The sequence below is a fragment of the Hirundo rustica genome, chromosome 12, assembly GCF_015227805.2.
Source record: "Hirundo rustica isolate bHirRus1 chromosome 12, bHirRus1.pri.v3, whole genome shotgun sequence".
Lineage (NCBI taxonomy): Eukaryota > Metazoa > Chordata > Aves > Passeriformes > Hirundinidae > Hirundo > Hirundo rustica.
In genome coordinates this window covers 7,695,220-7,766,770 of record NC_053461.1, presented here as the reverse complement: position 1 = coordinate 7,766,770, position 71,551 = coordinate 7,695,220, and the positions used below count along the sequence as shown (strand labels likewise).

General features: G+C 44.8%; 1 protein-coding gene across 2 annotated transcripts; it reads right to left on the bottom strand.

Moving 5' to 3' along the window:
• Positions 1-12,683: 12,683 nt before the first annotated feature.
• Positions 12,684-70,230, bottom strand: SLC6A1 (solute carrier family 6 member 1). 2 transcript variants are annotated; one of them, XM_040076372.2, is made up of 15 exons: positions 70,060-70,230; positions 32,317-32,721; positions 30,897-31,028; positions 29,436-29,536; positions 27,938-28,047; positions 27,688-27,820; positions 26,290-26,424; positions 26,069-26,172; positions 25,594-25,718; positions 23,557-23,669; positions 20,838-20,969; positions 19,721-19,823; positions 18,672-18,772; positions 17,068-17,235; positions 12,684-15,160 (listed from the first exon to the last, which is right to left on the bottom strand). In XM_040076372.2, the coding sequence occupies exons 2-15, from the start codon at positions 32,549-32,551 to the stop codon at positions 15,056-15,058; spliced, it is 1,797 nt and encodes a 598-aa protein (XP_039932306.1). In that variant the 5' UTR covers positions 32,552-32,721; positions 70,060-70,230; the 3' UTR covers positions 12,684-15,055. The 2 variants fall into 2 exon arrangements, with proteins under 2 accessions (XP_039932306.1, XP_039932305.1); XM_040076371.2 differs by lacking the exon at positions 70,060-70,230 and adding an exon at positions 52,325-52,663.
• Between the last annotated feature and the right edge of the window lie 1,321 nt (positions 70,231-71,551).

Here is a 71,551-nt window from a genome sequence, read left to right as displayed (position 1 = left end):
CATCTTGAGGAAAGGGATTTTTCCTGTGTGTTGTTTAGGCAGTGATGTGTTGGGGTGACCCCAAGCAGAATTCCCCAGGGAATTCAACACCTCTGGAGTGCTGGTTTGCAGCTGCACATGAGGGCAGTGATGGAGCTGCTGCACTCTTTAATCTTTTAAAATCCTGTTTATGGATAGGTGGGATCTATACCTTGAATATCCAGCCTAGAGTGTGCTGTTGGTACAACTGAGACCCCAAGGATCTCATTCAAGGGTCACGAGAAGCCTAGATGGAGGTGATGATTTCATCTACTTCACTCTAGGATTAATTTGTGGTCATTTTTTTCATGTTTGTCAACCAGCTTTTATGTTTTTATTTTCTTTCTTCCCTGAACTGCAGCTCCACAATTCATCTGAATTTAGTATGCATGGTGCCTTTCACATATTTTAAATGACTTTTTTTTGTTGTTTTGTCCCTCTCTAGGTCTGCATCTCTCAATATTGATGAGCTGTTTATTGCCTTGGAGGTCTCTTGTGCCCCAGATTTTCCCATCCCACGTGTGTATTCCTCCTCCTGTGGCTCCAGTTCTCACTGCTGCACCAGGCCCGAGTTTCTCTGCATTTTATCTTTGCATTACAGTCATTAAAAAGCCCTTTTCACATAGAATTACTGCTGTGACTAGAAAACTATGTTTGTAGCACACCAAGATAACAAAAATAAACCAGATTATCCATAGATAACTGGTCATTTAGAGGAATTGCTGTCACAGCTAAACCAAGTAAAACAAAGCTGTGGGCAGGTCAGAAGTTCAGACTGAGCAGCCCTGAGGTTCTGCAAACCCTGCATGAAACTGATGGCTTGTTACTAACGCAGAAAATGCCAAAAATTTCCAGTTCCTAAGGCCTCTTCCTGCTGGTGAAGATGATCATGTGTTCCACAGAAGAACTTCCAGTGTGTTTTCCCAATTTCCATTCAGATCAGGGTTTTTTGGATGCACAGAATTTGCCTGCATGCACCCCTCTTTAGTGCAGATGTTTTTAGGGGTGATGTTTTCCCCCTATAAAGGGGGGAAATGATGACTGAAGTTTTATCTTTCATGTATTTCAGGTTTTATGCTGCCCAGGGTGCAGTTCTGAGCTCACATACAGTGTCACTCAGCTCTCTGCACACAGCAGGGACACAAAACAAATCCTTGTCCTGCTGCACACCAAGGACAACTTTCAGCCCAAAAGCACAAACAAGGGTGGCTGGAGGGAGGAACAAGAAGGATGGGACCTCACAACCTGGAGCTGGAATTGGACAATTAAACCCCTGTAGTGGTTTCATGTTCACTAAATTTTGGTCTTGGTACTTACTCTTCCTGTGCAAGAAAAACTAGGAGAAAAACAAAGCAGGCTTAACTTTAAAATTAACAACTGGTTTTATTAACATACACTAAAAGAATAGAAAAAGGAAAGTTGGAAAAAAACTAAAACAGAATGAAACTTCAAAAACACTCTTCCCTCCCCTTACAAACTGTTCACTTTTTACAAAACAACAAAAAGAGACAAAACTTGTAATTTTTAGTCAGTTTCACTATCTGACAATAGTCTTTTATCAATTCATTAGGGGAAGAGTCTCTCTTAGAGTCATGGATCCCACTGACAACCTAGAACAGTTCTCTTTTGGGTTTTAAACTGTCACAAAAACTGCCTGGGGAAACCTGCCTTTGTGACCCCTCCCATTAGCAGTTCCCAAGCTGCTTATGGGTCATGGGTCTTAGACTTTTGTATATTGGGGTGTCACCTTTTAAAGATGAATAACTCAGAAGCAAAGGATTCTTCATCTCAAGGTACAGAGATATCTTCTCACTTCTTCACTGGCACAGAGGGCTTCTCATCTTTATCTCTGTTGAAGTATCTTATAGGATATTACTTAGTTCTTCACAAACACTTTTGCTCAAATCCACACAGAAATTTAAACAATCATCTCCCCAAATGCATATCTTTCCCATGATTTAAAGGAATTATCTAAATATAGAGTTCATTTCCATGGCTCATGTAAGAATAGAACAACCAACTCTTCAACCCTCTGTCCCAACAGTCTTTTCACTCTCGCTCTACTGACTTCATGCTGTTGTTCTTTTATGTTTACTCTGTCCTTTCTTACTCTCTCAGAGAAGGGGTAAACTCTGGAAACTAAGAAAGAGTTACATCTGCTCAGAATCTTTGTCTCTCCCTGTAGCTCCTGGTGTTAGATGTTCAAGGCCACGCTGGTGAGGGAGGAAGAACTCACCCAGAAACATCAGAGATCAGAGCACCCGGACAGTCCAGAATCACAAAAAACCCAGTCAGGATCATAAATGCCTTCTCAGCCCACCCCTCGGTGTAAATCAGGATGGCTTCGGCCCAAATGGTGCCCATAGCTCTTATGAGGGGCCCAGCAGAGATCTCTCCCTGCTCCAGGGAAGTTTGGAGAAAGCAGTTGTTGTAAAGCAGCGACCTCTCCTTCCCCCTCCCACCCGTGATCCGACGGAATCCTGCCTGGCCTCAGGCCAGCTCCCCCCAGAAGGGGACAGCAGCAGGCCCAGCTCGATGTTACCTATCTCTCTCTGGCCAAAGGAAAGAAGAAAAAAGACCCCCCTACAGGAAATTCACAAGGTTTTATATGGTACTTCCCAAAGTCTCAGCCAACAATTTCAGTGGTCAGAACAGATGCCAATATTCCAGCTTACTCTCTGATAGGTTGCTGTCTCTTCCGAAGAAATTCCCAGGTCCTGACCTGGAGAATTATTCTACATTCTTCTATAACTAAAAACCCAAACTGTACTAACTCATGACAATCCACCCCTCAACTCTCTGTACCTCAGTGTGAAGAATCCTTTGCTTTAGAGTTATTCATCTTTAAAAAGTAACACCCCGGTATGCAAAAGTCTAAAACCCATGACCCATAAGCATCTTAAAAAACTGCTCCTAAGAAAGTCACAAAAGCAAGTTTCTCCAGGCAGTTGTTTTTGTAACAGCTTAAAACCCACAAAAAACCTGTTCTAAGTTGTCAGTGAGATCCATAACTCTAAAAAATACTCTTCCCCTAATAAATTCATTAAAGACTATTGTCAGATAGTGAAACTAACTAAAAATTACAAGTTTTGTCTCTTTATATTGTTTTGTAAGAAAGTGAACAGTTTGTAAAGGGAGGGAAGAGTGTTTTTGAAGTTTCATTCTGTTTTAGGTTTTTTTCCAACTTTCTTTTTTCTATTCTTTTAGTGTATGTTAATAAAACTAGTTGTTAATTTTAAAGTTAAGCCTGCTTTGTTTTTCTCCTAGTTTTTCTTGCACAGGAAGAGTAAGTACCAAGACCAAAATTTAGTGAACGTGAAACCACTACATTAATTAATGTTTCTGCCCAGTTTAAAATTAAAACTATGACAACCCCAAAATGCAAATGGACCAAAACTTATCAAAGTGTGAGACCTCGTGACTGTTTGGGCATTTTGTGACTATTTTGTGTCCATTTTTGTGACCATTTTGGGTCCACCTTTGGTGTAGCCCTGGCCAGGCTCTTGTCCTGCCCAAGGCGTATCCTTAAAGGCCTTTCAATAAGTATCTGCTTTATTCTCCAGCTCTGTCCAGTCTCTATTTCAGGTCAGCCTTCCCAAGGCATCATTAACTCTTGGACAGCATCCACCCATCGGTGTAGGTTTTCTAACAAGGAATTCCAGACTCCTAAAGATGCCCAGACTGACTTCATTAGAGGCAAACCCAAAGTCTGCACAAGGGAAGAAAAACATGCACGTGGGAAGATGGGTTGAGAAAACATCCAAGGCAATCTTCAATTATTCACAGACCAACCCAAAGAACCCCAAACCACATTGCCTGTTCTCAAGGAAAAGGTTGTTTATAGGAAGGAGTAACATCTGCTCAGGCTTGTCACCAGCCAGTAGGATCCTGGAGCACATTTCCCTCCTCCTCCCCTGGTTTTCTGTTTCTCAAGAGGCTTTGGAAGAGCTGGTGCTCCCCTGTGTTTGGATTCTGCTGTCATCACCTGCCCACACAGCAGATCCTCTGCATTTAGCACAGAAAACACCCTAACCCAGAGAAGGGGAATTTCTGGATGCAGGCCCACTGGAATTCCTGCTCCCTGTTTAGCAGAGGTGAAATTTTCCAGGTTTGTAGAGGAAAGGATTTTTTTTTTTTTTTTTTAACAAGCTCCTCAATTCAACCCTGCCTCCCTCTCTGCACTCTGTAGCTGCATTTTTCCTGTGATATGTTTTGTATCCCAAAAGGAAATGGTGGTCTCTTAGAAAGTTCTTGGGATTAAAAATATACTTTTTAAATTTACAGTTTTGTAATTCTCCTCATTACTAAACAGAGGGGAAAATCAGAAAATCATTAAGGTTGAAAAAGACTTCCAAGAACCTTCAAACCTTCAAACACCACCGTGGTGCAAAATGCCACATATACTTAATTGTTTTACATTTCCAGGGATGGTGACTCCACCACCTTGCAGGGCACCCTGTCCTAATAAATACCTGAACAATTTGATTTTATGGAAGTCATTTTTAACTTTGAAATGAGGACATGTATCAAAAACATGTTTATCTGTGATTCTTCAAGGGAAAAGAAAGTAAAGGTTCTTTTTAACCATGAATAAATCTTTTAGAAAGTATGTCATCTGGAATAATTTATTCAAAATATTTTTGTTCTAATTAATTTCTAAAGTGCTAGGAAATATTTGCATAAGGAAATCTTTGTAGTTTTGACTCCTTTAAAAAATAAAATCAGCCATTCATGATGTAATAATTAGAGAGAAGTACAAAGTGATCTAATACCCATTCTTCTGCATCAAACTGGCTTTCATTTTTAATCATAAATGCTGCCATTCTTAGCTCTGGAATAATTGTAATTTCCATTGAGCTGCCTAGGGGATGTGCTCAGCCCTGGGAGAAGGAAAACAGGTCACTCCTTTGTTCTTTTTTACAAAGACCAGACCCAAACTTTTCCACCCATGGTGGAAAAGGTGTTCAGAACCTCATCCCATAAAAACACAGCCACTCTTCCCGCTGAGTTTTTTGGCATTGCTGCTTTGCCTTCTGTGGCAAATGTGGGTCTGGAGAGCCTTAGGAAATAAAATCATCAAGATCTGTCTCATTAGCGTGTCATTAGGGAATGTTTATTACTCTTAAATCAGCTCATTGCAGCCCCTCAAGTCCAGCAGGTGCCTCCAGGTTAAAAATCAGCCCAATAGTTCCTAAAGCAGTTTTATTTTGCATGTGTATAAAATAATCAGGCTGCAGAGTCACAATTCATTGCTGAATTTAGGGGCTGGGTGTTGGTGCTGATGCTTATTTTTGGGACCACCTAAAAACAGCCCAGATAGAATTAAGGGAATAAAAAGCTGTTCTATTTATTGAAGGGTCTTCAAGGTCCATTTTGGGCAGACAAAGCCCCACAAGGGCTGCACCCAAAAATGGACAATGGTCATGGGTTTCACACTTTGATCAGTTTGGTCCATTTGCACATTGGGGGTTCATCTCCTAATTACAGCTTCAGGTAATGAAGTCATTCACCCCAAGTTTGCTGCCCCCAAGTCACTTTTGTTTCCATCTCTCAGGCCTGAGGCAGTGAGGTGTCCTTGATTGCCAGGTCTGGAGAGGAATTGTTGTGTGTGACCAGAATGGGAGAGCAGCAGCTCACACTGTGTGTGGAGCTTGGAGTTATATACTAAAGAAATGCAGGATTACAAATAAATGAGAAATATAAAAACTGAAATCCCAAGGCATCAGCGCCTTTTTTCTAAGGTCTCCTGGGCAGTTTGAGTGGGTAAACAGCTGCTTTTGCAGAAAAACATGATGCTCCTTTCAGAGTGATGGAAGGAAAAATGAGCTGATTTGAGTCATCACAGCCACCAGTGATGTCCCTGGGAAGAACATTCCGTTGAATGTGGGAGGTGTGTAGTAATATTGAGTATTTGCCACATACAGGTGGCACAAATCCTGTGGATTTAACAAAATTTTGTGGAGGGATGTGTGTGAAGATTTTTTCCTATCTGAAACAACAAGATTCAATTTTCTGGAGAACCCTCTGAAAAACAGAGCTGGAAGCTGGACCTGGTGGGGTTTAATTATTAAAAGATGATGAGTGTGGTGGTGTGCAATTTGTTTTATTTGTTTTATATGATTTTAAATACATTTTTATGTAATGGTTCGTTCCTTGTACCCCCCATCTTGTGTAATGATTTCAACTTGTTTACAGTTAAGAGGTCTTTGTTCGTTTTATGTCAATCGTCCCTTCCCCCTTGTCCCGAGTTGTCAATCCCCTCTCTCTCCCCTTGGGCGCCCTGTCTATCACTCCAGGACCCTTCCCTGGCTTCTGGAAACCTCCAGGGAGGGCGTCGAGTGATAGGCTGGGGCCCTGGAAATCCCCTCCCTCCATTTTGTGATTGGTTCCCTGTTGTGAAGTTCACACCCCCGGTTGAGCCCATCTTTTACGTAATTGGCTGACCGGTTGTCGCCACCCCTGTTTACACCCTCCCTTATAAGCTCTTGCACAGCTGCTCTCTGCGCTCTTCTGGGCAGCAGGTGCAGAGGTGTAGAGCTCCGTGCTCCCCCTACAATAAACCAGCTTATACCCTGCACAGAAGAGTCGGCCCTTCCTTTCGCTGCCGTGGTCGCGTTCAACATCTACCACCTGTCACTGTGTGGGGGAAAAGCCCCCACTGGGAGGAGGTGGCTTGCGTGGTTTGCCGCCCCAGCCTTCGACGTTGCTGCAGTGTCACAGGGACTGAGCTAGCCTGCAGTAGCGCTGGTCAGCGCTCACTCGTAGGAAGGCACTGCGACAGATGAGCACCTTCTGTGTTGATGTTTCTCTTTCCTTGTCCCTTGGGATGCAGTTGGTGGGAACGTCACCTGATCCTGTCCTCACCCAAAGTGGGATGTCCCTCTGCCATGAGAATGCAGTATTTGGATTTGTTGTTCACAGACAGACAGAGCATGAGGGGGAACCTTTCACTGAGGTAAAACACCAAGCCCTGCTCATGGCTTTGAGTTTGTGCAGTGCTGAAGGAATGAGAGCTTGGCTTAGCCAAGACCCTTGCGCTGCTCCAGGAAAAATAAGGGAATAAGTCAAAAATAAGGAAGTAAGTTAAGGGAATAAGGAAATAAGTTAGAGAAATAAAGAAATAAGGAAATAAGGAAATAAGGAAATAAGGAAATAAGGAAATAAATAAGGAAATAAGGAAATACTGAGTCAAGGAAATAAGTCCTTGAGCAGATAGAGTTGACGACCTTACAAGTGGTGGCAAAGTCAAAATGCAACTGGTTGAGCTCTGATATGAATGATCATACAACTTGCAATTTGTCACCCTTTAAAACCCAGCAGGATGTTCCCAGGACACTGTGAGTGGATGAGGTGAGGTTAAATGGGGAATGTTGTCCACTCTGTCCCGAATGAGGCTACTCGTCTCCGGGACGCAGGAGAGGAGCTGCCGGCCCCCCGGCTCTCAGCATATTGACCCACCAGGGACTTCAAGGGAGATGAATTCGCCTCCTCTTTTGCCTCCCCTCACTCCCATCAGTCCCTAAAAGGATGTCCCTGTCTGGTTTGAAGGCTTAGGCAGTTGTGGCATTTGTACTTGCCCTGACAAAAAGCTGGGCTGCGCAGAGCAGTGCGGGAACATCATTCTGACAGCCCAGTGAGTTTTACACTCCCAAACTTTCCTGGTTAATGTACCACGGGCTCTGGCCTGATCCCTGCCTCCCTGTGCTGACCCCAGGCCCCAGGATGGGCTGGCACACATACCCTGGGATGGATCCTGGCAGCTGGGATCACTCAGCAGGAACGGGAATGGGAGTGGGATATTGCTGACCTCCCCACTTTGCCAGGGGAAACCTGCACAGGGGTGCAGAGAGAAAAGTGGCCTTTGCAGGAGTGGTAAAATGCTAAAAAAAGCAACAATGAAAAGGTTGGAGCAGGGAGTGCTCCTTGGAAAAAAATGGGAGTTTCCAACGCTTGGACAGTGGTGTGCCGGTACTGTTCTGTTATTTGCATTTTTGTTCTAATGAAAGCTGCTAATGAGGCTGCTCCTACAGCAGTGATTTATCTTGGAGAATTTGGAATGAAACATTTCCTAAAAAGCCAGCAGTAAATAAAAATAACCCCCTATCCACAAATCCCAGTTTCATAATCTTGGAGAATCGAGGTTCATGAGATAAAGAAAAAATCAAAGCAGAACGTGGAAGTACAAAACAAGAGTGCCAGCAATCTCTGGGGAGGAGTGTGGTTTACAAAGGAAAAAGATGAGCCAAACCCACAAGAGATCCTGAAATACTGGATGGTAAGGAGCACAGAGCATGTAAAGAACAAAGAAAAAAACTTTTCTGAGTGTATTTGTGTGAGTTTCCTCTGAAAGGGAGAAGGTTAAAAGTGACACACACAATGTTTCATGCTGACACTTACATGTCTTTGAGTGACGGAGCAGAGCAAAATTCCCCTTCTCCACCAGCAAGAGGCAGTGGGTTGGTTTCTTTGTGTTCTCCAGACTTGTTTTATTGTGCCATTTGCTCATAAGCTGGCATTTTATTATTTAGTTGCAGCCATTCAAATCTATGTATTTTTTTCCTCCTCAAAACCCCAACAGCAGCCCCATAAAATAGTGTGTGAAGAGAGCAAGTAATTGAGAGCAGGTCCTGTGAGGGGCTGAGGGAGCTGGGAAAGGGGCTCAGCCTGGAGAAAAGGAGGCTCAGGGGGAATTTCTGGCTCTGCACAGCTGAAGGGAGCAGCCAGGGGGGGTCCAGAAGGAGAGGGAATGGCCTCAAGGTGGACACCAGGAGGAATTTCTCCACAAAAAGTTAGAACACTGAAGACTGTTTCCTTATCCCAGTTGGGCTGGAGGAGCTGATGGATGTCTGGAGCAGCTGTTGGGAGCTCAGTGCCCGCAGTGGGAGGTGGACTGGAACTCATTTCCCCTCAGCACCACTGGAGGAGTGAGGCAGAATGGTTTTTATTGCACATCCAAGCCTCAATGCCTAGGTTCGGAGTGGATCCTGACAGGCAAGTTCTGTCATGATACAGGAGGCTCCAAACAGGAGGAACCAGGCTGGGAAAGGTCACCCTCAGCCCCTCAGAGGGAGGCTGGATCTGGGGGAAATCAGCAGGAAAGGTCATGTGCTGCTGCTGTGTGACAGCTAGGAAAGAGCAGGTTAAAAAGCGCTGAGCTCCGTCACTTTTAGGCAAAGTTTGCTGCCTGCAGTGCAAGTTGGTGTTTCTCCCCAGTGTTTTGATTAATTATTTTGGTCATTCACTCAGCACAGTGTTTGCAGTGCAGTGCAATGAACTGAAACAACCTAGAAATAATTCCCTAACACAACCTGACGCTCTGGCTTATATTCAGAGAGAGATTTATTGTTTTGCTCACAGGGGATCTTCATCAAAGCGCTCCTCAGTCATCCCAGGGAAGCTGGTGCTGTTCCTGCAGGACCAATCAGCTTTTATACCCACCAGGTGATTTTCAGTGGCTTTCTGCTCGTGTGTTGGGACAGAATTTTTGCTGTCGGAGCTCTGGAGGAGCCCTGTGGGACCTGCCCAGTGGTTGAGCCTCGGCAGCAGGAGCTACAGCTGATTTTTGGGAATCAGGCCTGGAACAGCAGCTCCTCAGGCACAGCCAGGGCTGGGGGAACTGCTGTTTGTGGGGTCTGGTTAGGTTTTAACCAGAGTCACTGCCCTGCAGGAGCTGCAGTTAACTTTTGGTGACTTTCCATCCACTGGGAGCGCTGGGATGCTACGGCAGCTCTGTGTCTGCACATGGTGTGGCCAGTAAATGATAGTGCCAGTGGGGCCTAGGAAAGCTTTTCCTAGACTAAACCCAGCCTCCAAGGCTTCTTTTTTTATGTTAAACATTTTTAGACATTCCCAGGTTACTTTAGAATAATTATAAGGAGCAGGAACTGCATGATGTAAAGGAATGAGGCAGCGACTGGCTCCATTCAGTTTTATTCCCCTTCCAGCACTACTTGGGTTTCCAGTTTGGTAAAAATGCAGAGGGAGCTCCAGACTCCAACTGAACATGTATATTTCGGCTATTTTCTACCCTTTGTTACTTTGTTTGTGGCCACCTCTCAGCTGCTGATCCCCAAAGGCACGGCAGGCAGCTCTTGCAGCCTGACTAAAGCACCACTGCTGGCAAAGCACATTAATTTTTGTCCTGGTGACAGTGCCTGATCTGTCCTGTCCTTCTCTTAGGCACTGCTGGACACATTTAGCACCAGCATGTTCTTATGACTCACAAAATAACTCACAGGATTACTTCAGCCTGCTTGAGATTCCAAAATAATCACTCAGGTTTTGCCACTGAGTTCAGTGTGAGACCGTTCACGAACCTGGGGGGAAAAGTGGGATATGAAGGTGCAAAATCATGGAATCATGGAATCACTGGATGGTTTAGGTTGGAAAGGACCTTAAAGATCATCGCATGGGCAGGGACATCTTCCACTACCCCAGGGTGCTCCAAGCCCTGGCCTTGGACACTTCCAGAGATCCAGGAGCATCCACAGCTTCTCTGGGCACCCTGTGCCAGGGTTGGAATTCCTTCCCAATAGCCCACCCAACCCTGCCCTCTGTCAGTGTCATTCCCTGTGTCCTGTCACTCCAGGCTCTTGTAAATAGGCCAAAAATTCTCTCCCACCAACCCATACATTTTAAAAATAATGACAAATCCTGAATGAAAATGCTGGTGTGGTACGTGGTCAGAAGGAAGAACAAACCACAACACTACAACTCTAAAAGTTAACGGGATTTCCGTGAAAACAGAGGAAATTTGCCTATTCTACATCAGTTGTCAGCAGAAAGAGGTGTAATTATTGACTGGCCTCAAACTGTAAAGGCAGGAATGGGAAGTGGCAATACCCAGATCAGCTTCCTAAGAATAGCAGGCTGTGTGGAGGGATGAATATTTTGTTTCAATTTACCCCATTTGTGCTTCAATCTTTTTTTTTTTTTTTTTTTTTAATTTTTTTTAACTTCACAGGAAGAAGAGAGGAAGTCATTTAGATTACAGAAAAACCCCAGCATATGGGTAAATCCCTTCCTCCCACTTAGTTTTTCCTGGGTTTATTTTAAACACCCCGAGCGGAGCGAGAAGCTGGGAAATAAGAGTGAGGGGGGAGTAAAAAGAGCCTTTAGGATGTAAAGGCTGGTGCCTTCCTTCCTGATCAGTGAAAGCGGGTAATTGTGGTGCTTTGACAGTGTCAAGCAGGGGCTGGCCGCTCGGAGCTGATCCTTTCAAGTTTGCTGGGAGGGAGGGTTTGATGTTGCCCTGTTTGTCCATGGGTGTCTGTTGGTGCAGTGCAACTTCTCTTTCCTCTTCCTGGGTGTGGAGCAAATCCATCCTGGAGGGGAAGGGATCAAGAGGTGCATGTCCAAATGCTTTAGTGCAGCCCCTTTACGCCGCTGCCTGCCGGGTTGTGCCCATGGAGGGGTGTTGGCAGCAGGAGCTGCTGCCCTGTGCCATGGGATCACCCCGCCTTTGGGTTCCAGCCCTCGAGAATCAGCCAGTAGTGGGGGCTGAGCAGTTCTAATAGCTAATTGTAATTGGCTATTGTGGCCTGAGCAGGACAAAACAGAAATAATCAGGCTTAAAACAAACAAAAAACCCCCAAAAGCAACACAGTGTTATTTTAGAATAAGAGCACATGTAGCTGAACTAATAGATGAGCAAGGACATGGATTTCTCCCAGGGCATCCTGCAGTCCTGCAGGGGAGAAGTGACCTTATTTGCATTTTTCTTGTCGAATTGCTGTTGGGATTTCTGCAGCACAGCAAGAGCAAATTCCTCCAGGAGAGCATGGAAATATCACAGCACTAACGCAATATCCTCTGAGTAGCTTCCTGCTCCTCAGCCCCTGCTGCCCCCCTGCCCTCCCACCAACCCCCAGCCAGCAAGGACAGCCCTCAGCCTCTTCCTTTCCCATTTCCCTCTGTATTCCCAGAACTGCTGCTTCCCCTTTTCCAGAACAATCTGGGCCCTCCCCTCCCCACAGTGCCCTCGCTGCGCGCTTCTCCCGAAGGTCAGCACTTGGCAGTTGAAGTCTGCGATTCCAGACGCCTCTCTCAGGAGCATTTTCCATTCTAATCAGGTCCTCTAAATTGCTCAGGCTCTTCCCCAGCATGAAGTCCTGCTCCAATTTTGCAGGCAGATAATTAAATCCCAAGCCCAGGAGCGGCGTTGCAGCTGCGCCACAACTTCTTCTCCACATCCTCTCCACGTCTTCCTGCCCTGACAGGGTAGCTGAGACAGAAGCACGGAGCTGTTGGAACCATGGATCATCTGCCTGTGGAATATCCAGCACTGGGATGGCTCCAAAATCAGGGAGGTGCTGTGGCTCACACACCAAAGCAGCAGCAGAAGTGCAAACCCAAGGAACCATCCAAAACATTCCAAAATCCATGGTTTTTTCCCTTCTCCCAGAGCTCGGGTCTGCCATCTTCCCGCAGGAGAATTAAAGCAGCAGGATGCCAGGAAGGGCTATTAACTGTGACCCCTTAAGCTCCCTGTGTAATGTATGCACATACTAATTACATTGTAGGAATAGCATGGATTAATTATACACATCACAAATGGGATAACAGCGTTTTGGTATTTAAAGGATATTTTTATAGGAATGACACATTTGGAACTTGGAAATAGCACAGATTGGGTTTGTCCAATAAAAGACTGCAAAAATTCTGAATTTAATGTATAATATAACCTTTATTCTTTTTCCTCTAAACTCTTGGAAACTTACATAACAATCGTGCTTTAATTATGACACCGTTTATAGACATTTAAAATGCATCTTAATTTATAAATATTTTACATTTGGTCCATAGAACAGGTTGCAATTTACTAAATAATACTGTACTCTTTTAAACAGGCTCTGTATATATTTTTGAATATGCATATATTACATATATATTTTTATATAGAGATAGATTTGCTTGGTGTTGGATATTTCCTTATTGCAAAAAGCATATATGATCATACAATAATCTTTCTTTTTAAGGGCAAGTACTACAAAAAAGATACAGCTATTCACAGTTTACACACAGTAGTTCTACAACACTAGCTTGTGCTATGTGATAACGTTTGTACAGCTTTTTGCTAAAGAGCAGGTCTGTCAAACATCTGTCATAATTGTTTACAATCAAACATTAAATACTGCATTTTTCTTAGAACAACATGGGACTTGGTTACATTAAACAATAAAGAGAAAGTTGGAGATTTTTATCCTTAGTCTAATAAAATCCACAAGTATGATATATCATGTGTGATGTCTGCGTAGGATGTAGGGGTTCCTCTAAATCCCAAAGACTTACAGGACGTTTGCATCTCAGCTATGGCTGTTTAGGATGGAGCTTAGATCTTGTAGTATTTTACATTTGACCTAGGTATGAAACAGTTTAAAACCTACCCAACATACTCTGAGAGTTTAGGATGTAGTTTGAAATACATGTGTATTATATATATATTATTTCTACATAATGTGCTTGACATTCTGAGAATAATACCTTATTGCAAGAACATGTTTGTCACCTTCAGACAAGAACAACAAAAACCCAACATTCACAGGTAACATATTTTTTTGTTGTTTTTCACGTTGTAGTTCTACATAAATTGTGCTATCTAACATTGTACGGTGCACAAAAAAAGTTTTGCTGAAAAGCATGTTTTCATTGCACAGTTCTGTCACAGTCATTTACAATCAAACATCACCCTCCCAAAAAACAAAAACAAAAACAAAAACAAAAAACAACACCCCCCCCCCAAAACACCTCTGTGCCTGTCTTATAGCTGCCAAACGAGAATTGCCAACCGGGGCTCCTACTGCATTCCCCGCACAGGGAAAACTTCCAGGGGCTGGCCGGGCTCTCTGGCAGTGTGGCAAACGCTGGACAGAGCCCAGAGCGGGGTTGCATCAGGATCAAAGAGCTCGCCCTCGTGCCCTCAGCACCACCCAGCCCCTGGAAATGGGAATCCACTGCTCTCAAAGTGCTGGCCAGGTGGAGTTTGCAATTGGGAACTGGTAAAGTTCTGTGGCGGGGTTTCAACCGAGCCCGAAATTGGAACTCACAAGGAGAAGCTTCGATCTTTAAGCCGTTGTTTTGGTTTCTATTTTGGTGGCAATGCAATAGTAGTGGAGTGGTAACAGCACAATAGAAGCTCAGGGAATCTGAGCTTGAACGGCAAACACTTTGTATTTTACTCCTGGGAATCTTTTAGAGCTCTTGGCTATCACTTTGCTAAAAAAGTTAAAAGTCGTACTCATGCCTCTAACATTGATTCACAAAGATATCTTCTTTTTATAAGAAGCAAGATATGTATTTTTAAAGGAATTTATGACCGTGTTTGAAAGTCACCCTGAAAGGCTGAGCACAGCCAGTGTGTTTGGCTTGGGCTGCTCTGCCATGAACAACTCAATTTTTGCACTACGAATGCTTATAAAGGCTGTGCCTGCTGTTAATCGAAGGAAGAGTCTCCCCCTCCTCAAATAACCTCAGCTGGAACAAATTTTAAGGGCAGAATTTTGCACTGGAAATCACTTGTTTACAAAATACTCCGTTCTTTTTGTACAAAACAACTCCAAACTCAATTTTACTCCTGCAAAGTCAGAAATAACAGTCTTGGGATTCAGTGGTAAGAAACAGTGATCAACTACTAAAAATCAGCAGCACAAAACTTCAAATAGTCGTGCTAAAAGGTAGATTAAAAAGGTCTTGGCACATCAATATACAAATTCCAAGGTATGCAACTACCATTGTGAAAGGATAAAAACATTAACAGTCTGTGGATTGCCGGAGAACACAAAAACACTGTCAAACATCTGAGCTCGTGACGGCTGGATCTAACCCACGGTGATTCCCTCGGAGTGGAGATGACCTTGTTGCTTTTTTTCTTGGTTTTTTTCTCTTTTTGTTTCTTTTTTTTTTAATGTGTAATTTTTTATTTTTTTTTTTTTTTCCACTAGAGGTAGGTAATTATATTCTCAGACGTGAATTTGTGGTCATATTCAACCATATTTTTTGTTTTTCTGGAGGAGGAGCGGTACTCGGATGAGAGAGGCGTTTAGATGTAGGCTTCTTTGTTGGCAGAGTTGCTCTGTTGGGCCTGGTCCGGCCCATTCTCAGGGTGGGTGATGTCTTCACTTGGCTGAATCATCACCTGGATGCGCTGTTCAAAGGACGACAATAAATGTGAGGCAGCCAAAAAACTCTTTCTAACCTTACTCTAAACTTGCTTGCCTTTTTTTTTTTTTTAATTTTTCTTTTTTTTTTTTTTAATTTTTCTTTTTTTTCCCCCTCTAATATTTAAAGACAGTTCTTTACAGCTGCCTATCTTCCCAGGGACCAGCCACGAGCCATTTCCGCTAAACGGAGTTCCAGCTCTGTCCTGAATGTGGCACGAGGAGCTGAAAAACCCTGTGCCAAATGCTGGATGCCAACAAGGAGCTTTCCTGGGGAAAAGAAATGAGGAGAGGCTCTGCTGTGAGCCCAGGGGCTGCAGTGGGCAGCAGGGCTGGGCACCAGGGTGATGGGCATCTCCCCAGGAGAATGGAGAGTTCCTCCAAGGATAAAACAGCTGAAACATGCTTGCATTTTAGAGTGGTTTATTCCTATTCTGTCTTTCCCCATCCGTTTGTCCTCTGTTCTTTCAGCTTCTCTGCCCAGCTCATGTTTATCACGTTTATATCTCAAAAGAAATCCCAGTTTGGCTCCTCCCATCACTTAATAATCATTTGTCAATACTTTCAAAAAGGAGACCTTAACCCACGACAAGGCTGAGGTGAGGAACTTTTATGTGGTCTCACACAATGCTGCCGAAACAGCAGCTGCATTTTCAGCCAACAGTTCTCCTTTTGCGCCTAAAAGTTTCCGTAAGACCATGGGAAATCTATTCAAAGTGTAGGAGCTAAGAGCAGGCAGAGGGGAAACAAAAAAAAAATCAAAACCCAGATTTTTTTTGCAGTCTTCTTTGAAGCCTCACTGAGTCCTTCAAAATTTGCTGAAGACAAATATTTGGATCATGATAAGAGCATTTCGTGAGGCATCACTCGTCAATTCTGCTTAAGATCACCCAGCCCTCTGCAAAAATTGCTCTGTCAGCTGGTTTTAGAATATTCCAGAAATTCTGACAAATTCCTTCTGACAGTCTTTTGTTCCCTCAGTCATAGAGTGTTTCAGTGCTTGGGCTGGAGAACTGGCTCTGATATACAGGAGCAGCTGGAGAGGCAAAACTGAGGATCCACCCGGGTTAAAGAAAATGCGGTGTGGTGATTGCAGGTGGTTCCTGAGCAAGTGTGTGGGGCACTAATGTGGTCAATATTCCCCCTCCTTTAGCGGCACATCTCTGAGGACCTCAGATCTGAAATAAAACCTGACCGAAATAAAACCTGATTTAAATAAAACCTGACTGAAATAAAACCTGACTGAAAAAAAACCCTGACTCTCCTCCATGAGAAGTGTTACCTCCTTTTGAAAAACAGGATGAGCAACCAGGGAGAGGCTGAGGGCAATGAGAGAAAAGCCCCTAATGTTCTTCATGGAGTGACTGCTCACAGAAATCCCATAAATAAGGGGATATTTCCTGTCCTCCCTCCCAGCTGCAGCATAGCAGGGCAGGTGTGACCCAGAGCAGGTGAAATGCAGGAGCTCAAGCCTTGGAGGCCATCAAGGAGATGCAGAACAGGCTCACTGAGCATGCAGACCGAGAGCTGTGTGGATCAGTGCCTGATTTTGATTCCAGCTCCCCAGAGCATCCCCTGCCTTGATCCACGGCTGCATGCCTCATGTTAATCAGGACAAATTTCCATATTCTGCAAACTGTTGCTCTGTTTCCTAGGTGTGAGGAGCTGAAATGCCAAGTGTCTGCAGCTGCCAGAGCAGATATAAGGACCCTGTGGAACGTGGGGAACTGTGTTCAACAACAGATGGCTCAGACACTGTCTTGTCTTTCGGTCGGCGCTTTTGTGGGTTTTTAGCTCAAAGCAAAATAACTGGGGGGAAGTGGATAACAGAAAAGAGGTGCCCAGCAATCTTTGCTTGCACAGGTCCCAAGAGGGCTGGGACAGGCAGACTTACCTGTTTTAGGGAGCCTTTCAGGGTTAGGAACATGTATGCCATGTAGCCAGGTATCAGCACCATAGAGGACAGGGCCATGAACCAGCCAACCCCCTGGCCCCATTTTGGGAACACGTAACTCCCCATCGTCAGCGGGGTCATCTGCACTGCACTGAAGATGAACACTCCCTGCAAAAGCAGAAGGGGAGGTTTTGGGGTGAGATTCCCAGAGTGTTCTGGCTTCAGGAGTTTTTCTGGAGCTTTCCAAGATGCCTCTTACCAAAATGAGTGTTTCGTGTTAAGGCTGTATTTTGTATTTTCACACATAATCCTGCACCTCAGATAATCCAGGTGTGCTGCTGGTGCCAGTAAAGTCCTTGGATAACCTGCACAGGGCCAGAGGGAAGGGGGCTGCTGGGGGAAAGAGGGATCCTGGGAATACCTGTGGACACGTACGTAGTGCCACTGAGCAGCGGCACCCCGCCTTGCTTTTGGGATGTTCTCCAATGATGCCCTGCAGACCTGGCATTCCATAGGCTATTCCCAGGAAAAACTCCTGGCCTGGCCTGTCTCCACTGTCTAAACCAGCCAGGAAAAGCTGCTAAAGTGAACCAGGAGGGAGGGGGGCTGGTTCTGATCCCAGGCTGAGGCCTTGTGAGGGACAGATTCTCAGAGGAGGACGCAGAGGCAGATTTTTAACCCTGCTCTGAGCTGGGCTGGGCACCACATTCTGCTGAGGTCTTGACAAATCTGGCCAGTTTTACAATGTTGGGCATCTTCCTCCTGTGCCACTAAAATAAAATGTATTTCATACGCCTTCCTGAACATTTGTTTTTATGAAAATGAAACCTGCCTTGATCTGGGAAGGGATGACTCGAGGAACCCTCAACCTCAACACATTTCTGTGTGTCCTTAGTTCTCCTCATTTGCTTTTCTCTGGTCAAATGCTGGCTCATGTGTAATAGTGGATGCTTGATTAGTTTGTTACATTGCATATGCGTTCAGTGTATGTGCAGTAAATTTTATGTTTCTTTGTCCATGACTTCCCAAGGTACTGAATGGGATTAACTGGGTAAAGTCTGGAATCAGGAAAAGGCTGTCCTGTGGTTTTCAGTACAGGTTCCTTGCAGAGTTTGCCAGAAAACCCACAGCAATGTAGTATAAAATGATTAACATATGCCACAGAATCCCATGAGGGAAGAACACATAAGTTTAGAACCCTGCTCTGTCACCAGATGTGCCTGTGGAGGAATTCAGTTTACAGAATGTTGGTATTTTTGTGTATGTGAAAAATTTAGGTTTTAGATGGCTAAATTCTACTTTAGAATACCAAAACCAACCAAAAAAAAGGGCAGAATTTGTTCCTTACAGTTTTTTTTTCTTACTCTGCCAATCAACCTCTTTAGCATTTCCAGAGGTCTAATAAAAGTCTTGGCATCTCTTTTTGGGGCACAAGCTTCCTTTAACGACACTGCTTATTGCCTTCAACGGGATTGCTCAAATCCTCAAAAAAGGAGCAAGGGCAGAACTAATATGAACCTGTGGGGGTGGAAATGACAAGGCTGCAGCACCTAGGCCGCCTCATTTACATCCTTTCAACCAGAGAATAAAAGTTTGTTCCTTACTGCCACAATAATAGGAGTGAAAAAGGACCAGCAGAGTTTCCACCAGATGCAGGGTCTGTATCCCACCATCTCTTGGATGTTGTCATAAAATCTATTAACACCTGGATGTGGAAACAAGAAACAGCACAGAATCATATCAGGTGATGGAGTTGACTGGTTCTGAGAGACATTAACATAAATTGATTATATTTGGAAGCTCTACAAAGACCTCAAGATAACTTTTCCTCTGTCTGGATGGGGAAAGAAGTGTGCAAGCTCAAAAGCCCCAAAAATCACCTGTTCTCACTCTTCCCATCATAATTAATTAAATAGAGACTAGCAAACTTATTCCCGTGCAAAATGAAGAAACTGTACTTGGCAAGATCAGATGCAAGAAACAGCCTTGACTGATTCCAACTCTAGGTCATATTAGAGTGAGAAATTGCACACCATGCATGGGCAGGAATGGATCTGTAATCAGAGAGGCCCTCCTGCTGCTGCTGCTCTTCATCAGCTTCCCAAAGCTGTGTTTGTCACAAATTTATGGCCTTGGTTTCTTCATGGTCCAAACCTGGAGCTGATAATTTCAAGGTGTGGCTCAAGCCCTGTATGGACCCTCCACTTGAGCTCCTTGTTGAGTCCCTTCCACCTGAGAATATTCTGTGACTTCTGGGAAAATTTGGGGGTATTTTCCCATGTGCTGGGTTCACTGGCAGTGCCCCTCCCCCGTAAAATGCCCTTCCATCCTCCTCAGGCCCACTAAAATCCAGAAGGAATTCTCCATTTCTCCAGCTCCGGAGCAGCTGGAGTGCCTCGGTGATGATGGGAGCAGCTCCTCAGAGCAGCTGACACAGCCCTGAGGTCAAAAATCACTTCACAGCTCTCAGGCCTCTAGGTAGGGTGTTTAAAAGGCAGCAGCACATTCCAGAAGCCAGCTCTGAATTATATCCACAGAAACCAAGGCCACTTCCAGTTCCACCCCAGGACGTGCACGTTCAACCACAGATCAGAGGATGAATTATCCTGGGGGTGAGTAAAGCTTTGGGAAAAATTAGAAACAGGCTGTTTACCATAGCACCAGGATATCGAGATGCACTCAAAGAATACAAGGAACAAGAGACTCATTCCACTGGCAGAGTAGTAGTCAAAAAGCTTAAACACATAGATTCCACCCTGAAAAAGAAAAGGAAGTATTAGAAACAGAGCAAGGCTTCCAGCTTCAAAATGTAAGATACGAACTAACAGTGGTCGATAGGTTAGGGGCCTATTAGTGTCAATTACACAGGTTAAATTATTTTAAGGATTGAGGTGAATCCTGACAAAATTGAGATTGCTGCTGTTTAAGCTGCAAAGTTTAATTTCGCTTTTTGCTCTTTGTTTGATAATTTAATCATGATTTAATCATTAATTATTTCCCTAAAATAATTTGCAAAGTCAATCTCTCCAGCTGCCAGTTTTTGGACTACAAGAGTGTGGGTTTGTGCATTTTGCTGTCTCCTGAGCCCTGCAGGGGACAGCCAGGTATGCCTTGTTGGGGCTACCTAAAAACAGAGCCCAGACAGAACTAAGAGAATAAAAAGCTGTTCTATTTATTGAAGGGCCTTCAGGTCCATTGTGGGCAGACAAAGCCCCCCAGAGGCTGCACCCAAAAATGGACAATGGTCATGGGTTTCACACTTTGATCAGTTTGGTCCATTTGCACATTGGGGGTTCATCTCCTAATTACAGTTTCAGGTAATGAAGTCATTCACCCCAAGTTTATTGCCCCCAAGTCACTTTTGTTTCCATCTCTCAAGCCTGAGGCAGTGAGGTGTCCTGGATTGCCAGGCCTGGAGAGGAATTGTTGTGTGTGACCAGAATGGGAGAGCAGCAGCTCACACTGTGTGTGGAGTTTGGAGTTATACACTAAAGAACTGCAGGGTTACAAATAAATACAAAAAGCTATATATATAAAAGCTAAAATCCTAACATAAAAAAACCCCTAATATAAATAAATAAAATATAAATAAAAAATATCAAAGCTAACAACCTAAGACGTCAAAAGGACCACAGGGCATTCTACACTTAAACCGCCAAAACCCCTGGGTAGCACAAATCCCTGATAATTCCGTGTCTGGCAGTGATTCCTGGCTGGACTGGGGAAGGGAGAATGCTGATGCAGACCCAGAGCCCTCAGCCCAGCAGTACCTGAGTGATGTTGGACAGCCCTATCACGTAGGACACGATGCACACAACGGCAATGAAGAGCTCGCGGCGGTTGCGCAGCAGCTTGGGGAACTCATCCACCAGGGCTGTGATGAACCCTTCCACGGTGCAGAACTGCAAGGGAAAGGCACACAAAGCACAATCTGTTGGAACCCTGGGCGCTGAGAATTCCAGGCTTTCTGTGCTGCCAGGCACTGAGCCCCAAGCAAACACTGCATTGACCTGAGGCCATGGAGAAGGCTCCCAAAATTGAGTGACAGCACTGGGATTGTGGGTGTGGAGTTTGAATAGAAGTGTGCGATATCACAGGGTGGAAAACTCAGAGTTTAAGGGTTTAGAATACAGTAATATGCAGATAAAACAAGATGGAGGATTTAGGGCATAGGTTAAGTTCTTTCACCACCTTCTTCATGGGTTTGTGTGGTGTTTCGTAATTGGGTAGAAGAAAACTCATTAAGTACAATGGTTGTTTGGTTATGGGGTTAAAAGTCAAAATAATTTAGGTGTCATCTCATAATTGGACAATTTATGCTTAAAAGACCCTGGAAAGAGCTACAAAGCCATTTTTCACCTTGTTAGCTAGAACTCACAACTTGTGAGACTGTAACACAGATAAGAATTAATAAACATCAGAGTTCAAACACGAACGCCGTCTCTCGAGCATTTAATCCCGGCTCTAACATAAGAAAAGAAGATAAGAAACCCACAACAATCCAGAGCCCTGCCATGGCAGAATGGAGTTTGGGGGAGAAGTTTGTAATTGGACCCTTCGCTGGCCTTAGGCTGCAGCTGTCCAACGAGAAGTGAAAATTCACTTGACGGCAGTGGAAGCTCTGCTCCTGAATATCCTTGTTTCTGTCGAAAGAGATCTGTGCAAAAAGATTTCCAGCTCAAGGAACACTCAAAATTCTAAGCTATGAACTGTTGCTTTCGCTCTGTGAACAGCAACAGCTCTTTCTTTGGAATAAAGATGATAAATCTACAGTTGAGGGCTTTGATCCCACAACACTAAAAGATAAACTTTTTTATGTGATTTACTCACATACAAGAAAGCCAACACACAGGGAAAGTCTAACCAGGCTATTGCTTCATGCAGAAGATTAAAGATTCTCACATGATTTTCATATGTAATAAATCGAATATTCCTTTTGTCCCCAGAAAACATTTTTGTTGAGGCCATGTTCTCCAAATGGAAATCATGGCCACACTCCAGGATCCTTCTGTGTGGATATATTCATATAAATATTATCATTATGGTGGCTGAAACAGTGAAAACCAGAAGGTAAGTAAAGTTTTATTCATTTTCACCAGAGCAAGTAGAATTCCACCAATGGTTACAGCTCCTGTAAATTACAGTGTCAGAAATGTTTCAGTGACAGACAGAAAATGCAGAAAGCATGACAGCCTGTAGATATATATTCTTTTTATTAATATTAGACCGCTTTCCTCAGCTGTTAGTTGCCTAGAGACAAGTGCTTTCAAGAATATTTTTGACCAAATTAATTTCACAGCAGTTTCCCCCCGGATTGAGCAATGGGTTTTAATGTCAAGCCTGAAGCTCACTGAAAAACAAAGAAAGTGTAAATTTTCAACTTTCTTTCATCTCCCAGGATAAAGTACCCTCTTGGTTGTTTTGTGTTCACAAGCTGAAGCCAGCTTTATAGAAAATGATGGCTTTTCTCTCCTGAAAGGCTGGTGCAGCGCTAAGGCAGTAAATCCCACATTCCTTTACATGCTGGGAGGGCTGTAGGAACTGGGAAGTGCTGGTCTGCCAACTGCAGCTGAGTGCAAGTAAATTAACACATCTGCCTGGGATTGGTCTCATAAACAGGATCCAACAGTTCAGCAGCCAGGGGGCACTTCCCTGACCTCCAAGTATTCCTTGTCAAATGAGGCAGGGTGCCCCCCTGAGTGCTGCTAGTGGGGTTGTTCTCTGTATTAAAATTAGCACTGATTAACAAAAGGTTTTGTTGGGCATAGTTATTTTTAAAGGGTTTTCTCTTGTGCTGTGAGCTTTTTTATTTATGTCACAATCAATCATTTCCAACAATTCCATGTCTCAATTATTTAACAGTTTAATCTAGACAGAGAATATCTTGGATTTGCAAAACCTCCTCATTCATTTCCAGTTGTCAGATACCACCCAGAGCTTAGGTAAGGCCTGAACCAACAAATTTATGATTCTTTCCCTTGGGAAGTGATTTCAGAGCACATCAAAACACAAAATATCCTCAGTAACCATCCCATTACCCACTGAATTGACTCCAGATATTAAAATGAAACGTGTGTTGCATCTTTCTGCTCCAGTGGTGAGTTCTGGAGCTGCCTTTAAGAAATACTTTTGGTCTCTAAATCTTGTAAAACATATCCCAGTGTCTCCTACATAGCTGAACGTTGTCCAGGCATTTTTGATACTGTGATTTAACAGGGAATATTTCAAAGGTAAGCCCCTTTTTGCCCAAAGAATATTTTTTCTGCCCATTTTTCACATTTTTCCAACAGTTCATAAAAGAGCAGAAGTGTTTAGAGTCAGTTTTTTTACTCAGTCTTTCCTCAGTGCCCCCTATTTTTTATCTGATTATTCCAGGGACCATCCTGCCCCACTTCTGGCTGGCAGTGGGGACCACAGGGTGAGCCCAACCTCGTCCCCCCCAGTGGCAGAAAAATCTGTATTTTTCATTTGTTTTCACCCCAGTTTTACCTGACTGTCAATGCCGAGCATGAGCAGCATGGAGAAGAAGAGTATTGCCCACAAAGGGGAGATGGGCAACTGTGTCACTGCCTCTGGGTAAGCCAGAAATGCCAGTCCAGGGCCTGGGGGGAGAAACAGGAGATGAAACATCAGCGAGAGGGGCTGGGATTCTCTGCTCCTGCTAAGCTTTATTTGCCTGGCTCTGGATGCAGCCCCTGAGCAGGGATTTCAGCTGTTCAGTGTTCGCTGGCCATGGGGGCATTGCAAGGACCTGGTTTTTAAAAATGAACCAGCCAAAACCATAAAAAAACCAAACAAAAAACCCCCAACCCCCCCCAAACGCAACCAACCAGAATACTGAATGCAGTTCAGAAGCTGCTCCTGAGAGACCCCTTGGCACAGCCAAGGCAGGAATGTTATCCTTGGCTAGGGTTACATCTTCAGGCACTGCTCAGCTCTCTCTCCCCTCAAGCAGTTTTTGGCAGCTGCAGTCTCCTTCTTTGCACCGTTCAGAAGAGAAACAGAGACAGCTCAGAGAAGACACTTTCCAGCATTTCCAGCATTCCCATTTGCTGCTCCATTCCATTCACTCTCTCAAAATACACCTTTTAATAAACTATGTAGTTGTGGACAACCAAACTTTTTAATTTTTCTTCTTGCTAACTGCTGATGTGTTGGAAGGAGAATATAAATTCCTGTTTAAAAGGAGTTATTTTGTCCTCATGGCATAGCTGGAGGTCAGGGTCAGAGGGAAAACTAGGAATTTAATGAACACAGAAATAAAGCTTGTGTGCTTCACCTAAGGAGTGTCTCTGATTTTTCAGTTTCCATTAAAAGTCTGTCAGTGACGAGTGCATGGTCACAGCTCCCAAACCAGTGGAGCAAGGGTGGCATCAGCACTTGGGTTGTCAAAGCCTGATAAGGATTTTGAAGCAATTCATTGCTAACAAGAGCAGATATGGTTGGAAAGCAGTTCAGAAAGCATTCCAAACAGCAGTGCCAAAAGCAAAATAAACTTCAGATTAATATGCTAATTTTATTGTTTCGCATTCCACAGAAATGCAGCTACACCTTTTAATAATATTTTTTGTTTTATAAGGCTATATAAAAGATGGCAAAAGAACCTCTCATGATGGCAAAATCTGGCACCAGCCACTGAGCTTTCTAGGAGAAATAGAAGCTTTAATTAAAGGGTCAAATCTTTAAATATCCTTTGCAATTAGTGCTCATGGGCAACTTTCAGAAGTCTGTTATCAAATGTACTTACTATGATGTAAAAATATTGTCATGTTTGCAGGTGTAGCCTTTATATAACTCTATCTGTGTCAAAGATATAAATCCTGAAAGCTTATTTCACACACCACTGCCTTTCCAGAGCGGCTTTTAATAACAGTGCCTGCCATCATCATTTTGCACCTAATCTCTTTGTATGTGTAATTTATTGAAGATTATTTTTAGGGCTTAAATTCTCTCCTCTTCTAACTGAGGAGATGTTTCAGTGGGTTGTACTTGCTAATACAGCCATCCAGATTTTGTCCACCAGTGAGTTCCAACCAAGCTTTGAGTTATGAGATCCCTCCCTTTGGCCAAAATTGCTAAGTGAGTATCTGGTGCACCAGCTGGGTTACGGCAGCCATCTGCTCTGCTGCTTTCAGCTCCTTCAGCTGGAAGACAGACAAGAAGCTGCAAAGGATAACAGGGTCCTGCCATGGACATCTCCCTGCCCTAAATAAAATGTCGCATGAAATAGGTGTAGGTCTGGACGGGTGAGAAACGGATCTGCCTTGAAGGGTTTTACCTCAAGAAATGGGAAAAGAAATTAAAACCCAACTGAATTGGAAAATATTAGCTTAAAAACCACCCCATAATGACCAGCATTCCTCCTGATCTGCCTGGAGTGGGTTGGGACAACCCTTTTCCCTCTGCTGTTGGGGGACTGGGGGTACAGGGAGCTGAGGAGCTGCAAGGAGGAGTTTTGAGCAGCTGCAGGAACAGCCTACAAGCAAAGAATAACTGATGCACAGCTTAGGAAAAGATATCAGGTACCTGATGCTGCAACATCTGCAATTGGCCTCTTTGTGACATTGGCCATGAATCCCACAATGGAGAAGATGACAAAGCCAGCAAACATGCTCGTGCATGAGTTTATGCAGCACACTATGATGGAGTCCCTGGAACAAAGGGAAGCAGCTTTAAGCAGCAGGGAAAGCAAATGTTCATCCTTTTTGTTTGTTTGTTTGTTTTGGTTTGGTTTGGTTTGGTTTTTGGGGCTCTTTTCTGTCCTGTGGAAAGGTTTTATGATTTAGATTTCACGATTTAGGATTTCACAGTTTGGGTTCCACCTCATGCTGGGGAAGTCTCTCCCACCAGTGTAAACACAGTTACACATCTCACCCCCAGCCAGCCAGAATGGGTAATATTCAATACTAAGCTTTATTTCAATTATCTGTGCACAGAGACAGAACTCAGCTCCAGCTGAGACAGGCAAGTGCTACTGCAATATGTGCAGTCATCTGCTTACCTGTAAACATTATTGTGGAAAGGGTTGTAACTTCCAAGGGCAATCAGTGAACCGAGACCCAAACCGTAGGAGAAGAAAATCTGTGTGGCAGCATCCAGCCAAACCTGATTGCAGGAAACAATTTTTTAAAAAATCTGTTTCTGCACTTGAGGAGCAGGTCATATGTCTGAAAGGGGAACAGTGAGGAGTGAAACTTTTGTTTACCAGGACGGAATATTTACCTCAGAGTCTGAAAGCTTACTGAAGTTGGGAGTTATATAGAATAAAATGCCTTCTTTTGCTCCAGGCAGTGTTACACCACGGAAGAACAAGATAAGCAGCATAACATAGGGATAAGTAGCAGAGAAATATACCACCTGATGTGAAGAAACAAGACAGTGTAAGTGTGCAAGGAAGAACGATCAAAAATATTTGTTCCCTGAAAACACTCTAGCAGCAACTGAGAATGGCTCTTAAAATTGAGGCATTCCTCAATGAAAAAGCTTGGGAAGTGCCTACAGCAAAATTCCCTAAACTCCAGGTCTAAAGGCAGGTGGCTGTTGCCTGCTTTTCTGCAAAGAGATCAGAGTGGACTAGGGTTTTGTTTTTTTTTTTTTTAGTACAGGGAAGTCCCAAAAGCACAAGGATCACAGCAGGAGGATCCTGCTCGTGAAACATCTGGCAGTTTATTTTTCCCACTCTCTCCTCCTCTATATTACAGGGTCCTACTTCCTTGCTTTTTCAGAGGTCCTATAAAAAACCCTCTCTGAAGTCAGACTAAGCCCCCTTTTTGCCCTCTTTGTGCTTTGGAGACAGGAAAAAGAGAAAAATTTGCTCTGAGCTCAGCTAAGCCCTGTTCAACACACAGTTCAACGTGGGTCATGGTTATAACCTCCTGCTAAAAGCTAATAATCTGTTCCTTCAGTGTGAAGAAATCCCAGTCCTCTGCACCAGACCTGAGGCCTTCTAACCCAACCTTTCAGCTGACACCAAACCCCATTGCTGTGGCTTTTCATTTCCCTGGGATTTCTTCTGACAGGGAAAGGCATGAGCCAATGTCAGATGTTGCTGCCCTTTCATTCAGAAAGGTCTCTCAATAATATAACTTCCTTTAATTGATTAGTAAATCCTAATTTCCGCTCACAGCCAGGCAGACCACAAGAAGCACAGCGTGAAATCCCATGAAAGGACCTCCAATGTTTCTCACTCACATGAGGGAAGGCGGGAGCAGCTCTTCCCAACACTTCCTTACATGTCCAGGTCCAGCAAGAGCTGTGCAATAAATGCACAATGCTTGCTGAAACCAAACCACCTCATCCTCACTCCATTGCTGTGCAAACCAGCTGGAATATTCATCCCAGGAACAAGCAGGAATGATTTTAGCTGGTTTTATACCTGGCCAAGCCAAGGGAGGCCTGTAAGTGCAGCATCTGAGGCTGTGGTCTGACCTAGCTACAGAGGAGCCAGTTCTTTCTAAAACATGGGGCTGTATCAATCCAAATAAACACAAATTAAACTCCTCACAGAGCTCTGACAGCCAAACTGCCCCCAGTGCCTCTTACCTCAGGAATTCTCAGAATATTTGAGCAAAATGGGCATTTTTTTAATTGAAAGGTATTCACAGTACTTTTTAGTCTTACCTTTCCAGTCCAGCCTACCCCCTTCCAGATACAAAAATACACCAGGATCCAGGCAATTGCCAGGGTGATTGCCAGTGGCCATCGGATTTGCCCAGGCTTTTCCAAGCCATCAGTCATTTGGTGCATGTTGCGTCTGGAACGAGCCAACAGAACAGGGCTTTTGGCAAAGAATTCAGGAGAAAAAACAGGAAGGACAACAGGGTGATCCTCGGGCACGCATGACAAGGAGAGAGGGGAATGCTGAGCTTACTCCCAGAACTCCACCACGGCACTTGTCATGTTGGTGGTGTTGGCTAAGGTGTAGTTGGAGAAGCAGCGGTCGGTGTTCCAGGGGTTCTCACAGTGTTTCCAAGGAAGGGTCTGGTGAAGGAAGAGAACAAAAAAACCCAAAGTCAAGCACTTTCAAGGCAAGAACTGCCTCAAGTGTCTCTTTCTTTGCTAGAACTGACAGCTGAGTGCAGAGCTAAAGCACCTGGAGCTCTGCAGACATTGATCTCCCTGAGGTGAAAGTTATTTAAATTCCTGTCAGTTGTGGAAGGCAGGTGTGGAAATATTCCTTCTTCCCTTTAACACAGCAGCCCAAACACTCTGGATTCAATACTCTCACCATGAGAGTATACTGAAACAGAAGCAAGGGCCTCCTGGAGGTCCTTGTTGCACAAGAGATAATAAAGCTGTAATGGTTATTGATCAGAGATTTTTATTTTCCCCTCAGGTCAGAGGATAATGAGAGAAAGGTAAAATTTCTATTTGTTACATGCATGTTCTGCTTGTGTCCATCCCATCTTCCAGAAATTCTGAGGAGCAGAACCTCTTTCTCACGGTAGCCATTAGAACGAGCCTCATTTATGTATAATTTACAGATCCTTCTGATGGCAATTGCAGGAAAACCCTCATACAGAAATGTTGCATTAGGCCCCTTTGTGATTTATACACAAGGATAAGAGGCTTCAAGGGAATGAGAAGTCAATATTCATTTAACATGGGCCATGAGAAATACTTCCAGACTCTGCCTGACCTTTCACATCAATAACAATTCTGAGGACAACAAAGCAGAAATGGTCATGTCACTCCCAGACAGTAATTAATGCAAATTTGGTCAAGGCAAAATTCTTTAAAGCCAAGAACAAGCAAGCATGAGCAAAATTTATAGAAGAGACAATTGAACAATGATGCATTAATTATGTACAACTTATGTAAGAATGCTTCCTCAGATGGCCAAACCCCACAAATCAGACAAGACTTACTCAGCTGATGAATCACCCTTGAGGGGGGAAAAAAGGCAGCTAAAAATAAAGTAAACAGGAAAGAAAACAAAGCAAAAATAACAACAATGAATGGAAGTTCAGAGCTAATAAAGTAACAGACCTTCCATTCCATGGGGGTTTCTTTAATAAACCCCTCCGTTGTTAAACCACATTGCAATGATACTACTTCCCAAAGAACTCATATTGGTGTGGCTGCTGCTGAAGAAATAAAATAATTAGCTGTACATTAGAATTTTTCTTGGGGCAGTGACTGGCCTGTGAGCTCAGTTTTCTGCTCTAAATTTCTTCTGGAGAAAAAAAATTAAAGTGGTTTTTACAAAATAGGGGTTTTTTTCCAGTAAGAATGGATTACCCTACAGATTACTGTGCATGCTGTGTTAACCTCACACATCTACACTTAGGCACATTGGTGATACATTCTTATTTTACTTGGCTTTACTTCCAAGGAACAATTCCCCATCCCCTCTGACACACACTTACAGTGGTAAAGGAATTATACAGGTAGTATATGGCCCACGAAATTATCACAATGTAGTAAATATTTAGCCAAAAAGACAGGACTGCAGCAGCCAGCCCCACACCTGGAAGGAAAACAAAGAGAAATTAAACAAGGGAACTTTCAATTGAAGAGCTGCAGTTCAGGGCAAACACATCCTATGGGGCAGGCACCACTTGGGAAGTGTTGTAGGAGTGAGAATTTCAGAAGTGCCATTACACAGATGTCATTATTTGGGTGATGGCTCAGCCATCCATGAATTCACTGCCAGAGTTAGCTCTCTCCATGGTGCAGTCCCACCTGCTGCTGCTGAGAGCTCCCTGGCATGTTTCACACCCCGGAAAAAGAGCTAAATCAGCTCATTCTCTGGAAGAGCAGCCCCACAGGACCCGGTGGCAGATGCACACACAGTGAGAATATGTTCCAAGGCACTCAGGACACGGATCAGAGTGCCTGGTGCTCAGTACAGGGCTGTTGGCACATCAGACTAAAGAAACGTCAGGGTTCCATCACACGGATGTCTTTTGCTCCACATGGGCACTCCAGGGTGTTCTAAACTACTCAGGACTGCTGCTCCACGACCCTGAGCAGGAGGAAGTGCTCACAATAATCAGGATAATGTAGAGCAAGGTTGTACCAACCCCTACCAACAGCAGCAACTCAAGCAAGAACACTTCTCTGTGAGGAACGTTTTAGTCTCTCTGCATTTTCCCAACATGAAATCTGCCAGAGCAAAATCCAATCTCAACAAACTTTCAGCTCTCCCTGTGCTAATTGTCAGTCCTACTGAGTGAGGTAATTTATAACACCACGTGCATCTCTGTTGGGCCACAGCTCAGCTCAGGAACTGGGAGTATCAAAGGATTTGGGATTAGAAGGGTGAGAAGCATCGTTTGAGAGGTTGGTGAGTCTGTGCAGAATCGGGATTAAAACCCCGGGTATCTGGCAATCAAACCTCAAACTCAAAGTCAAAGTGTGGAGTGAGTTTGTCTTAAGGATTTCAGCATGAAATTGCCAAAAGTGTCTGGTTTTTAAATTTCAGTTAAAAAAACACGTGATGCCAATCTCTGTGAGCTCAGAAAAATTTACCAAATTTACTGAATTTCTATAAACAGTTCCAAACCTGCTCAGAAAACTACTGCTGGATATGCTATTTTCAATACTCTTTATGCATTTCTACAAGAAACCCCAAGAGTTTTTGGAGTTCAAAAATAAATTTGTTGCAATTCTAATGCCTTAATCTTACTATTTTTAATGGAGAACTCAAAATATAGCCCAGCAGGTTCCAAAATCAACAGTTACATCTCAGAAAAATCAGTGTTTTCTCTAGAAAAATCATGGTTTAAATAGAAATGAAAGGCACCAAGAAACATCTTTGCCCTGGCCCTTTGAGAAACTTCTGCAATTTGGAAACAAATGAAAAATAATTGGAATCCATACTGTACCTTTGAACATTGGAGCAAGCTTCCACACTCCAAGGCCTCCTATAGATGTGTACTGACCAAGAGAACACTCCAGAAGGAACAGTGGCACTCCAGCAAAAATTAAAGTAAGGAAATAGGGAATCAGGAATGCACCTAACAAGAAATGTAAAAAAAGTCAGTTAGAGTGGGGAAAAATATAACTGAATTTCCAGTTTTCATCCTGGTTGTATATGAAAAGAAACCCACAGGGTTTTTTTCCTCTCAGATGAAAATTTTCAAAAATGTTAGTGGAAGTCACATGTGCGCTTCTGAACCAGCACCTCAAGAGGTGAAAATAAAGGGGAAAACATAACTCTCCATCATTTAAATGTTTTCTGATGAAGTAAAAAGCTGAAATCCAAAAGCCTTTGTGTTTTGTTGACTTCACCTCTCAAGGAGAACACAAAGGCTTTAAACAGCCCCAGTAGCTTTCCAGACTTTTATGGGAAGCTCAGAGTCAGCTAAAAACTCCATGAAATCCTCTCAAAACTCAGCCTGAAAGAGAGGGATCTGCAGGGTTGGGTGGAGGACAATGTGCTTTAGTTCTGCTCTGATACTTTATGGTCTTTTAAGTGCAACTGGCAGCTAGGAGTTAAAATAAACTTCAGGGCAGTGCTCAAAGCAGAGCTTCACACTCCAAAATGGCTCTGAACCTCCTGGAAAAGTGGAAAGCAAAAAAACCCCCCAAACCCAAAAAACCCCCAAGCCAAAACAACAACAGCAACCCCCCCCCAAACCCCAACAAACAAACAACAACAAACAAACAAACAAACAAACAACAACAACCAAAAAAAACCAAAACACCACAGCAAACAACCGAAAAACCAATAAACAAAAATGCCAAAAACCCAAAATAAAAACCAAAAATCCAAACCAAATCAACAAATCCCCCCAAACCCAAAAAACCCCCCGAAACCAAAAAAGTCCCAAAACCTCCCATAGCAAACAAACAAATAAAAAACCAAAGAACAAAACCAAACCTACCAAAAATGAAAAAAATCCAAAACAAAACAGAAATGAAAATAGACTCCAAAAGACCCCAAAACAAACAGAAATCCAAAACCCCAAACCAAAACAACACAAAGACGCAAACCAAAAAACTCAAAAAACCCCACCAAAACCACAACAGCAAACAAACAAAAAGCCAAAAACCCCAACCCCCCAATAAACCAAACCAGCCCACCAAAACAAAACAAAACAAAACCCGAAAAACCCTCAAAATAAATTCTGCAAACCTCCCCCCTCCCCAAATATCAACAAAAAATCCCCAACCAAAACCAAGTATACGGATGAAAAATCTATTGAGACTAGGTGAGACCAGGCTTTGATTTGTTCGTAATTTGATGGTAATTTGATGGTAACTTGCTAATTTGATCCTAATAGACAAACAGAGCCAACATACCTCCACCGTTCTTGCCACACAGGTACGGAAATCTCCACACATTCCCTAAGCCAATGGCATAACCTACACAGGACATAAGAAAGTCAAATTTCCCTTTCCAAGTGTCTCGGTCTGGAAGGTCCGTCTTCTTCTTCTGCACTTTTACTACCAAGGTTTTGGGCTTGTCGTTGGTGATGGAGGCATCAACCTCGGTGGAGATCTGTCCGTCCGCCACTTTGGTGCCGTTGGTGGCCATGTCTCTGGGCTTGGCTGGCGAGGCTCTGGCGGCGGCCGGGCGGGAGATTTCAGCACCAGTCCACGTGGACAGCAGCTTTGCGGCTCGTGGCAATCCACCCAGGAGCGACGGCGTGGGCAGGGACGGCCCAGAGAGCCGGGACACGGAACCTCACCACGCTCTGCAGCCACCTGCACAACATGGGGACACCTCAGACACTCGCAGCCACCCGACGGCTCGTGGAAGGGTTTGGCTCGACCCCAGGGGTTTGTTCTGGACTCAACGGGAAGCAGGGGAGAACCCTCGCAAAGCAAGCGCTAAGATCCACTGATTACAGCTTTTCATTCAGAAGGAATTAAAAAAAATAATCAAGGAATAGCGGTTGCCACCACTAACAGTGGATTTAGAGCGTTCACTATTAATGCAAAACTATCTCCAAGGCCCACTTACTTTTTTTTTCCTATAGATCTCCTACGAATCTACAGAGAAAAGAATTTAAAAAAAAAAAAAATCAAGAAATAGCAGTTACCACCTTTTAAAGTGGATTAATACTGAATTTAGAACATTCACCGTTAATCCAAAACAATCTCCAAGGCCACTTGTTATCCTTTTTCTCTACGGATCTCTTATGAGTCTACACATAAAAGAATTCAAAAAATACCAACCAACCAACCAAATAATAGCAGTTTAGAGTGGACCCATACTAAATTTAGAATGTTCACTATAAACCAAAACAATCTCTGAGACCCACTGATTCAATTTCATGCCTACAGATCCCTTACGAGCCTACAGAAAGAATAAAAAGAAGTAAATTAACAAATAGCAGATGCCACCACTAATAGTGGATTCATAATGAATCAGAAAGTTCTCTTATCTGAAAAAACTTTCCCTAAACTCCTCCCAAAGGAATTAAACAATAAACCAGATCAAGCAACAGGACTTAATCCTGGGTAATGATGTCAAGTTTTACATGTGGTTATAATTAGCTGTTATTGTAAGACCAAAGTTTCACAAATCTTAAATTATAAGCACAGTAAGATGACAGCCTGCAATGATCACTCCTCGTTTCTGTTTCCAGCCATTTGTGGACCTTTTAAAACACCACGGCGATTGCTAGGGACACTTTCAAAATCTATATAAAAGAACAATCAAGGAAACAAATACGGATTGTAAAAAAATGACCTGGGGTATTTTAATCAACTCTGAAGTGCTTGTGGCTCCCACAAACTTTCACAGCTCTGCTTCAGCTGGAAAAAACACACTGAAATAATGTCTTCATGTCTTCTGTGACCCATCCACAACCGATTTATTGTGTTTCCTCTTGGTAACTCCTTTTGCCACATGTCAGCCCAGTGCTCAAACCAGAGGCTGCAACACGTGAAACACTGGCCAGGGTGAGGAAACTGCACCTTGTGTTGGTAACACTGGGCACTAGGTCAGGCAGAGATCAACAGTAATTTAATTTACAGAGTTTTGTAAGGGGGGATTGGGGTTATTAGCCATTCATTTCTAATTGAAAATTATAGTAAAAGAAACATTAAAAAAATATGTAAAGGCTGCAGGTTGTGGGGTGTTGTTTTTCGTTGTTGTTTTTTGTTGTTTTTGTGGTTTGTTTTTGTCGTTTTTCTTTGTTTGGGTTTTTTTTTAGGGGGGGGGGGGTTTTTTTATTTCCCCTTTGAATTCTCATTTCTGATCACTGCATGATTATAAAACCACATTAAAAAAAAAAAAAAAAAAAGAAGAAGTTTTTGGTTGGGACTCAGAGAGAGAAAATCCATCTCTGCCCCATCCTCACAAGCCCTGTGTGCAGATATCTCCCTTTTTTAAAACCCAGTTTTCCACATCCCAAGCCTGTCCAATTTCCTGGACCAAACCCCACCACTGTGCTCAGCATTCCAGGAAATGCATTTCCTGATGCAGGAGGAAATGAGGATCATCACAGTGGCAAAGGGTGTGAGAGCACTCCGAAAGTGGGACCTGCCCAGCTGCAGGACCATGCGAGGGTGGCTGAAGCCAGCTGCAGGGTGCAGCCCCAGATGTGCAGTTTGTCAGCTCCATCTGCTGCTCAACAGCTAGAACTGAACGTGGCTCTTTTCAGCCAGCACAGCCTGAATGAAGAAAAACCCACCAGGGTGTCCTGGGACTTTACAAACAGTCCCGCACTGGATTAGATTTGTTGTTTTTGCAATTTGTGTTTGGGTTGGGCTTTGTCCTTAGCAGTTTCAAAGCATTGGAGGAGGCTGATTATGTTGAGAATGAGTGGAAAAAAAACCCCAAACCAACCTAAAATCCCCAGTAACCCAACACTGCATGGAGGGATCTACATGTACATCTCTTGTTTGGTTCATAATGAGGGAGAAATTCCTGCTCCCAGGGATCTGGGATGATTCAGAACTGGGCAACTAAGCCAGGAGGAACAGGAATATAGCTGAACTGGGGTTGAGAGGAACAGGGATGGAGAGGAACTGGGGTTGAGAGGAGTAGGGATGGAGAGGAACATGGATGGAGAGGAACAGGGATGGAGAGGAACAGGGATGGAGAGGAACAAGGATTCAGCCCCTCAGATCTCCAAACAGGTGAGTGCTGGGCATGGAGCCTGTCCTGCTGCTCCAGCCCTCCCAGGCTCTGCAGAGCTCTGGTGGGATTAAACCTCTGCTGGTTGCAGAGAGAAACTCAGCGCAGTGCAAGATTCTGTGACAAGGACAAACCAGAGGGTTAGCTAGGAAATCTTCAGGAATAAAGCAAGGAACCTCCTGGAGGAAGGAGCCCAGACCTGTTTCAGCACCTCTGTACTGCTGGGACTTTCCAAGAATGCCCAGCACATTTGTGTCAAGGGTGAGTGTGGCTGGCAGGCAGCCTGGGGCTTTTTTTATATTAAAAGATAATGAAAACAGTGGTTCAAACAATCGCCTGGGGATGTGCTGCACTTTATGATACAAAACAACCATTGCACACACCACAAGCATCCCAAACCTTGTCAGCAGCAAACCCAGAGGCTCCTTTTGAGAGGATTCAGGTGGGGGATTGATGAGTTTGCTTCTGTGCTGCTCTACCACTGTTGGTGCCGTTATTCCAGGTTTTACTGGCGTTGGCATCCATGCATGGACCTTTGTGCATCTGTGGTCATACAGCACATCAGCATCAGACAACGAACAAACGGTTTAATCCCACGGTTTTGAAAGCAGGATTTTTCCAAAGTATGAAAAATAACTTTTCCCAAGCCTAAGAAATAATGATAATAAATCACAACAACAGAAGTGGACTTTAACCTCCAATCCACGCTCTCTGCACACTACAGAGCTTTATGACTTACAAAACCCTAGAAAAACTGGCAGTGCAGCAGCAAAGATCCCGGGTACACGCTCTCTAATCAGATTAGGCACTGTCCCACAGCACTGGGATCTAAATTTCAAATTGCTCTGACATGGAATGGGACAGAAAGACACTTATGTAAGCTCCGTGGGCTGGCCTGGGCAGAAGGAAATACAAATTGCAGCTGTCAGGCAGCAGAGCAGGTACGGCACTCACTCCCCAGCACTGGCTTTGTGGGAAGGAGACGGAGAAACCCATTAAACAACTCTGTCTTTGCTCCCCCAGCACTTCACACCAACCCTGAGTGTGCTGGGGAGGGCACAGCAGCTTCCCACCACATTCCCCAGGGCACAAAAGAGCTCCCTTGTCTTCAGTTACTAGGGCTGTCGAGCCAAGGGCTACAAGCCCTCTGGATCAGGGGCTGGATCCCAGCTGGTTGTCCCGCAGCACCACCACGCTGGAGAAGAATGGCCTGGGAGAGCCAAGCTCACATAGCAGCCAGAGGCATGGGCACTACCAGGGAAACTGCAACAAAGGCAGGGTCACTGCACAAAAGCATTTTTCTCCCTCCTGGACTGCACAAAAGTGGATTGGAGGAGCTGAGTTCATGAAAGTGAACGGCAATATTGCTGTCATCTTTCACGAGTTTCCTTGCCTGTGGCAGCAAAAAGCAGGGAAATCTCTATTTGTGCATGACCAGCTCTGCAGACATTTCTGCTCAGGATCAGGCCAGGAAGCGGGGCAGCGGGGGAAACGCATCAGATGCGCTCTCCAGACTCTGGTGCCGAAAGTAGGACGTGGAAACTGATTTTTAACATGGCTATGTAGATGTTAGCATTGAGAAAAGCAGAATTGTGCATTTTGAATGCCTGAAACTTCTGAAGAGCAGAGATCCAGTGCCCACTGCTGGAAATCCCAGCTCGTTGGTTTCAAAGTCACCCATCACCTCACCAAACTCCAAAGAGTACAAATTCGTGAAATAACCGGAACTGCAGAGTTTAATCTGGGAAAACCTTCTCTCTTCCGGCACAGCTTTTTAATCCAGCTGTGCTGACAGAAAAAGGTGTCAGAACCTCAAAATCAGATCCCTGTGAACATCTGTGCCCCAAGCCCTGCAGAAAGGAATCTAACAGGGCAGGTCAGGTCAGGCTCAAGGGAGGGCTCAGTGTCACAGGCAAATATGCTGGTAATTGGTGACCAAATATTCATCAGGAGAAGGCACCACTGTGGTCTGAGCAGCAGAGAAAGCTCTTCTCAATTAATTCTCTCCTGATCAAAACCCCAACAGTTCCAAGGCATCTTTGCCCTTCTCCACACAGGACACACTAAAAGCAGGAAAGGCTCCACTTTGAGGCAGATGTCACAGGCCAGAAAGGAGGAATTGGAACAACTTGGACAATATAAATTATAACCTTCCCTACTGCCTGCTGCTTCTGCTGGCTTAGGGTCCAAATTAATTCCTTGTTTCATTTATTTTATGTGATCATGCAGGTGTGTGCACAGTTCAAGCTGGATGGCAGAACCATGCTGTAGCCAGAAAATAATTTTGGAAACAAATTTTGCATTGATGCGGACCATCAATGGCTACAGGGGGCCATTCCTGTGGGATGGGGACAATCCCTGCCATTGTCCTGTGGCCCCTCCATTCCTGACCCAGCCCACCTGGGCACACCTGGCCTGGTGTCCAGCTGCTGTCCCCAACACCCTCAGGACCCTTCCTGCCAGACAATTTCCTTCCATGCTCTAAGACACGTCATGAAAGCTCATCTGCTTGCTCCCAGTTCTGGCCACCCCTAAGGAAACAAATATCCTCTCTAGCCACACAGCAGAGTCTGCACGTGAAGGGAAGAAAGGATATAGTCTCCTAAAAATAGCCTGTCTTGCCTCTCCTTAAAGGGTACCATCCTTCCTATAGCACTTCTCTGTCTCTCATGGGATGCACAAATTGCCACAAGGATCCAAAGAAATCATAAGGATGCCCTATTTAACCATGGCTTGGAGACAGGCCCACCACCACCCAGAAGGAAAAGCAGCTGCTTTGTAGTTTTCCAGTCTTCACGTGCGAGGATAACTCAGCACTCCAGAAATGAAGAGGAAACCCAAAAGCCACAAAACGTGACCAGGAGCTGCCCAAATTTCTGTAGCACACAGAGTTTCCTGAGGAGACACCTGTGCAATTTAGAGCCCAAAGAATAGGTATTTACTCCCCAAGTCCAGCTTCAGTTCAGTGATCAGATTTATAACTTTCCATAGCTCTCCTGGTATGGAATTCCTGACGTAAAGATACAAGGGTCTAACCTGCAGAGAGAGCTTGTCTCTTATACAGCGTTGCTATCAAGAACACATCCTGGTTAGAGCCTTAAATAAATATTAATCACTCAAAAACCCCAAAGTTTCATGTTTCTAAAGAATTTACTGGCAAATGTGTAGTTGTGCAATGATAAGGGATTCCATAATTAGTCTGAAAAAAGCACAGTAAAATTAAAGGAAAAACCACACTAAAATTAAAGAGAAACAAAAAAGAAATGCAATATGCAAAATTATGAAAAGCGATGGCCACATAGGCCGCAGCAAGGTTATTTCTGAAAGACAATGAAAAGCGATGGCCACATAGGCCGCAGCAAGGTTATTTCTGAAAGACAATGGATTTTGTTCTTTTTGTTAACATCAGGATGAGGATACAGCAAAACACACTTAAACCACAAGTGCAAAATAATCCTGACAATCTTGGGAGTCTGCATGAGGCTCCTTGCAAAATCTGCAGTGTTTTCCTGTCAACATGCAGTGATATTCCCTTCATTGACCCTGTAAGATTTTTGTTTAGGACAGACAATAGATGCTGGAAGGAGAAGCTTTTTCCACTCATCATGGAATTATATCAAAATTGATTGATAATCAGTCCCTTCCAAAGACTTTACAGTGATTAACACCAATTCCTAATCAACCCCAGCAGCTCTAGCAAGGCCGGGCGTGGCCATAAACTATTTTGAGTGTATTTTTCCTCAGCCCACATTAGCACCATCTGCTCCTACTACTTTATATTTACACACCACAACATTTTGGGCCCAACTTCAGATAGAATTTCCAGCAATTTACAACAGAACCAAATGGCTCTAGGGTACCTGTGTGTTTTGGTGATTCCCACCTTCTGGAATGGTGTTCCCTTTGCTGTTTGTACTGTTGTATTCCTTTGCAATAAAGTCCTTGTCACTATTTCTATTTTTAGTTTCTGGACTGATTAAATGTAATAAATATAACCAATAATAAATAAATAAAAATAAATATATTAAGAGTTAATAAGTATAATAAAATATAATAATCACCATCAACTGCAACCACACATTCCCTTCTATCTCCCACACTGTAAATAGGATGTGCTTTGGAAAAGCAAGGACAGCATTCCCATATTTTTTTGGACTCTTGGTTGTACTCCCATCCATCTGAAGTTTAATGGTGCAGGGTGATAACACAAGTTACTGCTGCATAAAAATGGGTTTGCTTGTTGGTCTTTACATCAATTGGGTGTCATTCTCTAGCCCTAATTGGTGTTAATTGCTGTTGTGCAGACCCCAAGGCCTTCTCTGAGAGCCCACACTGGTTTGCAAGGTAGAAAATGCAACACAGAGAGGCTCCAAAAAGGCACAACTGGTGCCAGTCAATATTGGGGTTGATGTTACAACAGGGTCCATTATCCCTCTGCTGACACCCAGGAAACAACTCAACATTTCTGGTCCATCCTGGCCACAGAAGCAAATCCAAATCCAATCTTAGTGGAGCACTAGATCCTGTGCTGAACTGCAGAAATTAAAGGTTCTCACTCCTGGGTACCACCAATCGCAAGATTTGCTTCCCTTCTCCCGTCCTCTAGCCTGGGAGGAGATGAGGGTGAAGAAGAGCCCACCCACCCCTTTCTCCTGCTGTTTTGCACCTCTTTTTTTTTCTGGTGTTTTTGGAATTTGTGGCCCGGGGATCTGCTGTGGGCAGGAGTTGGGCAGTTCTGACTTCCTGGCTTAGGGGCATTGAGCTCCTGCTGGCCCAGGGAGCTGCACAAAGCCCGTCCTTGGAGACACACCAATGCAGGAAGCCAGCACAGAAAAAGGGAGCAGCAAGTGCTCAGAAAGGCAAAGTAATTTGCCCAAGCAGGAGGCTGGAGCAGAATTTAGAGCAGAGTTTCTTTGCGTGCCTGTGCAATCCCTTAACCTTCAATAATAACACAGCTACCCTCTCCTAACGGCCTCTTTTCATCTCCAGCATGTACAAATGACTAAATATGAAAGACTTTTTGCCTCGTGGAAGCAAATAAAGGCAAATAAAAGCACATAAAAGCTCCAGCAAGGATCACGGTCTCTGGGGAAAAAAAAAAAAAAAAAAAAATCTCAGTGTAAGTAACTGGGGGTGGTGTTTGTTATTTAATTTTTTATTAATCTCTAAGCTCTGTGCCATTTCTCCTCCCAAAGAAGAGTGTGCCCTGGCACGCCAGAGCCAAACTTGCCGGCAGGCGGTGTTCCATGAGAGAAAAGAGATGGAGAAGGTGTTCCTGCTGCCCTGAATCTGCTCTGCCTGTGCCTAAATCTGCCAGAGCTAGGCCCGGGCACTCATCACGAGGGGTCACCAGTGCTTTTGGAAGCCTGTGAGAACCAACACACTGCCTAAATTATCTGGAGGTGCAAGGTCCCCAAAGTAAAATGTTTCCTTTGGTGAAAACACGATGTGCAAACACGGTATCAAACGCTCTGCTCTGCCTTCTGTAGGTGCTGCTTGAGTCCCCCAGGATTTTGGTTTGTTTGAGGACTGGAGGCAGCTCCCATCTGTCTGTTACTGTGTCTTTTTCTTCTTCTTCTTCTTTTTTTTTTTTTTTTTTTTTTTTTAAGTGTTATGGTTTTGGGTGAGAGTAGGTAGAACCACATGTCAGAATACAGCAGAAAGAACACCATTCCAGCCTGATTTTCTGGTGTTCAAAGGAAACATTGGCTATTGATCAGCAGCCTGTGGATGCCTCCGGTTTGGTGTCAGAGCCCAATGTTGATGGGGAGCAGAAGCCAAGGCAATACTGAATGCTTTGACCAAGATTCCAAGGCCAAAATTCACAGAATCTGACCCAAACATACAGATTTTCATGAAATTCTTGGTGTTCTTCAGCTTCTTATTTCCCACATAATTTCCAATGCCCAATTAGGCCAAATTTAGATCAGACACTGTCTTGAAATGGATCTCCAAATTTCTGCAAAGTGATGCTGAAGGAAAATTAGAGCTTTAAGGATCAATTCAAACTCAAGTAGAGTTTCAAAATCATTAAAAAAACCAACAGAATCTGGCCCACAAAATACAACTTTTTTTGTTTGTTTGTTTTTTGTTTTGTTTTGTTTTTGTTTTTGTTTTTGTTTTTTTTTCCTTGTTGTCTCTTTTGTGTTTCTCCTGCCACCTCCAGTGAGTGCTTTAGATTTTGGGGTTATTTGAGTTTCTCTTAAACCTGAAAACGCTGCCTGAAAATGCCAGGGCCGAGTTATTGTTCAGGGGATGACATCTTGGCACATCTGAGATCAGATTTTGCTTGTGTGACTGGGCAAGTCACTTTGGGTGACATCCAGAGGGGGAAGTTGTCTGCAGCTCCCAAACTCACCCACCAGGCAGGATCCACGGAGCTCCAACATCAGAGTGAGGGCCAGAAACACATTTTGACAAACAGAATTATCCCCTTTTTTAGGAGGCTGGCTGTGCCACCTTTGCACAAGTTGAGCTTCTTGCAGTTTTTATCATTTCATTGTAATTTTTTTTTTCCCTCCACAACTCCCACAAAACTCCTTGTCTAATTTGAGCCCAACTCAAGGCCTGCACTCCCCGAGCCTGGTGGAGAGGAGGCAGCTCTGGCAGTTGCTGTTTCCTGTTTTACAAAGCCTCTCCACTGGCAACAGCAGCTGCCAACACTGCTAATCCAAGGGATTCTAATTTTGGGGCTTCCTCTACGTTTTAGCTCGTGGCTTCTTTTAAAAAGGCCCTCTTTTCTGAATAAGAAAAGACTTTACATTTGTGATTCTTACATGCAGTTATCATACAGAGCAAAGCAAAGAGAAAAAGGCTGCAGGCACATGCACATGTTAATGCAGTTAAGACTGTCGGCAGGAGAAATTGGAAAAATCAGAGCATTTTGGAGGGGGTGCAGTAGAGAGAAGAGAAGCCCTGAGTCTGAGGTTACCCTTTTCAGACATAGCTCCAAGCTAAAGCCACGTTTTCTATCTGTTCTGTTTTCTTTGATCCTCAAACTTCAATCCAAACCTCCAGGTTTAAATGGGATTTCAGTCTGAACTAAAAGCGGTTTAAATGGAAACAAGAAATTCTTTCCCCCTCACCCCTCCTGCCAAATTAGGAATTTGAAGCTGCAATATCGAGGTGCTTTGCAAATCTATAAAACTTTCTGGCTTGAAGTGATAAGGACAAACAATCAGGCCACTCACTCTGAAGGTAGGAGATAAATAGAACAATTTGCTTTCTTTTCAGTTGGAAAAAAAAAAAAAAAGGAAATATAAAAATAATAAAAGCAAAATCTTAAGAGAAAATTGAGCATTTTGCCAGTGGTCAATGCAGGAAAAGCGGTCCTTGCTGATTTTGGCTGATGGCTCAATTGCATGACAATGCCAGCAGGGCAAGGCTTCACGCCTGTCCCTGAGGATTTCCAGCCTCCCTCAAAGACAAGCTTTGGGCTCAGAGTCTGTTCTAAAACGCTGGCATTGCTCTGAACGGAACACAAACACGTTTAGGGGGACTTTGGAGCCATGAATCCCAACCCTAATTCCCGGAACAACAACTCAGCAGCACCTCGGATCAACTTCCTGGAACTAATTGGCCTTTAGGAGATGCAAACCTTCTCCTGAGTTCTCACAGGCTTATGGCAGGAAGTTGTTGGAACCCTGGGCACTGAGAATTCCAGGCTTTCTGTGCTGCCAGGCTCTGACCCCCAAGCAAACACTGCATTGACCTGAGGCCGTGGAGAAGGCTCCCAAAATTGAGTGACAGCACTGGGATTGTGGGTGTGGAGTTTGAATAGAAGTGTGTGATATCACAGGGTGCAAAACTCAGAGTTTAAGGGTTTAGAATATAGTAATATATACATAAAGCAAGATGGAGGTTTAGTCCTTCTTTTTCACCTTCTCCTTCATGGGTCTGGGTGGGATTTTGTAACTGGGTAGAAAAATCCACATTGTGGGCCACGGGTGTTTGGCTATTGGGTTAAAAATCAAAATAATTTAGGTGTCATTTCTTAATTGGACAGTTTATCCTTAAAAGGCCCTGTAGAGTGAGAGATGGGGGCCATTTTTACTTTGTTAGCTTGAAGTGCTGTAGAACTCCTGGTTTGTGAGACTGTGATACTGATAAGAATTAAAAAACATCTGAGTCCGCACAAGAAATATATTTCGAGCATTTAATCCTGACCCTGGCAAAAGAAGATAAAATGCAACAACTTGAGAGCCACTGTCAACATCTGTGACAATTTTCCCCTCAGTCTGTGCCCCAGAAGAAGTGCTGGGACTTCTGGAACTCCTCTGTCAGGGATGCTGAGGCCACACTGGAACAGAATCACCTGGGATAACTGATCAGGAGCCCAGAGCAGCAAGCAGGAGAAGGAGAACAGCTACAGGTCCCAGATGGAACAAGACACTTGGGAAAGTTCACTGCCAGGTGTGTTCCTGGCAAGGGCCAGGCAAATGTTCTGAGGATAGCAGAGGTTCTTGGGGAGCCATGGAAAACATGGAAGGTCTTGTCCAAAGTGTTAAACCTTCAGCGTTAAATCCTCCCTTTGAGCCCACTGACCATCTCTGTTCTAAGGGGACAGCTACTCATTCAAAGGCAGAAATTGTATTATTTACTCTCAGCCTCGACAAAACACATTTTCCCTGATCTCTGGGGCATATTTTTCAGTGTAAAGCCTTAGGGGGTAAACACTTTCTTCTAGGAGGCAAAGTAGGATGTTACCTTCCCCCACACCATTTGTTTGAATAATAAACCACTTGAGCAAATATATGACACATGGGAATGTGATTTTCTCTTCCCCTGGAGGAGATTAAGTTAAGCTTGCCTTTTTTTCCAGAGGTGCACAGTTCATCAGCAAGAAGCTTAAGGAGGAAAAATGCGTTTTCATATCAGGTAAGAGTGCACACAGTGCTTGCCTTGCTCTCAAAATGGATGAGTCTGCAGCAATCTGCAGGACTGACAGCTTTATTTTCATCTGCCTGCCCTGAGAGAGCATATCAGGAAACATTTTTCCAGATCCACACTGGAGGATTTGAACATTCACACTGATACCACTTTAATCTCATTTGACTCTATAGAAAGAAAAAAAAAAAAGCCCAACCCAGTTGTATGCACTTAGTTACATCAGTTAAAACCTTATTTGCTGCAGCAAATAATTTGGTTTGGTGCTTTTCCTTCCCATCCCCCCTTTTTTGGGAACTGCTCTTCCTCTCCCTCAGACTTTCACAGCCTTCCAATTGCAAGGTTTGTGGCACTTGCCAAGGGTGAAAGAATCCAATTTGCTAATTCAATCATCATTTGCAAGCTAATGACTGTGAGCAGATATAAAACCAACATTAAAGTATCTGAAACAGCAGCTATGGTGGGGAACACATTCTCAGGGTAAACAAAACCACCTTGCAAGTGAAGCATTTAAAGCCTGAGCACATTTCTGGTTCAGGAATTCAGTCTCTTCCTGGACAGCAGCTCTACTATTAATGAAATTGCAGCAATAAAAACACAGATCAAACCTTCTCCCAGCTGGGCTTCTCCAAGAACTCCAGCTGGACCAACTTTTGGGTTGAGGCAGCACAACAGGAAGAGCAATAAACCCCCTAGTTCTCAATCAGTGCTTCAGATCTACCCAAGAAATTACATTTCTTAGTGTTTCTCCTTAAAATTTCTCAAGCTCCCTAAATTCCAACTAGGAGTAAAGGACACATGTACGAAAATAAACAAAAACCCAGTGTCACCCAATAGCAACATTCAGTTCTCTCTGTTGACGTTGCTTTGGGCCAGATCTGTAGATGATAATCAGCAAAAATTCAGTTTCCTGAAGCACATTTGGAAATCCTGCCTTTAACCACCTCTGAAATCTGCTTGTGACCCTGAGCTGGCAGAGACGATCCTCACTGGGAAAAAGGAATGTACAAATAGACCACGGACCACACTCCTGCCATTCAGGTGCTGCAAATGACCCCTAATCTCAGTGAGCCCAAATTAGATTCCTGTGCCAGAGTTTCTCCAGTGGACATGTGAGAAGAGAGCCCTCAGGCCATCACAGATGCAACAACAAATTAATTTATTTAAGAAAACAGCCTGGAAATTGTGGTGTTTTTTTTTTTTGGACAATCAGGAGAATGTGTCTTCTCAGCTGCTTTGGGGTAATAGATGAGGAATGTTATTTATCAGCAGGCATGCAGTGATGTTTAGGATGGATTAGCAACTTTTCCTTTGCTGCCATGCCGTAGCACATGTTCCACTCCATGATTTTCCCTTCACGAGTTTCACTTTATCCCACCACAGGGGCTTCTTTGGGATTGATGCATTCCACTTCCATCAGCACCTCAGGACTGCCCAGAAAATCTTTCCAACCAGCAGCAGATCTCCAGGTAAATCCATGGAGCAGATCTTAGAAAAACGTGTGTTTTCACACTGGAACAAACTAGGCGAGTATTGACCTTGCAAGATGCTCGTGAGTTCTCTCAGCAGCAGCAATTCCTTCCTGCCAGGGTGTCACAAAGAGCAGCTTTCAGAGGGCAAAAATCAATCGAGGAACATTTGTCTGTTTTACAGCAAAGGCAGAAAAACCAAAAAGAAAGGTGAAATGGCCACAGCCATCCGACAGGAACTGATTAAGCTGAAACAGGAACCTGGTCCTCTTCAGGAAAAGCAGGTCTGACTAGAGCACAAAGTTTTCCACATTCCCACCAAGTTTTCCCCACCCAACTGGCTGTGGAGGGTCAGGTGGCTGCAAACACCTCCAAGGGCAGCCTCTTCCCTCACAGAGCTCCTTTGGAGGAGAACGTTCAAGTTTCCAAAAGTCACCATAAACTTCAAAAGAGAAGCTGACAATGCCTGTCCTCCTCCCCTCTCAAAATCAGAGTGCAACTTGCAGTGTCCAAGGGATTTGTCTTAGCAATTCCCACACTTTGGAATGAGCATTGCAGCAGCGATTGGGTATCCAGCTCCTTGGGGAGACTTTAGCATCTAAAGTCTGACTATCTGTGCCATAAACAACTTCCCTCTTCGCCTGGGGGGTCGGATCAAAAGAAGAGCAGGCTAAAATAATCAAATGAGTGCATAGAAAAAAGCTAAAAAATCAAACTAGTGCATAGAAAAGCTTTGCAGAGTATAAACCTGGAGGGACATGACTAATCCCAGCTCCAACACAGGTTTAAAATGCAAAGCAAAAAGAGCCTCCCTTTATCAACCACCATTTCTGCTTTTCTACATTTTATTTTACATGTTTGATTGAAAATACTTTGATTGAAAATACTCAATTGACTTTGGTTGAAAACGCTTCAGGGTAGACTGAAGGCAAGGTGGTGCCACTTCAAACTCTTCACAAAGGAAGCCCTGAGTGCTGGTGGAAATATCCCAGGTCCCACAGAACCAGCACCAAGCAGAGCGTTCCAGCAGCCAGGCAGTTAAAAAGGCTCTGAAAACGCCAGCTCAGCTGCCACAGGCAGCCCTGTTGAACAAGCTCATCGAGTTACCCACTGGAGCATTTCCAGTGGCCCAGCTGACTTGATGAGCTGGGAGATCTGCTTGGCTAGGCCGGCACAGGGGATTTCAGCCCCGTCTGCACGGCCGCGCTCTGTGGGATCTGCTCCCTCCGTCAGTGTCTGCCAGTTCATCACGGCGGGGCTGCGGTGGGAAGAATACAGCTCTGGAATGTTCAACCCAGCTGGAAAATGACAGAGCAGGGCAGGAACACACTGAGCAAAGGGAACCTGCCCGACCCACAGGGAGCAGGCAAAGACCGAGCTTTGCTCGGGGAGATGTGGCACTCCTGGTGAGGACATCGCGGCTCCCGTCCCTCGCCTCTCCGCTTCCATCTGCTCTGCTGAGAAGGGGCTGCCACAGCAGAAATGGGGAGAGAGAGGGGGCTCTGCCAAAGGCAAAATCAACACCCCTCCAATCACAGGAGCTGTGATTGTGGACCACAATTTTAATCTAAAAGATCGATCTTGAGCTCTCTTTCTCAGGACTCAAGTGTCTGAAATGTCTCTGAATTACCCTTCTCTGAAGGGCAGACTGCTTTTCCAAGAAGTATTCCGATCAAGAAAGAGAGATATGAATGTTTTTCTTCATTTTTCTTCTCCCTCCTGTTCCTTTAGCCGTGCAGAAATGGCAATTTTTGGATGCCACGCTCTGACATGCTTACTGAACTAGCTCCCAGAGGATCAAAAATTAAGGTGACCACTACACTGTATCACTGATCTTAGGTACCAAAATACAACATTTGGTGGGCTAAAACCCCTCAAACCCTAAAAATCCCAGCCTGTTCTTAATCACAAACAGACCTGCATGCTCTCTGTTGAAAGTTTAGCCCCAGGGCTGGTTTTGACTATACTTCACAAGCTGCACAAACGTTCCACACATTTTGTCCCACTTCTTAAATGTCTCCATTCACTTGCTGGTGGGATCAGTTTGTTTAGAAAGGGTTGCTCAGGTTCAGAAGTGGGAATTCTCTGCTGCCATGTCATAAGGCAGCAGACAGCCCCAGCTCCAAACCTTTTTTGATTTCAGTATAAAACAAGACAGGTGAAAAAACAAGTGAAATTTCTTTTTCCAATGGGCTTTATATTTAACCTTCAATTATATTAACTGTGCCGTAAAAGTGGATGTACTGCTGTAATTATACACTCAAAAAAGGCTGCTTAGAACTTGAAATTATTGCACTGTTTCATTGCCTCACTGCTTTAGAATATTTCCTTTTCCAAACATCTCCTACCCTTAGTCCAAGGGAAGTGTTAAAGGTGACAGAATCCCTCCGAGCACTGAATATCCCTCAGAAAATTGCACTTTCAGGTTCTACGAAGCCAAGAGGAGCTTAATTGCCTGCAACTGCAATTCCAGCCACTGCAAATCATATACAGCTCTCCCATGAAAGCATTAAAGAGCTAAGACTTAATTACCATCCCTGATTAAATAGCAATTCATACAGCCATTATATCTTCCACTTAGGCAGTGCAGTGCTCTGGAAAAGCAGAGAAGGAAAAAAAAACCAAAAACCCCACACTCTTTCTCTCAACCAAAAACTTCACCTCCATCCACTTTCCCCAAACTTTGTCCTGGGAAATGTTCATTATTTACAATGCAAAAGCCACTGCCAGCCACACTCTGAATGCTCCCAGGCAGAGTTTCCATCAGCAAACTCAACCTGTGTGAGAGGTCTGAGAAACCCTGGCAAAGGCAGGCACAAAGAGCAGCTCAGGGAGAGCAGCATGAGAAGGCTCCCACAGGCAGTCATGTTCCAGCAGCCAGGGAGAGGGAAAGGTGGGTCTCTCAGCAGAGAAACCCCCCATTGCTGATACAAGCCTCCAAGAACAGACAATGCTGAGACTCTGCTTCCACTGCTCCCCTGCTTCCCCTTCACAATTTAAAACACATCACAGAGGAGAGGATGAACTCCTCGCTGGGGCAGCTGGGATGGTAATTCTTCACCTCCCTTGATGTTGAGAAATGAAGTGATGGAAAAAGGGGAGCAGGATTAGTACTGGGGGGCAGAGACACATCCAGAGACACCCCCTCTGTGCTGGGATAGCACAGCCAGGGTGGCTTTATGCTGGGGTACGAGTTTGTGCTTTGTGGTGCGGGAAATCCCTTGGATTATGCATTTCCAGTCCTGAATATCATTATTCACCTGTTGGTTCTGCCCCAAAGGTGCTGCCTTGATTCTTGCTGGATTTGGGAAGATCTCCAGCCAAAGAGGAGCAGCATCTGTTGCATTTTTTGCCAAGTGGATAATGCAGCACAAACAACTCCTTCTCCCCAGCCAGCTCACAGCCTGGCCATGCTCTCCAGACTGGAAGGATCATGCCAGGCCCTTGTGGTTCTCATTTTTTGAAGCCAAGCAGAGAAAATGCACAAGAAGCAGTGATGACACAACAGCAACAATGATGTAGGGAAGGAGAGCAAAAGTAAATTTGCACCACACGTGCAGTTACCATCCTAGAACATTTTACCAGGACAGGTGCAGCATTAACAATACTGATCCCCCACAACAGCAGACTTTGTTTTTAAATCAGGAAGATGGATGAATTGTGGCTTCTAATGATAAGGCACTGGGTCAAGAACTTATTTGGGCTACTACCACACTGCTCCAGAGGAGCACAGTGAGATTTTGGTAGCTTATCTCTCAGATGAGTGGAGAATTGCACTGCAGCAATATCCCTTCCCTCAGCCAAACTGGAGATCTCAGATATATGAAATAAGTCTGTGATGAGGATAGATAAACTGTCACATGACAGGACTCCAGTAAATTAGCCAGACAGACAGAACAATGACAGATGGGATATAAGAGGAGAGGAAGTTGCTGTATTTAGTGCTTGAAATGTCATTTGGATGCTGCTCACTGCTAATGTGCGTCCTGGGCCTTGCAAAGTCCTGCTCCATCGGCCTTCAGAAAGCGAGAGGTCAAATTTACATAGAATAATCTGAACACTTGCAAATATTTGAACATCCCCTTCTTCCTGCTAAAAGCCTTCTCAAGTAACTGTCTGGAACAAATGTGTTCTCTGCAGCACAGCTGAACAGTCCCTCACATGCACCACACACTCTGTGCCACCTCTGGCATTTCTCTTTTCTGCCTCTAGTCCCATTCCACACGATTCTCTTTCCAGAGATCTTGGAGCAGCATTCCTTCCCATAGAACTGGAGGAAACTCCTTTTTCCCATCCTTCCTAAATCTTATCCAGCTATTTGATGTCAATACCCAAGGCACTGTTTGCTCCCCGGTGCTCTGAGTTCACCTCTGGCTCTCGTTTCTCCAGCTTAGCCACTGGCTCCTGCTGAGGGACCAACCAAGATTTTTGGATTTTCACAGCGCCAAAGAACTCAAGGCCACTGCTGAACATAAAAAATAACTCAGGGGCGAGTGTGGAGCAGTTTCAGCTTTTTGCACTGTAATACATGACTGCTCAGTTGAGGAAAAGCTTGGAATAACATATGGTCCCAATTACCTCTGTCCTCCTGCAACCAATACTTTTCTTTTCCAGATATGATTTATCTTGGCTGCTTGGCAGCTCAGCTGGCTCCCCTTCTTCTCCCGAGGAACACAACCACATGCAGATGGTATTTATACACCGGGCAAATTATTTCTGCAGCCGTATTTGCCCAATAAAACCCTCCTCGTGCCCCGTCCAAAAGGTGGGAGTCGTGATCTGGGACTGTGAAAGATGCCTTGGCACTTTCTGAAAAGTAAATCCAGAGTCCGGGCCAAGTGTCAGCTTTGTAATTGCATTCTGTGGACCTGTAGCATCTCTTCCCTAGCAAACAGCTGATGAATTCCATCCCAGATGTGACTGGGAGTCAGTCCCAGGTTCCAGGAAGCTCTTAAATCAGAGAACAAATTTCATAACAAGCACCATAATTATAAGCCTTATTTTTCTCATGGATCTGTCCTTACAGGTATTTTTGTGTTCCTTTTCAGCTCCCACAATCCCTTCACAATAGCTGGTCTCAATAGGAGCCACAGGAGGAAATCTCTTCCTCACTTTCTCTTTGAAATGCTGGTCAGAAGCCCAGGGGGAATACAAATGGCACACGAAACCTCATTTCCCTCACTCCCTACAGCAGCAGCTTGGGAGTGTTCAGTTACTTCCTATTTAAAACTTTCCAAGCCTTGGCTGAAGGGAGAGCCACATGGGTGGCAGTGCCAAACACTGATAAACAGATCTGAAGGGGAGTGAAATGTGGTTTGGGGTAATGAATTCAGATTTATTCCCCCTTGCACTGGTTTTGTAAGGTGTACTGTCATATTTAGGGGCAAAATTAAACCAAAAAAATTTGATTTGCAAAGAGCCAATTGCAAAACAGCTTCCTCTAGGTAAGAAAGATACCTCACCACACATGAAAACTGCTGCAGAAATCCCTACAAACACCAAATATCTTTCCATCCTACATCTTAGAGTCCACTTAATTCATACAATTTGAAAGTGAGCACAATATGCTATCAAAACACTTAAAAAAACCCAGCAACCCAAGCCCAGCATTATGATGAGGCACCATATTTATTGTACTCCAATGGAATATCCTTGCTCAGCTTATCAATGTCTACAGAAAGCCCTAAACACGGGAATTCTGCAGGCCAGCTCTGTGAGCTCAGATAGAATGTGAAAGAGGTGTTTGGAGCATCTCCTCTTCTGCCACCACCCTCCAGGCTGAACACTTGTCACAGTGCCATGTGCTGCCAGGTACCCAGCAATTTGTAGCAAAGCAGAGAGATGGATGCTCAGTAACCCTCCTGAACTAATTTTTCTCACTCTCTGGAAGCAATTTTCTAGGCCATCTATCTGGGAATGTCACCTACTTAATGGGAAGCAAATAACTGCTGCCTTCTCCAGCTCCAGGAGAGCACAGCTGAGCTTTACGTTTCTTTTTATTAACAATCTACAGCAGTGACAACACAGGAAAAATGTGTTTTATTCAAGACTTTAATCAACACTTGATGAGAATTACGTGCTCTCCCTCTTTAAATGTAGCTCTGCAGCTTCTTTTTTTTCTTTATACTAAAATGGATGAGTTTTGCTTTAAACCGGTGAGATTGGTGCTTGAAATTAAGGTAACACCCCAGAAGTTTAACACAGATGAATAGCAAGAGGAAAACTTTGAGCCATGCTTCCATGTGAAACCTGCCAGGGAGGAGATGGGTCCATCATTGAAAATGTCTTTTTTATTTGCCTCACTACAAATGCTTCCATTAAAAAAAGCAAAACAACAACAAAAAAAAAGCTGAAGTGTTCCAAACTGGTTCCAAGTTTCACAGAAATGGAGAGAACCCCACTGAACACTGAATTTTCTGGGTGCTGTGACTGGGAACACTGGAATATTTAAAACACAATCTTACTTTGATGAATTTTTAAAATAAAACAAAGACGATAATATTCAGCACCAACATTTCTGAAAAAAAGTGCTGAGTCTAATGCAAGATCACTGAGCAGCACTGCCCTGCTCATGCAGAGCTCCTGGAGGAGAGCTAAAGGAATAGGGAATAGAGAGGAAAATTCTCTTCCATTCCCTCCACTATCCCTGGCTCTTGGTTGGGAAGAGAAGGAAGGAGAGAAGTAGGGAGCGGGCAGAATATTACATATATAATGTAAATATATAATCTATATTAGATATTTTATATAGATTTTATATATAATATACCTAATGTATATTAGATATAGTAGCTATAGTAGATATTGTAGATATATCTACTATAGTATATATATTAAGTAAATTAGATATATTAGATCCATTTCTTACCTGCCACAGAGAATCCCAGGGCAGCTCCTCATTCACAAGAGGCTGTCACAACTTTGAGGCCAAACCATCCCCCTGCCCCATCAACCGCAAGTCTGCAGATCTTTGCACTGGCTCCTTTCCAAAATTATCTTTCTATTCAGCAATTACAGACAATTCCCCAGAGGCTTGTGCACCTCCTGAGCAGCAGCAGAGCTGTTTCCCCACAGCAGCACTCGGCTCTAGAAGGTTCCCTGACCCTTTTTGTCCCTGGATTTCAAGCTGGGAACACTGTGGTCTGACGGAGCTGCCGTATTTCTAAAGGAGCTGAAAGTGTTCCTCAGGCGCCGGTCCCAGGAGTGCATTCACTCATCTGTCCTGGGAGCCCTTCCCTCTCTCCACTCTGGGAGGGAAGTTCTGAAGGGTTGGAAGCCAAATACTGCTTCCATTGTTTGGGGCCTCAAAAAGCCCCAGCTGAGGGGAGGCAGTGCCGGCCCCGTGGTTCCTCCAGCCCCAGGGACGGGAGGATGGGGGAACAGAAGTTCCTTTGGGGGAAGGCAGCATTAACCTTGGAAAGGGAAGCATTCCAAAGGCTAAGGACTGTCCCAAAACAAATCCTGACCTATATAATATAATATGTTTTGTTTACCGAGGCGTGAGCAGATACTACTCTGCTGCTTTAAGTGAACAGGCCTGGTGCCAAAGCTATCAATGGAATTATATCTGCTTATGCTGCTGGGAAGTTCTGCTCTTTGCACAGCATTCACTGAGGTGTAAAATGAGGACTTAATGTTACTTGCTTGGACTCATTTCAGAAGCAATTGCTGCACCTGTTCATACCAAGGCATAAAGGGGTTTTTTGTTTGTTTGTTTGGTTTTTTACCAGAGCCCAATGCCACAAGGCCTGGATTGAAATAATAACACTGTCTTTTATATTAATCCATATTTATTTATTCTTTGCTAATCACCTCCTTTCCAAAATGCATTTTCCCCAAAGAAATCAAAATAAAAATGTGTTTCTGCCCATTAGACTATAAACAATTCCTTGGTTCTCCAGAAGAACAGACATCTTTCTGTATTGCGCAATATAGTGTTCGAACAACGCATGCCAGCTCCTCTGGAGCTTCATCTTCCAGGTATTAACCAGGCAATGGGGACTCCTCAAGGATAATGCACATTGTAGTTAATTCCGTATGCTCTGAATGCAATAAAATAGAAAAACAAGTCAGATTTCTCCACAGAAAAATCCCGGTTCTTATCTGCATGGCACAGATTGATCGAAGAGTTCTCCCCATGACTGAGCTCTAAGCCAACCTAAAGCAGCAATGGACCTACTCCAAATATGCTGCCAGACTGCAGGGATTGTGCAAAAGGGGGCCTTGGCTCTGGAAAGCACTGAATATCCTCAGCCTCCACTGGGAGCCTGTGTTACTTTGAAGGAAAAAGGAATTTCACAAAAGGGAGCGAATTTTAACCAAAACAAACAAACAGCACACCATGGCATAAAGTCATTACAGTAAGGAGAGCAATCTTCATCACCCTGCAGCTACAAACATTTGTGTGCTTGGAAGAAGCAGAGAAAGTGAGAGATGTGCATAAATTACTGATTTATTGCCATTTGTCCATAAGCCAGTCAAATGCAGACAAACGGCCAAACCCAGCGCTCCTGGATGAGCCTGATGACCTCCAGAGGCTCTTCCCAAATTTTCCGTGATGTGCACCATGAATTTTGAAGATGTCTATCACCTCTAAAGGTGGCCCAGAGATCCTGGGGGAAGCCAGGCCCATGGGGACAGCTGCTGTGGATGAAGCTTTCCATCAGAGAAGGCAGAATAAATCCTCCTGCCTTTACTTATTTACTTGTTTGTTTGTTTATTTATTATTAGAGCAAACAGGCTCCTAATACCATTTCTTCCCGGTGTAAACATTGGCTGAATTGCCTCCCATCAGCAGAGGATACATTCAGATATCTCCAGTTTTGCACCTCCATCGTTCCCATCTTCAAACCACAGGGCCTTCATGTTGTGTTACCAACACAAGTATCAAACTCTCCCAATGATCCCGAAGGGATAACAACACTCAGGGCAAAGTTGGCACATTGCTTGAGAAGGAAAAACCTCATCACACTTCAGCAGGACCAGTGCTATTTGCACAGTGTCCTGTTCCTTCAGGTTTGTTAAGGGTGAGAGAACTTGTTCAATTCACAGCAATTTGCTGCCTACCTCAACAGGAGACAGGAGGGAGCTGAGGAAAGCTGGGTTCTCTTGAGCTGTGGAAGCACTTGTGGGTCATAGTGGTAAAATGAAATAGAGAGATATCAAATAAAATCAAATATCAGTCAAAGATATCAATCAAAGCTATCAATCAAATAATCAAGAGATATCAATCAAAATCAAATGCCATCAAGTGGTAAAATTAAATGGAGAGGAAAAAGCCTTGTGGGACCATTATTGTTTTAAAACATTATATGGGCAATGGGAATATCACATAGCAAATATTTATATGTAATGCAGAATGTGTTGATAAAAGATCACCATTGGATTATGTTAAAAACTGTGGCTGAATGTTTCAAAAATACACACATGAGCATTTGAGTGGGATTGAGGTGTCTGTCTTCCTTAGACTCCTTAGAAAAATTTAAAAACCCTACACTGACTGCCTACCTTGGGTCAGAAATACCAGGTTTAATTACGTTTTGGTCTAATGCCTGTATCAGACTAGGGAAGGAAAGATGTGGATGGGGGCAGGGGAGGGGCTACAGCTGCCAATCACATCCACAAATGGCAACACCATTTTCAAGATCCATCAGACCAGAGCCTGAAGCTTTTTATTAGCCAAGAAATTCCCATTTCCTGCGAGTGCTCCCCACAAGACAGCGCTCCACACCTCGCATAATTCAGCACTGAATACAAACTCTCCCAGTGCTCCATTTCTATTTTGCACCACATCCTCCAGCGCTTTCAGCAGCTCTTTTTAGGGCTCGTCACGGCAAAGAGATGACAAAGTGTCAGCTCCCAGCTCCCCTTGAAGATCCCCCCTCCCTGTGAGGATGCCAGTCTGAGATCCCACAAGCCGAGGCACGCTCGTGTTCTATCACATGTCAGGAGCCAGAAACAACAGCCTGGGGGGTGCCTCTCCCCCCTCCACTCCTGTAAACAAAGGAACTCTTTATTCGTGGAGTAGTAGATCTCACAGGAAAGCTGTGAATCCTGGCTGCTACATGGCACAGACAACTCCTGCTCCTGCTAAGCAAAGCTCCTACAAATAAACCGTGGTTTAAATTCCCATTTATTTCTCAGGCAATTTAGACACCCCTGTACACGATTCATTCTGTGTATTTCAGAGTGGTTCCAGTGCTGGGATTTCACTCTGATTTTTAGGAAGCTGCCACCTCACACAAACAAAATATAGAGCCTTGTTTTAAATTGGATGGAAATGATTTTAATTTGCTGCTCCAGACTGGAAACATTTTGTGGAAGCAGCGGTGACATTAAGGAGCTGGAACTGTATTAAAACTATAAGGAGAATAAATGGAAGCAGCATTCTTTTGTGATTCCCATCCTCCAGAGAGAACAATAACCAATTCAGCTTCCCTGGGGAAAATAAGGACCCTCCCCTCCCACACAAAAAAGTCACAGCATCCCAGCTTCCACCAGTCCACATTTTCTGCTCCCCATCACCATCTAAAAGCACAGAACTGCATTGTCCACTGCTGGAAGAGCATCCAGGCCAGTGGAGCTATGGCTTTCTGCAAAGACCCCATTTCTCTCTCTTCCAGCTGCCCAGATTCCACTCCAAGAGCTTCCTCTCGTTTCCAGCAGCTGTTTGCAAACCCTCCATCTTGAGGGCAGGAATACCATGGAGAAGAAAAAAAAACAACAAACCAAGTGCTACACAGCAAACATTCCAGCTCAGAATAAAGCTTAGAACAACCACTTGTGATCAATTCATGCACAAACACATCAAATGCCGTTAAAAAAACAATGAACAGGCAAAGCAGTGTGATCTTAACCAGCCCAGAAAAGACAAGGGGATGTTGCAAATCCACAGACTGGCTTCCCACAGAAACCCTGCCAGCATCATCATGAGAACTTGAGCCCAGCAGAATGGATGGCACCCATGGAAATCTCCTTCCAACAGCCCTTCCCTGAAGAATGCATGAGCCCAGCCCTGATGAACAAAACCAGCTGCAGACAGACTTTTATTTTGCTTTCACACTCCAGATAGGCTACCACACATGTCATATGCCAGGCAGAGGAATCTCTCATGTCCCAGCACTGCTTCTTAAACAACAGTTCTTAGGGGTTTTGTTCTTTGGCTGGTTTGTTGGGGGTTTTTCAGATGGTTATAGCATTCTGCAGGGTTTTGGGGTTTGTTTGTTTGGGTTTTTTTGTTTGTTTGTTTGTTTGGGTTTTTTGTTTGTTTGTGGTTTTTTGTTTTTTGTTTTTTTTTTTTTTTTGGGGGGGGGGGGGGTTGGTTTTTGTTTTGGTTTGGTTTGGTTTGGTTTTTTTTTTGCTTGTTTATGCTCCTAATCCAGAAGCAAGCACTGAGCAGACCGAGGTACTGCAAGCTGAGGTTCTTCCCTGCTGCTGCTCAAACTCTTCAGCTGCAAACTACTCTCTTGGACCCAGCTCCCAAATCCTGCACTTGCTGGGGAGAGCTGGGTTATGTGGGGCAGAACTTCTTGTTACCAAAAATTAGCAGACCAAGTGGAATAAAATGGTGCACGAGGGAAAAAAAAAAAAAAGAAAAAAAAAAAGCCCAGGCTTTGTCTCTTTTGCCATGCTTTAGTCTCAAAGGATGCAAGAGGGAGCAACCACTCCTTCAGGACCAGGCAGCAAATATTTCTGCACTGCTGCCAAAACCTGCTGTGATCAGGCAAGGCGGGCAGGGAGGGTGGCCTTGATGGTTCCCATCTGCTTCCCAAGGAGGATGATGCTCAATTCCCCTCATTGTGGCCATTCCTTTGCACAGTTAATTATTTCTGTGTGTCTCTGTCCCCAAGGGAAGTGCCACTGACACATCTCTGGGCACTTAGAGCAATTTTCCCTTAGCTCTGCGCACCTTGGTCATGCCCAGGGAGAAACCTGCCCAGAAACCTGTCCAGAAACCTGCCCACTCTTACTCTGCGTGCTTTAAGGTTTATTATCACCAGTGTGGTTTTTAGATCGTCTGCATGGATGGAGGAAGCAGCTAATTTTGACATGAACTCAATTAAACCTCACAATAGGTTGTGGCCAGGATTAAACCACATGAGCTTTGGAGCTCTGAATAGAAGGAATTTCAAACAGCATCTGTGCTGCCTGTAAAAAAGCAGATTACTGCCCTGCCCCTCGATCTCACCTCTACCATCAGCACATCCATAAATGAAAATTCACCTGTGGCCACACCACACCTGGATATTGACCACCAGGTAGTCACACTTTCACCTGCCACGCCTCAGGCACCTCTCAGCAATCCTTTTTTTAGCCTCTTGAAGCAAATCCCAGCACAAGCAGCTCTGTCCTAGCAATGCAATTCTGTTGAGGTTTTCTAGAACTTCAAAAATAGTGGCCAAAGGAAAATTTAGTGGTCTCATGAGAGGGGAAAAAAATCTCTTGAAGGGTTTGCTCAGAAAGTGTGTGTTCCTTGGAAATAAAACAGCTTTTGTGTTGACAAGGCAACAAGTTCTGATATAAAGAACAAAAGGAACTAAATGAGCTTGCCTTTCTACCACTGTCAGTGCTGGCACAGATGTGAGCTGCACACAATTGTGCGTGTGGCTTTTTTAAAATAGACCTTAAAGAGCTATCAAGGAAATTTTGGGACATATTTAAAGGCCCACCTGAGCATTTTCCAGGCATGTATTTGTCCATTACAAAACCACTTTGGCTGAGGTATGCAGGCTCCTGTAAAATAAAAGACATTCCAGGAAAATTTGCAGGCGAACCTTCCCCGTCCCCATGATATTACCTCCATCAGCTACCCATTCGTTTTTATGTCATCTGCATAAAGACAGGAGCAGGCTATGGTGCTGAAGCTCAATTTTCAATATGGAAAAGTAAAAAGCTGTCATAAATCCCACCAGTCACCGTTCAGCTCCCCTCTGTGGGAGGAATCACACTGAGACAAATCCAAATGTTCCATGGCCTCTCCAAATTACTTTCGAACCATGTCCTTGAGCACCTTCAATTCTTTATTATTTCCATCAAACCCAATTTCCACTGGGACTACCCCAGCAGTTTATCATCACTCTATAAACTTGTCAAGTGCCTTGGAGACCCCTGGCAATAGCTTTTGTCGCTCCAGTGCCTCCTTGGAATCTCTTGTGCAAAAGCAAAACCATCCCCGTGCTCAGTGGAAATTGATATCCTTGGAGTGGCTGAATGCAATAGTGGGAGAACAATCTTCCCCACGGCCCTGCCAGTGTGGCTGGGAAGTGCAGCCATCCATCTCCTCTTCCAGCCAGCCACGAGGATGAAATGCTACCCCGTGCCCGTGCGCTGGCAGGCTCAGCTGCTGTGTGCACTTCCAAAGGGAATTCTGAGTGATAATCCACAGCCAGCCACAGTCGCTGTAGGGCAGGAAAGAAAGACAAGAGACTCCAAGTATTTTCAGAAGACAAAGAGTACAGAAGGGTTTATTGTCTAATTCTTACCACCTTTTATAAGGTGTTCCCATACAGACCCGACATGTTTGGTGACTAGGAACAACGCCTCTCTAATCCCATTGGTGAAACTAGAGAAACAGCAAAACTCCACCTGGAGAAAGATTGCTTTGGGAAAGGAGAGTTGTTTTGCTTAGATTGTTTTGAGAAGAGGCTTTATTGAGAACTGTTCCCTTGGGAAACAGTTAGCACTGCTGCAGGCTAAAATCCCTTCAGACTCAGAAATGTAAGGCCCACAAGCTCCCTTTGCTGGCGCTTAGGATCCAGCCAAACCCTCCCTGTGCTCCTCAGGGAAGGGCCCAAGGTGCCAGGGCCAGATTCACAAGCTGGGCCAACTCCTGTTGATCTACTCGAGCCACTGCTCTTTCCAAGGTACACACTTGGCTTCCTTCCCTGATGTCTCCTCCAGAAATATTCCTTCTTATTCCCCTCCCAACACCACAGGCTGATCATTGGGACAATATTGTGTCCAAGCCAGCAAGCAGAGCTTTTGTGAGTTTGGAGAGGGGGCAGCAGCCACCATCTTTTTCTCACACCCGCTCTCCCAAAACTTGGCCAGCCACAGGGAGATAATTTACTTTATAATCCTGGTTTTAGTGCAGTGAACAGGGTGGGATTACAGAATGTCGTGCAGTGCACCCCAGCAACCAGCAGTAGCTCTCAGAGTGAGAGGAGTCCAGCCAGGAGGGGTCATTTGAGGGGTCAGGTGGAAAGTGAGCCTTTGGTGACTGGATGCTTTTCCATGCAACAGCACCACCAGATTCCCTGTCTTTCACGTGGCTTTGGTATCTATCCCCTCAAAGTCTACTTTTTCAGAGAAAATGGCATTTGAGAAGATATCATAGAGTAAACCCAGTCTCTGGTTTTGTCAAAAATATCACCACTTTGATACGGAAAATCCTGGGTGCAGAGCAATAGGCTGACAGACATCAACACCGTAAAACCCCATAAAACCCTATAAAACCCCATAAAACCCCACAACCCCCCACAGGCACACAGCCAGGCTGCTGTGTGTGGTTATAGACATTTCTGCTTGTCCCCATACTAAAAGCTGAGCTTTCTTTAAGATGCTGCTAGCCCAGGACTAGCCCAGATAGCCCAAGGACAAACTAGTGACAATCGGCGGCTGTGCCGCTGCTGCAGGTTGGGCCAGAACAGCATTGTCACCTCGTTATGGTGACAAACCACTCCCAGCTGGCTGCACAGCGCAGGCCAGAGCAAAAACCCGAGCTGACATTCGGTCTGTTCACTTCGACCGGAACTGCAGAACTTCATCACCCCAGAAATCATCTAAAACACACGGCCAGGTGAGGGCAGGAGCCTCCCCGCCACAGGATGAGGAGAGAACGTGAAGTACACGCATTTTCACACGCACAGATGATGGCGGGGTGTGGATTTGTGCATTTACAGGCAAACCCTGCCAGCTGGCAGAGATCCCAATCCTGCTGTGCACAGCAGCTGCACACAGAGGGATGGATCACCGGACATGGGAGGCACTGCTCCACCACCCGTCAGGTTTCACTCAGGCAGAAGTCCTACTGATATCTGAAGCCATGCCTAATGTCCAAATTCATTAATTAGTTCACTTCCTAAATCCAAAATATATTTTGTTTCTAAAAAAGACCAAGATTTTCACCCGCAAAATTATTACATAAACTCGGAAAATGTTAAAGCATTACAAAACCAACAACAACAACAACAACAACAAACAAAAACCAACCAACCAAAAAAAACCCACCAACACCCCCCTCAAAAAAAACCCCAAAAAACCAACCCCAAAACAAAAAACAAACAAACAAAAAAACCCCCACCAAAAATCCCAACCAACCAAAAACCCCCAATGGCTTTAACTGAACATACCAAAGCCCACTAGTGTGTTTAGGAGCTCCAAAATATAACTTACTCTACATTACAGGGCAGGTGATCTGGTTATAAAAGATGTCTTAAATAATATCTCAGTTTGTCCTGGCTGCACAAAACCCCCAGAAGTTCGGAGGAGCTGATCCTGTACAATCAGGTTTTGGAATTGGCAGTAAAGCAGGGGACTCTGCTGGGATGTGGTGGCAGGATTTAAACCCCAAACCAGCAGGAGGGAATAAACTGAATGGCTCTCTGAGCACCACCTTGGACACGACCTGTACTGAAGAGCAAAGTCACACAAACCTGCAAACCGTGCCCAGAGGGCACAGCAGCCTAGAATTTCTAAATCTGTCCTCCCAGACACATTTCTACAAATAACACCTCAGATACTTTTTAAGTTCAGCATCCCCACCTCGAGAAAAACAAGTTATTAGAGCTGCCACAGAAAACCTCTCTAATTCACATTTCCTAAAGGTCCAGTACTTTTAAGACCCGATCCAGACAACACCAGGAGGATCAAACAGCACAAGGCAAGTATGAAAGAATACAGATAATTTCCCCAAATCTGCTAAGGTCAATAATTACACAACATTTTCTCTTAACTCGTGGCAAATTGACAGCAATCCTGCTGAAGGCAAGCAAGAGTTTGTGGCATCACCCTTCCCAGGGGGAAAGAGGAGGAGGACAGGAATTTAATTTGCATTACCTCATCTGCACAATCCTCCGGAGCAAGAATGGCCCCAGCCGCTTCTTGCCAAGGAGATAAAGCACTGAGAAAGTTTTGCAGAGTTTTGTCACTGAGGATCTGGGCTAGGGGAGCAATAATCAGAGTTTCCTTGTCATGTCAGGAGACAGAACTTCAGGCTGCAAGGTTACAGCAGAACCAGTCCTGCTGTGTTCATTTTTATGCAAGAATCCCAACCTCACCTAGAAACAGGACCAAGTGTGATCCTGCTCACAGAGAATTCCTCCAAGTTAAAACCTTCGTGTTCTACTTTCCCCCAGATGAAAACCTCTATGTTTTACCTTACCCCAAATTAAAACCTTCTCGTTTTACCTTCCCCCAGCTTGGGGAAGTGGCCAATACTGACATAATAATAATAATAATAATAATAATAATAATAATAAATAATGTTTGGCTGCCAATGAGTTGATGTTTATTAATCCCACCATTTTGCACAGTTCTGCCACTCATTAGACTTGTCCTTGGCAAGCTGGGACAGAAATGAACTTTTCAGTGCTACCAAGTGGAGCGATGAAGGGACACGGAGGGAAACTGTGACCCTGTGCAGGTGTCCAGGTGACAACCACCACAGGAAACATTACACAGGTGAGAGTTCAGCTTCCTGGGGTGTTTTATTGTCACTTTAAGTCAGGGCACTCCCCTGGAGCACCTCAGCTCCTACTCTCCATTAACTCCAGCCTAACACCCAGCACTTTGTGAGCTCCACGAGGAAAGGCTGTGACCCTGATGATTGCCCCCAGGAATTCCTGCCCCTTCTTCTTCCATCCCTGTGGAAGAGCCAACTCTGCTCAGAGGAGGAAATTCTCCCTGGCCCCAGCCCAGCTGATGAGCTGCTCTGCCTTGCCAGGTGGAACACCCGGCACAAAGCCCAGCTCTTCCAAGGAATCCAGGAAATCTCAAATCAATATTCAGCACAGATCCCCACACCACAGCAGTTACATTATCTTGTGTGGCACATGCACCGTTCCCATGGCAACCAGCATCCTTCATCCAACTCCATTATTTCGGCTGTTTGAGGCTCTCAGAATCTCTGGTGCCCAAGCCATGGCTCAGAGCTACTTTGTGCTAATCAGCCTCAAGAACAGAGGCGAGAAAAAAAAGAAGAAAATGCAGCAAAATCTGTGGTTTTTTTTTTTTTCTGATCTATCAGCAACATGGAAAGGAAGAAGTGGCATGGGAAGTACAGATCCAGCAGCTGAAGGGAAGGGACCCTTATGTAACCACCTTCATGAGGCAAGACTAACGTGCTGCAAATCCACTCCAGCCTTTTAATTCCACAAATTTAACGGCCTGCTCAGCCAGTTTGTTCAGCAGGAACAGCCCTGAAATAGGTGTTAGGAAATAAAATCTCCCCGCACATCCATTGTAACATTAGTGCCTCCATAATTGATATCACACAGGTCTTTATTTTGAAAAAGGACTCGGCTCATAAGCACCAGCAGCACGGTCCAGGAAAATAATTTGATTTTGACCTTTCTATGATGTCTGCTATTAAAGTTTTAGAGGGCTATTATAAAAATCTATAATCTTTATAGTAAAATCTACATTTGCTTGATATAAACTGTCCCTAGATACCTCAAGCAAGCTCTATCTATCTATACACCACTTTTTTTTTTTTTTTTCTGGCATTTAAGCATTTCCACATCAAAGCATTACAACAACCTCCTTTTGCTTAATACAAAGTTTCTCTTAGTCACCAACCCAGGGAATTTCAGGCAGAACATAAATAACCTCAATTATTAAAGCAACCCTTGGCAAATTATCCCTTAGTTGCCAGCCTGGGGTTTATCCCTAGGAAACACACATGGGTCAGTAGGAATACACACAAATGCTTTGAAGTTGGAGGGTTTGAAGGCTCCTAAAAAGAGTTGTTGAAATAAATAAATAAGGCACCATGCCAGGAAACGTCCTTACAAGTGACAAAGGAGACTGACAGGCTGCTGAATTAAGCTGAGCTTAAATGTGCTCAGCACCTGTTGGGAAGAGCAGGAATCCTCTGGGCGTCCTGAGCAGCATCTCTGACAGCCACATTCCCTGTCAAGGCAGCTCTGGGCTCTTCTGGAGGTGAGCAAGGTCAAAGCAAGCTCAGTCATCCCCACTGGGAGCAGGGGGGAAGCAGCTGTGCCCCCCTCACAACCCCATCCCTCCCCAGAGCAGCACCAAAGCCTGATTTCCTGCCTTCTCGTGGATTCAGACAGTGCAGGGACAGGGCTGGCTGAGCTGGGAGCCATCCTCCTTTCCTCTCCAGCCCCAAAAACAAACATTCCAACCCAAGCAGAACCCAGGAGGGGTCCTGGCAGGTGCTGCTCTTCCAGGCTGATACTGTGCTCTGGATACAGTTTTCAAGCAGAAGCAATAAATGCTGAAAACTTCTCCAGAAAACAAGACACTCTCCCCCCTCAAAAAGAAGCCCTTTTACCACTGGCTCATGAATGAGTCAAGCACTGAGGGAAAGCACAATATGTTTGCAGTTTGCAGCTGCTGCCAGGGGTCGTGGCTGGGTGCAGGGCACAGCCTCAGAGCCCTGCTGGTGGCCCCAGCCTCTGCCCCACTGCCTGCCCAGCCCCAGGGCTGCTGCTGCTGCCCATCCAGCTGGCTGAGCTCAGCTCAGGACAGCAAAGAAAACCATGGTCCCTGTGCCAGGACGGAATTGCCATCACATTTCAGCAGTTTTGCGCAGGAGCTGAAGGCACGCCGTTCCTCAGCCCCGGGACGGATTTGGAATTTTGCTGGTGTTCGGCAGCCAGTGAAATCAATGCAATTAAATCCGGGCCATTTGTACCATTTAAGCCCACAGAGAAACTTAACATAATTAATCATATAGCTTCCTTCCATCAAATAATTTGCCAGAGGAAAAAGGCATGGAATTTTCCATCCACGCATCCCCTTTGGAACGTGCATTGCAAGCGTGCACGGTTCTGTTTTTCCTGCTCGTGGGATGGAGGAGCTCTGTCGATGACCCAGGAATGCGTGAACTGCTCGGCCTTTTTGTGTGCTCCAACCCAGGGGTGGCTGTTCACTTCCAGGCTCTGTGTCACCCTCCTGTACCAGACCAGCAAGGGATACTAAAGTGGGAATAAAATGGGAATAAAACGGGACTAAAATGGGGTTGGGAGGTGAAGGAAGCAGCCCGTGCAGCTGAGCAAGATGACATTGTGTTACCCTGAAGCCCATCTGCCAAGCCAGAGAGGATCTAGCACACAAGAGCAGCAGGATCCTTGAGGAATGATATATTTTTTCAGAGATGTTCAAACCCCGTTCGAATAATCCCAGTTAATTTTAATTTCAGAAGGTTAGATAGTCCTCAGAATTTTCTCTAATTGCATATTCCTCAGAATAGACTCCTCTGGTTGCTCTGTAATCAAATCATAATTAATGCATCTGTGTCATTTTACCAATCTCTTCCTGCTATTTGTAGCATTTAGAGAAGGCAACAAAGATGCAGAATGCAAAATTTCCAGCAGCAAGGCGGCGGTGCAATAATGGGGTTTGTGCTGCCGTGACTGTCCGAGTGTTTCCTTAGGCTTTTGCTGGCCTTTAAAAAACAACTGAGGAGGAGGAGAACACCAAACAGTGCTCCCCTTGTTGTGGCCACCACTGGAGGCCGTGTTTTATCCCTAGGATCCTTGTTTTTAACCAGCTTCCTCCTTTCATCCCAGCTCCTCTGGGCAAACAGGCCTGGGGGGAGGCAGAGGGGGGCTGGAATTAAGGGAGGGGTTAAGCAGCAATATCACCTTGGCAGGAGAGAGGATTTTCTATTTGGGCACCTTGGCAGTTGGTAGATGAGTCTCCACCCATCCAGGAAAAAAAAAAAAAAGAGTCTCCACATGAATCTCCACTGCTTTCCAGCCAGGAGAAAAATCCCCAAACTCAAGGATCCAACAGCAAAGCGATTCCCTGAGCTTTATCACAGAACTCAGAGTGACTAACTGGATTATTGGTGGTACCCTTTGCCTTCCAGAACATCTTAGAAGTCATATTTCAGGTGAAATATGTTCCCATAAACTTTTCACCCAGTGCTGTGAAGTGATGAAAACGCTGAGTAAACCTCTCTGGGAAAGGAGTTTGCAGTTTGAGTTTTGTCTGCTTTACTTTAGAAAGACAAGGGGGAAAAACAATCCTAATTCCTTGCACAAGCAGAGTTCAGGATCAGGCTGGGATAACGTCTTAGGAATTTGTAGTTTCTATTAACAGGAATACACAGATTGGTAAATGAAAAAATCCATGTTTCAAAACAAAATTTTGTGATGTGTTTAGGTACCACTAGCACAGCTTTGCGTCCCATCCTAGATTTTTAGTCTTGTTCCACAATTTTGTAACGCTACAGAATGAGCCTCAGCTCTGTAGGCATCACTTGACAAACTCCTGAATACAACTGGTATAAAAAGTACTGATTTTTCCGCTGTTTTTCATTGCAACATCATTCTAATGAAACATTTAAATAATTGTTATTTTGCACAGAAAACGTTCCATTTACACAGAGGTTACTCTAAGCACTTCAGGCTAAAATCAGCACTGAGTGTGCTCTCAGCATCACTTTCCTTCCAAAATATAACTTACAGATAAATATCAAAACTGGAATTAAATCAAAATCTTCAGCTTAACAATTCACTGTAGGAATAATTTTTAAAATAACTTCTATTTTTGGACAACGAATCCTGTCAGAACTGACTTTGAGAGGAAAAGAAAAATTTTGGAAAAATTGACACCTCAGATTGCTTAATTTAAGCCTTAAATAGAATTTTCATAGCTATTGGGTGATGTTAGCTACAATATCTGGGATATTTTTATTCATTTCAGGGGGTGTTTTATATCGTTGGGATTGCTGGAGATCACTGGGATGGGATTGGTGCAGATCTTTGGGATTACTGCAGATCACTGGGATTATTAATTATTTTCCTTCCTAGTTTATAAGGGACAAATCCTGTCCATGTTCTGTCAGATTTTTCTGCATCAATAAAGGAGATCCAGCTGTAGGTGAATTCACTTATCACACTACACTTCTCAAATATCCATCTGCCAGTCTTGCCCTTATAAAAGGCTCACACAAGCAGTCTGTGAAGCTGTTGTAGGTATTATTTTCCCCTTAAAGATCTACATTTAAAGAGCAGAAAAGTAAATCCAAGAATCCACTTGGTGTCTGGCTCTATCCTCACGCAGAGCTGAGGACGGGAGTAGAAGCTGGGGCTGAAACGCAGCCTCTCCTCATCCTGACAGCCACAGGAATGGAAGCAGGAGGGCAAAACATCCCGGTCAGGTTCTGAAGGAGATTGATTGTGGTTTAAAAACCCTAAAGGTTGAATTTCTCATGGCTGTTGGCACAAGCAGAGGTTCAGCTGCCTGGTCCGAGCTTTGCTGGGCTGTGCATGACCTGAGCCCGTGTGTGTATGTATGTGTGTGTGTGTGTGTGAGCTCTGCCCTGATGGGAGCACGGCCCTGTCCCTCTCTGTCACTTGCTCAGAGAGGTCAGGGATGCTGCAGCATCACCCCTGCCCTGCCAGCTCTGCGGAGGCTCTGAGGTGCTCTGCTTTATGTAACCAAGTGTGTCATCACATCCCAAGCACAACCATGCAAATGTCACAGCTGACCCTCTAACGTGCACAGATTCATCCCCAAGTCCAAACTCATCTCTCTTCTCCAGCATTCAAGGCAGGCAGGAGTTAGAAGAAATCATGGCAAGCAGAAAAATCCCTAAAATAACTTGAAAAGAAATTGTCACCAAGGATTCTCTTCAGAGATAACATTTTTTTTTTCCAAATCACTTGTTCGTAGTTGAGTCATCCCAGAAAGAATCTAAAGCTTGTGGAAATTTGTCACTGCACATAGTACGAGGAGTGCAGAACTCTTAAAGATTATTTAGAAATTTCCCTTTTACATCTGGAGCTTGGATTGCACTTACAGGGTGAACAGAATTCAAACACACAGCCAAAAACATCCTCCCCCACCAGCTTCCCACTCGTTCCCACTCCTCATGTTCGATTACTACTCTGTTAGACTTAATAGTGCCATCAACGCTGCAGATCTTGAGCAGGAATAAAATCAGCAATCAGTGCCTTCAGTAAATACATTAACACCAACTCATCCACGCCGACAGATCATTGTTTACCTCTGAAATATGTTTTAGCAGCCCACGATATTTATCAAGCAATTCTGTGCAGCCTTTGAATGTTCTGAGACGGGCTCAGCTTTTCACTTCACCAAACGGAACTGCACGTTCCACAAAAAAAACCAGAAATTGCTTCATTTCTCCCATTTCCACATGAGAAGCAGGAAGGTTTGCACACCTGAAATACAGACTGCCCTGTCAGGAGCCTTTCAAACTTGCTCTCTGTGCAGAAATTCATGATCACAAAGCTGCTGAGGAGGAAAACACCTAAAATTCACGAAGACTGTGCTCATCTGGATGCACACAATAAAAACCAAGTGTAAAAACCAACCAGCAGTCCCTGCTGATCATCTGCAAATGACACCATTTGTGCCTCTGACCTCAGAAGAAACCAAACCCCAACAATTCTGTACACGTTCCACACCCTTTAAAGATTTAAAACTCTCCTACAAGGATTTCCCTGCGACGGCAGCGCTGCTATTAAAATCCTTCAAACTTACCAATTACGTTGCCTAATTAGAAAGACAAATAAATTCTGAGCTGTCTTCAGTACTGTTCAATACCATTCTTAACGTGGCAACTCCTGATGGGTTTTCACGGATTTACCATTAGAACTGCAATTTATTTTGGCAGCTGAAGCTGCTCCTGCTTTCCCTGTGCCCCCTGCAGCAGCTCCAGCATTGAGACTCAAACACATTGAGTGACTCGATCCTCTTTGAAACCCGAGCCACTCTCGCACCTGCACTTGACTTCAGCAAGTCCGAGTTTTAAATCACTGCCCTCCGTATCCAGAACTCCACATTTGAAACGCAAGCTGCTGAGTTCCTCAGCTTTTGAAAAGACCAAGAGCAGCCACTGTCCCTTTAATGTTCCACGTCTCCAAAAGAAACATCTTTTTACTAGAGCTCAGTGTGATTCATTGGAATTTGTCAGGCAGGTCAGGAAATCCCCTGAAGCAGAGGAAGAATATTAAAGAGATGGGACATGTATATCAAATCTCATTACTGTTCTCTTCTGAGAATCAATCAGGTGAAAGGATGTGATGATGTCATCATGACATCATTGACTTTGGGATTAGCAATTCAGAGCTACTTAGCAACCGAGGCCGTCCAATACAGAAGGAAGAGATCCAGTGGAAGATGTTATCATCTGACCCACTTACTGCAAGATAAATATTAGTCAATCCTGCCTTCGAGACTTAGTAAGAGATGCAAAAACTTACGGACAGCCTTGTTTCGAGTGCAGAATATTTGAAATCAAACGTCCCCTCTGAACGTTTTCCATTAATATCCAAGCATATTCTTTACCCCGTAATGGCTCATATCCATGTATCCCCCTCAGTCATCTTCTTCCTCGCCTTCCCACAAACCTAAACCCAAAAAATGCACAAAAAACCCCCTTGTGCTAAACAGATTTTGTTATTTTAAGAACTACGGGCTCTATCAGAAACTCAAACCTCTCCCAAGGGAGACTAATATAATTGCCTCAACATGCAAGCTTAGAAAGCATGCTTATTTCATTAAAATAGAGCTGAAAACATCCAGTTTATGAGCTCAGATGTCCGTCAGAAATTCCAACTAAAATAATAAAAAAAAAAAGACAAAGCTCTGTGCAAGAAAAAAGAATTGGTCACGCAATACTTCTGTGGCTATTTCTGCGACCTGAAAGGGTTTGATGCCCGGAATCTATGGCTGACCTGATTTTCTTTAAAGTTCACTCGTCTTGGCCGAAAATACAGTTTTAAACGAGTTCTAAAGCAACGGAGCGAAGCTCTCAGATGCGCTGAAATTACGACTAAAGCTTTAAATCCATTACCGACAAGCCAGAAACGGAGCACTGGGGCTGACACTTGGTGTTTCCGCAGCCACGGGCGAGCGGAGCGCCGGAGGAGTATTTGAGGAGCAAACGAAAGAAAATCAACCACTCCGCCTTCTGCAGATAACTTTTATTATCGGGGCGAGTCCGCTCCGGCTCTCCGCGGATCCGAGAGTCCCGCGATGCCCGGGGAGCTCCGGACCCCGCACCGCCGGCTCTGCCCAGCTCACAGGGACCGGCGGAGGCTCCGCGGAGCCCGGCACGGCTGCCCGAGCCCCCGAGCGCCGGCTCAGCGCCTCCCCGAGCTCCGACAGCCGGCAACAGGCGGCCGCTCCCGGCCAGCGCCGCCGCCGCTCCGGCCGCTCCGGGGGAGCGATGCTGAGAGGAGATGCCGGCTCTGCCTTCGTGCCCCGGGGGCTGCCGCGTCCCTCTGTGCGCCCTGACAGCATCCCTGAGCATCCCTGAGCATCCCCGCATCCCGCAGCATTCCTGCATCCCTCAGCATCCCTGCATCCCGCAGCATCCCGCGTTTCCCCCGCGGGGCTCGGGGACGGGCAGGACTCCACGGTCAAAGGCGCACAGCCTACCTGCCGCCGCGGCCGAGGAGGAGGAGGAGGAGGAGGAGGAGGAGGAGGAAGAGGAGCTGGAGGTTCCGCTGCCGCCGCGGCCGCCCGTCCCGAGCCACCGGCGCTGCCCTCCCCGAGCGATATTAATGTTCATTTAAAGCTCGGCGCCCGCCGCTCCGCCGCGCCCTCCCCGCACGGCAGCACCCGCTCGGGCTGGGGGCCGGGCCCGCACCGCCCCCGCCCGCCCCCGGACCGCCCCTCGGGACCGCCGGGTCCCCCCGGGGGTGGCAGAACCCCCCCCGGGACCGGTGGGTTCCCCCGGGGCTGGCAGACCCCCCTCGGGAGTGGCCGATGCTCCCTGGGGCTGATGGATCCCCTTGGAGCCAGCAGATCCCCGCAGGGTTGATGGATGCTTTCAGAGCTGGTGGATCCCCTCGAGGCCGGCAGGTCCCCTCAGGGCTGGCAGATCCCCCTCGGGTCCCCTCGGGGCTGGTGTCCAGGGTCGGGTGACACCAGTGACCAGCTCACCCCTTTCCCCTCATCCTCCTCGGGAATCCTGCCGGGCAGACCCAGTTCAGGGATCTGTTGCCCTCAGCTGGTTCTGCCCCGGCCCCAGCGGACCAAAGCTGACCAAAGAAATCGAGAATGGCAAGTGTGGGGAGCTGCTGGAGGTTGAGAGCTCTCTGAGAGCGTCTGGGTCACGAATGTGGAATTTATTCCAACAGGAGTGCTTAGAACTGTGTTTTGAACGTGTGGAGACCGGGATGTGTTCCCAAAGCTCCTCAAAAATGGCTCCTGCTCAGTAGGATCAAAGTCCGACAGGGACAGGTGGGGTCACCTGAGCCAGCCCAGGGACACCCCGAGGCTGTCACCCAGGGAAGGTGAGGAGCAGGGAGAGGAAATGTGGAACTGAGCAGGAATGTCACAGGCAGGGACAGCAGCCCAGAGGACACACCCTGGGCAACTCCTGCTGGATGGTGTTGTGTGATGGCTCCTCTTGCAGATGGATTAAAGCAACCACCACAGTGATGGATTCAGTCTTGTCCTGTCCCGTGCCTCGCTGCATGAAAACGCAGCTTGGAAAGTGAGGTAGCGCTCACAATTTTTTGTGTTAAAATGCACCAAATTGGTAACAAAACCAGCCACATGAACTGCACTATCCAACACTCGTTGGGTGAAGAGGGTCTGGCCTCCTCCTTTCCATCCCATATGAAATATTAGGATGGAATATTATTTACCCCACAAATATTATTTACCCCACCCTTTGAATATTATTTACCCTACAAACCCATCATGAACCCATCCCAGATGTTAATTTCCCCAATGTCTACATTGCTCGGTGTGAATTTAAGGCTGATACGTGAGCCAATGTTTCACACGTGATAATCACACAGAATAGGAGCATAAACACTGACGTTTATTAGGACATAAAGATCAGGCGGCTACATCCCAAAAAAGGGGCTAATTACAATTTCCAAACCCAGCTAATTGTGCAGAGGTTGCTCAAAATCTT

Excerpts from the sequence above, each read along its gene's own strand:
- SLC6A1 (XM_040076372.2), bottom strand. The coding sequence starts at position 32,551 with ATGGCCACCAACGGCACCAAAGTGGCGGACGGACAGATCTCCACCGAG. Across the intron at positions 20,970-23,556 it reads TGCTCGGCATTGACAGTCAG|TTCTGCACCGTGGAAGGGTT; the intron begins GTAAAACTGGGG and ends TTTCCCTTGCAG. Across the intron at positions 18,773-19,720 it reads CTCGATATCCTGGTGCTATG|GTGTTAATAGATTTTATGAC; the intron begins GTAAACAGCCTG and ends TTCCACATCCAG.